Here is a 72089-nt window from a genome sequence, read left to right as displayed (position 1 = left end):
AATACGAGCCCCGATCGGCTCTTAAATTGTTCTGTGGATCGGCTCAAAGGGCCGATTGCCCCATGGTTCATGTTAGATTTATAAGGACATGGGGATCATGCTTTATCAATATCAAGCTAAGCTAATCTACGATAGTCTAGGGTTTTCACCGTATAATCGGAACATCCTATGCGTAATTGAGCCTAGCAGATACGTAAGATGATGGAAAACCAACCCTAAAGAGGCCTAAAAACCAACGTGAAGTTGATCCCCGGAACAATCCCTCCAGAGCTTAGTAAACCACACCTTACGCACTACCGGATCCTTCAACTCGTTTATAAGGCCTAATCATACGGATATCAAACCAATCCTTGAAGAACAAGGAGCAACTATAACGGATTAGATCTACTAGATTATGAACAAGCAAGATGCTGCCCTTACACCTAAAATAGGTGTAAGGGCAGCTAGATATCGAGGGGAAGTGTAGCTAAACAAGTGCATCATGAAAGCATTGTGATCAACCCCAAAACACCTAAGATAAGGGTGTTGCTCGCCATCAAAAAGGCTTCAGCGCGAGCAACACCAAAAACGAATAAACTGATACTGCCTAGATCACAAGATGCGATCTAGGCAGCAAGTTCCTTACCCGGGAGAAACCCTCGAAACAAGGGGTGGCGATGCGCCTAGATTGATTTGTTGTGAACGTCATTGTCCTCCTTTCTCAATAACCCTAGATACATATTTATAGTCCGTAGACTCTCTAACTTGGGAATAAACCCAACCGTGTACGAGTGATGCGTGTAGTTGACACGTCCGTTGGGAACCCCAAGAGGAAGGTGTGATGCGCACAGCGGCAAGTTTCCCTCAGTAAGAAACCAAGGTTTAATCGAACCAGTAGGAGTCAAGAAGCACGTTGAAGGTTGATGGCGGCGGGATGTAGTGCGGTGCAACACCGGAGATTCCGGCGCCAACGTGGAACCCGCACAACACAACCAAAGTACTTTGCCCCAACGAAACAGAGTGAGGTTGTCAATCTCACCGGCTTGCTGTAACAAAGGATTAACCGTATTGTGTGGATGATGATTGTTTGCGGAAAACAGTAAAACAAGTATTGCGAGTAGATTGTATGCGATGTAAAGAATAGGACCGGGGTCCACAGTTCACTAGAGGTGTCTCTCCCATAAGATAAAAGCATGTTGGGTGAACAAATTACAGTCGGGCAATTGACAAATAGAGAGGGCATAACAATGCACATACATGACATGATAAATATAGTGAGATTTAATTGGGCATTACGACAAAGTACATAGACCGCTATCCAGCATGCATCTATGCCTAAAAAGTCCACCTTCGGGTTATCATCCGAACCCCTTCCAAGTATTAAGTTGCAAAACAACAGACAATTGCATTAAGTATGGTGCGTAATGTAATCAACAACTACATCCTTAGACATAGCATCAATGTTTTATCCCTAGTGGCAACAAGCACATCCACAACCTTAGAACTTTCTCGTCACTCGTCCCGCATTCAATGGAGGCATGAACCCACTATCGAGCATAAATACTCCCTCTTGGAGTTAAGAGCAAAAACTTGGCCGCAGCCTCTACTAATAACGGAGAGCATGCAAGATCATAAACAACACATAGGTAATAACTTGATAATTAACATAACATAGTATTCTCTATCCATCGGATCCCGACAAACACAACATATAGTATTACGGATAGATGATCTTGATCATGTTAGGCAGCTCACAAGATCCGACAATGAAGCACAATGAGGAGAAGACAACCATCTAGCTACTGCTATGGACCCATAGTCCAGGGGTGAACTACTCACTCATCACTCCGGAGGCGACCATGGCGGTGAAGAGTCCTCCGGGAGATGATTCCCCTCTCCGGCAGGGTGCCGGAGGAGATCTCCAGAATCCCCCGAGATGGGATTGGCGGCGGCGGCGTCTCTGGAAGGTTTTCCGTATCGTGGCTCTCGGTACTGGGGGTTTCGCGATGGAGGCTATTTGTAGGCGGAAGGGCAGGTAAAGAGGCGGCACGAGGGGCCCAGACGACAGGCCGGCGCGGCCAGGGCCTGGGCCGCGCCGCCCTGATGTCTGGCCACCTCGTGGCCCCAGTTCGACTCTCCTTCGGTCTTCTGGAAGCTTCGTGGCAAAATAGGACCCCGGGCGTTGATTTCGTCCAATTCCGAGAATATTTCCTTACTAGGATTTCGGAACCAAGAACAGCAGAAAACAGACAACGGCTCTTCGGCATCTTGTCAATAGGTTAGTTCCGGAAAATGCATAAATAACGACATATAAGTGTGCATAAAACATGTAGATATCATCAATAATGTGGCATGGAACATAAGAAATTATCGATACGTCGGAGACGTATCAGGCCCCCAGCCCCGTTTCGCATCTCCTCCGCCGGATCTCGCACTACCGGCAGCTGGGGTGGTTGCTGGCCGCGGATCGTACAGTGGAAGTCCCTCTCCGTCCATTCCTCAGATCTGGCATCAGCAAGATCCGGGGTGGCTGTGGGCTGCCCAGATCTTTGGAGTTGCTCACTCACATGGTGAACTGCGTGGGGCAGATGCCGGTGAGGTCGGTCGTCGTCTATTCGGGAGAGGATGTTCTGTGTTGGTGGTGGTTCTCGGTGCTCTGTTACGGTCCGGCGGCACGAGGAGTTTGGTTTCAAGGCGGGGGCCTTGGTCGGTGGGAACCTTGCTGGTTGACGGGCGGGCCAGAGGTTCTGGTGCTGGTCGGTGGCCATGGTCGTGCGAGCGACGTGGTCGCGGCGAGCAGCATGCTGTGACGGTTGTTCGGTCGTCGTTCGACGGCCTAACCCTGTGTAGAAGGAGGAGAGGCCACGCCGAGGGGACACCCTTGCCCATTTGGGCCATGATGGCGACGTCCGCGGATGCTGTCCCCTTTTTGAAGGCGCCTTGGGGCTTCTCTCCATCTTTCTACTTTCTTCGGGTGAAAACCTAAGATCCTCGGATCGAGCGGTGGCGGCACTCCGGTGTCGCGATCTTCTTGAAGACATTGTCTTGGAGCCCACAACAAGCAGCTCTCCAAAGGTTGTGTGACGAAGGTGTCTTCGTTCGGCGATCTTCGGCAAGGCTTGCTTCGTACCCTTTCCTTGTCTAAGTGTAGCTTTTGAACACAGTACAACTTCAACGGAGGCTTCTGCTTGGTTATTCCCTTGTCGTGGGACACGGTCATCTAGTTTTGTTACAGCAGAAATCAAATCGAAAAGGGATTTGGCGTAAGGAAGATGGCGTGGAAGGGGTGTATACAAGGTGACTTGGATCTAGTACTTGATCATGTGTCAAAAGGGGCTCTGCTTCGATTCACGTAACTTAATTTGTGGTTCAATTCCAAGCTTCACTCTTCCCTAGAGTAGAATAGCAGCTAGAGGCCCTGTAGATTGAGTGTCCTAGGTACTCCTGGTAGTGCCACACTCACTGACCCTCTTTGTTAGTTCAGAAAATACAGAATTCTTGAGTGCTCAATGAACCAGTGAGGAGCAAGACTAAACATAGTGTCCTAAGTCACTGTCCATCTTTATTAGTTTTGAACCGAAGTTCCACGTTTACACAAACATTCACATCAGGCTACAGACCCATACTTAAGATTTATTCAGCGTACTAATACTAAATGAAATGGAAGTAGACGAGAAGATATTATTGTACTATCGGTTTAATAAGATTGTGGATTTAATTGTACAAGCAGTGGGCATGCATGCATCAAGACGTCCAACGATCGGTTCAATTGTTGGGGGAAGGCGGTGCAGGTGCGCCACTCGGCGGTAGGACTGGGCATCCCTTTCGGCGACATATTGGATGGGGGGAAACATCGGTCGATGAGTCCACAGCAGCACTGGGTTTTAGTCCAGGTGATGGACCTCCTGGTCCTGTTCAAAAGAAAACACGGAGCCAGAAGTCAGAACTAACCAAGTTCAGGAATTCAGAATTCTATTCGAGAATCTTGTCTCTAGGAGCAAACTATTAAGAGATGGCGAGTTGGCGACGAAGAGACGGGGATGAGATGAACAGTTATGAAGCACGAACCAACTCGGCCTCCATGGCAGACAGGGCTGCTCATGATCATCGCGGAGACGATGAACAGAAGAAGCACCATGAAACGGGCAGCTCTAGCGAAGGACGCCATGGTGTGCGTGCAAATTACTTTGTCTGGGTGCACTATGTTCTGACGAGTGTTCGAGCTGTGTATATCCTGTTGCTCGCTGAATGAGAAATCATGGTGGTCGCGCAGGCCAGTATTTGTAGACGTCGGTCACAATGGAGAAGAAAATGTTGATGCCCGTTGGACCGGCCGTATATGGTGTTTTCGGGCAACCGAGCAAACATTTTCGTGTGGCGCAGATGCTGTCAGTTTTGACGGCTACAAGTGCGATACAGGTATGCCGCTACTGCAGATAAGACCTGTGCTATATGGCGCGACCTGACGAATACGTACGTGATGACGATTACGTGCTCACTTGTCTACAGTTTTAGTCAAAGGTTCGCGATAACATGCTGGCTGTGCAGATCCGTCAAAGATGAAGGGACGGGCCTATTGACGAATAAGAGTGAAACGTAGCGGCGCATAGTCTGAATTCTGAAATGTCCGCTATTTTCCGTATTAGTGTACAGTTACAGGACGTCTATATACAAGTCAACTTTCACGTCCGAACAATAAAGAAATTTGATGATAGTGTGACAAATATCCAAACAAATACAAATATAATGTAGCTTAGCTTTTTTAAGCAAATATTGATGTTACAACGGATATACTGTATCTTTTTTCAAGGATATGCAAAGATTGCATATCATGTCATTAAGATAGAAGGGAGAGTGAGATACAAAATTTGATTACAGCAGCTCCCGCCTAGCCGAACACACACACCCTCTACCTACTCCTCACACACTCCTGCCGGCCCGCATAGCCAAAACCCACAGCTCGCTGAAATTCTTTTCTTATCCTGCTTATTATTTCTTCTTCCGTTGCGTTATGTCTTTCAAAATGCCGGTTGTTCCTCTCCAGCCTTAGGGTGGCCAGATCTTTCCTCTTTCTCTTGGGTCTGCATGATGACAGGGTTGCCAACGAATTTCTGAAGCTATCTCCAAATCGTCCAATTGTGGGGTGAAGATTCTGAACCCAATTTTGTCCAGCACCCTGAAACCAAACTGATCTAGCAGTTGGACATTGGACAATAAGGTGCTCGATGGTCTCGGTGAAAATGTATTTTTGATTTAAATGTTTTCATACATAGTAGACATCTATATGTAGTTATGTACCCGCATAATTTTTCGAAACATTTTTAGATTTTAAAATATATATATATATTATCTTTTAAAATTTGAGCTACATGGCATTGGGAGCTAGAGATATTCCGCAACTAGTTGCGCCCGCACCCCATTTTTGTTGTGACACTTCCAAGTTTCCAAAAAATGCAAACTAAAATTCTAGACATACATTGTGTTGTGTCTTGTGCATCTGTGAAATTTCATCCAAAAATATGTCAAAATGTGGCCTACACAAAAAGAACAAATGATCTGTAAATAATACGTGACACTATTTACGTACGTCTTCTCTTTTTTACACAGGTCATATTTTGACCTATTTTTGGATGAAACTTCACAGATGCACAAGACACAACACAATGTATGTCTAGAATTTTAGTTTGCATTTTTTGAAAACTTAGAAGTGTCACAACAAAAAATAGGGTGCGGGTGCAACTAATTGCAAATGAGAGTTTCCCTTGTATGAGGCTATTACCTTGTATCACATGGTTATTTATTTTCTAACAAGGTTCTAAATTTTTGTTTTCACAGCTTCATGGCATGGTCAAAAACATATAGGAGTAGTAGTTACCACAGGGTTAAGGATGGCAATGGGCAGGGTATGAGCAGGGTAGAGCAATACCATACTCATACCCGTATAGTCGATAGATACAAACTTATGCCCATACCCGTGTCCATCGGTATAAAACTTTACCCATACCCATACCCGACGGGTACCCGTACCCATTGGGTATCTGGTGGGTAGGTTAAATTGTACATAAATTTTCTTGCAATTTTACATTTATCGATAATAAATTCGATTAAAAAATGAATTATGTCAACTCAATAATAGGTAGTTGAGTACATAACAATTAAAAAATATAAAAATCTCATTCTCATATAGTAACTCATAAGTCAACAAAAGTATACGTGTAACATAAGAAATTGACAACAAATGGGCAGGGTATGGGTATACCCGCAGGTACAAAGCAATACTCATGCCCTACCCATGACTTAACGGGTAGGGTATGGGTACTACCCATGGGCATAAAAATGTACCCATACCCTGCCCATGCGGGTACGGTACCCATGGGTACCCGTACTCGTGGGTAAAATTGTCATCCTTACACAGGGTACCTCGGCTAATATTATGTTCCAGTTCCACAGATCAATATTTACAATAAGAATAATAAAATAAATATGTGTAAACAAATGACCTGTTGGATCAAAAAAACATATCAATTTGAAGCCCCTAGTTAGTATATGTTCTATTTTACGGCCATTACAATCAGCATCAACCAAACATCCATCAGGTCCCGATCAACATCAACTAAAGACCCCATTAGTCGCGGTTCGTATATTTTGGCGACTAATGGAGCTGGACGGAAGGCTATTTTTCTACCAGTGTCCGGTCGTTTTGGGAACTCACCATCAAATAGCATTGGTGCCACCTGAGCTTTGTGGGCTAGACCCACTTATGGTTGTTCCTTTCTTTTCTGTTTCATGATTCAGTTCAATTCGTTTCAACTTTTTTATCACTAGTTTTAGTGTCCCGAGTTCCCATGAGATGAAATCATCAGTTATTCTAGTTATTTATTGGAATTAGGCATAATCAATAATTTGGAAAACTTCTCGCATCATAAAAAACTGGGAATTAGACACCATGAGGAGTATATTTTCCTTTTTTATAAATTCAAAACTTCTTAATAATCTCAAAAATAATGTTTCCTGCAGCTCAAACTAAAATTATTATGTATTCAAAAATAATTAATCATGAAATTCAAATAATATTTATGGTTCCAAAAATTCAAGCGATTTTTTTTATATATTTATATAAAAGTATATACTGATAGAAATTGGCGCGGCTACATAGAGTGTGGAACGAAAATACCACAACTACAGACCGTTTATTTGAACCCCCTGCGATAATTATTTTATAACATGGTAACATCTTGTCACATGTTTTGAAGAATTGTTCTGAACCTCCTGAACAATTATTTTGTACTGCATAAAAAATTATTATGTCCAGCTCGAACAAGTTTCCCCCATTTTGAATAATTATTTTTAACTTCGAATAATAATTTTGCACCGCTTAAAAAATTATTGGGGGAAGGCTGTGCACGTGCACAAAAGAAAATAAGAAATGGGGAAAGAAAATAGAAAACTTAATGACGTAAAAGAAAAATAAAAAAGCAAAAAGCCTCATTGGGTTGGGCCGCTCACGTGTGGTGCTAGGGTTCCCGTATATAAGAGCATCTCCACTCGTCTCCTCGATGAGACCCCCGAGCGACGTTTTTTTCCATCCGGACGGCGAAATTCGGCCCAGTCGCGCCCCCGGTTCCTCGTTTTCGTCCGGATTTGGCCCTTCATCCATCCGGCGAGCCCACGCCATCCCCGGTCCCCCGGGGCGCGCTCGGGGACTCCGGACGAGTGAAAAGCGGGGAAGGGCCCGATCTGTCGGCGACTCGACACACGAACCCCACCGCCACCTCGATCAAAATCTTCCCCACCCCTCGTATTTCTCTCGCCGCCGGCACCACCCAGTCGGCTTGTTGCCCAGATTCCGCCGTCCCTCCTTCTCCACCTGCCTATATTCCGCCGTCTTTCGACGAAGGCCTATCTGGCTGCTCCTCCGCCGGCCTGTTTTGCGGCTTTGGCCTACTCCTCGTCGCTCGCGGCTCGGGTTGCCTCGACCACGCCCGTCAGGTGTTCGTCCATTTGCCTCGCCGGCCATGGACTCGGACGAAGAGGAGGAGCAGATGTTCGTCGAGCTTATGCGAGAAGAGATGGCAGCCGCCGCCCAAGACGAGGAGCACATGATGATCCTCGGTTGCTGATGGCGTGTATTTCACACGTTCGTTGGGCAACCCCAAGAGGAAGGTATGATGCGCACAGCAGCAAGTTTTCCCTCAGAAAGAAACCAAGGTTTATCGAACCAGGAGGAGCCAAGAAGCACGTTGAAGGTTGATGGCGGCGAGATGTAGTGCGGCGCAACACCGGGGATTCCGGCGCCAACGTGGAACCTGCACAACACAACCAAAGTACTTTGCCCCAACGAAACAGTGAGGTTGTCAATCTCACCGGCTTGCTGTAACAAAGGATTAACCGTATTGTGTGGAAGATGATTGTTTGCAGAGAAAACAGTAGAAACAAGTATTGCGATAGATTGTATTTCAGTAAAGAGAATTGGACCGGGGTCCACAGTTCACTAGAGGTGTCTCTCCCATAAGACAAGCAGCATGTTGGGTGAACAAATTACGGTTGGGCAATTGACAAATAAAGAGAGCATGACAATGCACATACATATTATGATGAGTATAGTGAGATTTAATTGGGCATTACGACAAAGTACATAGACCGCCATCCAACTGCATCTATGCCTAAAAAGTCCACCTTCAGGTTATCATCCGAACCCCCTCCGGTATTAAGTTGCTAACAACAGACAATTGCATTAAGTATTGCGCGTAATGTAACTAGTGACTACATCCTTGAACATAGCACTAATGTTTTATCCCTAGTGGCAACGAGCACATCCATAACCTTAGTGGTTCTTGTCACTCCTCCAGATTCACGGAGGCATGAACCCACTATCGAGCATAAATACTCCCTCTTGGAGTTACTAGCATCAACTTGGCCAAAGCATCTACTAATAACGGAAAGCATGCAAGATCATAAACAACACATAGACAAAGTCTTGATAATCAACATAACAAGTATTCTCTATTCATCGGATCCCAACAAACGCAACATATAGAATTACGGATAGATGATCTTGATCATGTTAGGCAGCTCACAAGATCCGACAATGATAGCACAATGGGGAGAAGACAACCATCTAGCTACTGCTATGGACCCATAGTCCAGGGGTAGACTACTCACACATCACACCGGAGGCGACCATGGCGGCGTAGAGTCCTCCGGGAGATGATTCCCCTCTCCGGCAGGGTGCCGGAGGCGATCTCCTGGATCCCCCGAGATGGGATCGGCGGCGACGGCGTCTCTGGAAGGTTTTCCGTATCGTGGTTCTCGGTACTGGGGGTTTCGTCACGGAGACTTTTTATAGGCGGAAGGGCAGGTCAAGAGGCGGCACGGGGGCCCCACACCATAGGGCCGCGCGGCCAAGGGGGGCCGCGCCGCCCTAGGGTTTGGCTCCCCCGTGGCCCCTCTTCGTCTCTCCTTCGGACTTCCGGAAGCTTCGTGGAAAAATAGGCCCCCGGGCTTTGATTTCGTCCAATTCCGAGAATATTTCCTTACTAGGATTTCTGAAACCAAAAACAGCAGAAAACAGCAATCGGCACTTCGGCATCTTGTTAATAGGTTAGTTCCGGAAAATGCACGAATATGACATAAAGTGTGCATAAAACATGTAGATAACATCAATAATGTGGCATGGAACATAAGAAATTATCGATACGTCGGAGGCGTATCAGCATCCCCAAGCTTAGTTCTGCTCGTCCCGAGCAGGTAAAACGATAACACGAGATAATTTCTGGAGTGACATGCCATCATAATCTTGATCATACTATTTGTAAAGCATATGTAGTGGATGCAGCGATCAAAACAATATGTATGACATGAGTAAACAAGTGAATCATATAGCAAAGACTTTTCATGAATAGCACTTCAAGACAAGCATCAATAAGTCTTGCATAAGAGTTAACTCATAAAGCAATAATTCAAAGTAAAGGTATTGAAGCAACACAAAAGAAGATTAAGTTTCAGCGGTTGCTTTCAACTTGTAACATGTATATCTCATGGATATTGTCAACATAGAGTAATATAATAAGTGCAATAAGCAAGTATGTAGGAATCAATGCACAGTTCACACAAGTGTTTGCTTCTTGAGGTGGATAGAAATAGGTGAACTGACTCAACATTGAAAGTAAAAGAATGGTCCTCATAGAGGAAAAGCATCGATTGCTATATTTGTGCTAGAGCTTTGATTTTGAAAACATGAAACAATTTTGTCAACGGTAGTAATAAAGCATATGCATCATGTAAATTATATCTTATAAGTTGCAAGCCTCATGCATAGTGTACCAATAGTGCCCGCACCTTGTCCTAATTAGCTTGGGTTAACACTGGATCATCATTGCATAACATATGTTTCAACCAAGTGTCACAAAGGGGTACCTCTATGCCGCCTGTACAAGGGTCTAAGGAGAAAGTTCGCATTGGATTTCTCGCTTTTGATCATTCTTCAACTTAGACACCCATACCGGGACAACATAGACAACAGATAATGGACTCCTCTTTTAATGCTTAAGCATTCAACAACAATTAATATTCTCATATGAGATTTGAGGTTTTATGTCCAAAGCTGAAACTTCCACCATGATTCATGGCTTTAGTTAGCGGCCCAATGTTCTTCTCTAACAATATGCATGCTCAAACCATTCGATCGTGAAAACCGCCCTTACTTCGGACAAGACAAACATGCATAGCAACTCACATGATATTCAACAATGAGTTGATGGCGTTCCCCGATAAACATGGTTATCGCACAACAAGCAACTTAATAAGAGATAAAGTGCATAATTACATATTCAATACCACAATAGTTTTTAAGCTATTTGTCCCATGAGCTATATATTGCAAAGGTGAATGATGGAATTTTAAAGGTAGCACTCAAGCAATTTACTTTGGAATGGCGGGAAAATACCATGTAGTATAGGTAGGTATGGTGGACACAAATGGCATAGTGGTTGGCTCAAGTATTTTGGATGCATGAGAAGTATTCCCTCTCGATACAAGGTTTAGGCTAGCAAGGCTTATTTGAAACAAACACAAGGATGAACCGGTGCAGCAAAACTCACATAAAAGACATATTGAAAACATTATAAGACTCTACACCGTCTTCCTTGTTGTTCAAACTCAATACTAGAAATTATCTAGACCTTAGAGAAACCAAATATGCAAACCAAATTTTAGCATGCTCTATGTATTTCTTCATTAATGGGTGCAAAGCATATGATGCAAGAGCTTAAACATGAGCACAACAATTGCCAAGTATCACATTACCCAAGACATTTATAGCAAATTACTACATGTATCATTTTCCAATTCCAACCATATAACAATTTAACGAAGAAGAAACTTCGCCATGAATACTATGAGTAGAAACCAAGGACATATTTGTCCATATGCTACAGCGGAGCGTGTATCTCTCCCATAAAGTGAATGCTAGGATCCATTTTATTCAAACAAAACAAAAAACAAAAACAAACCGACGCTCCAAGAAAAAGCACATAAGATGTGGCCGAATAAAAATATAGTTTCAGGGGAGGAACTCTGATAATTTGTTGATGAAGAAGGGGATGCCTTGGGCATCCCCAAGCTTAGACGCTTGAGTCTTCTTGATATATGCAGGGGTGAACCACCGGGTGCATCCCCAAGCTTAGAGCTTTCACTCTCCTTAATCATGTTGCATCATACTCCTCTCTTGATCCTTGAAAACTTCCTCCACACCAAACTCGAAACAACTCATTAGAGGGTTAGTGCACAATATAAATTGACATATTCAGAGGTGACACAATCATTCTTAACACTTCTGGACATTGCATAATGCTACTGGACATTAGTGGATCAAAGAAATTCATCCAACATAGCGAAAGAGGCAATGCGAAATAAAAGGCAGAATCTGTCAAAACAGAACAGTTCGTATTGACGAATTTTAAAATGGCACCAGACTTGCTCAAACGAAAATGCTCAAATTGAATGAAAGTTGCGTACATATCTGAGGATCATGCTCGTAAATTGGCGTAATTTTCTGAGCTACCTACAGGGAGGTGGACCCAGATTCGTGACAGCAAAGAAATCTGAAACTGTGCAGTAATCCAAATCTAGTACTTACTTTTCTATCAACGGCTTAACTTGGCACAACAAAACTCAAAACTAAGATAAGGAGAGGTTGCTACAGTAGTAAACAACTTCCAAGACACAAAATAAAAACAAAGTACTGTAGGTAAAAACATGGGTTGTCTCCCATAAGCGCTTTTCTTTAACGCCTTTCAGCTAGGCGCAGAAAGTGTGTATCAAGTGACATCAAGAGATGATGCATTGTTATCAGGAGCTCCCCCATCCATAGTGGTACTAAGGGCTTTGTCAATTTTAGGCCTATAATAATACTTCTTTGGTCTAGGCACTTTAGAGACATACATAAACTTTTGCTCCTTACCCACATAAGCTTTCTCCTTATATTTAAGAGAAGAAAATGTTGAACCCAAGGTTCCCATAGCTTTTTCAAGTTCGTCAATCCTATTGATTTGATCATCATGGACAGCACTAGTTCCTAGGACACTAATTCTTTCATCAATTCTTCCTAAGGATTTATCAAGTTCATCAGTTTTATCGAGTAATATTTCCAATTTAGCTTCAATACTTGGAGAATTTTTCTCTATGGTTTCCAATTTTTTCATAACATCTTCAAGAGAGATTTCAGTTTTAACTTTATCAACAGGGGGTATTCCAAATAAACTCTCAATAATGCAACTAGCTTCTAATGCAGGAGCACTTAGGAAGTTACCTTGTGCGAGACTATCAAGAACATACCTATTCCAGCTAGAGATACCAACATAAAAATTCCTGAGTAAAATAGTAGTGGAGTGTTTCTTAGTGCACCTATTATGGGCATTACTAATTCTATACCAAGCATCTTTTAAACATTCTCCCCCTTGTTGCTTAAATGAACGAACTTCAACTTCAGGATTACTCATTTCAGCAGTAGTAAATAAAGCAAACTAGATAAAGTAAATGCAAGTAAACTAATTTTTTTGTGTTTTCGATATAGCAAACAAGATAACAAGTAAAGTAAAACTAGCAACTAATTTTTTTGTATTTTGATTTAGTGCAGCAAACAAAGTAGTAAATAAAACTAAGCAAGACAAAAACAAAGTAAAGAGATTGAGAAGTGGAGACTCCCCTTGCAGCGTGTCTTGATCTCCCCGGCAACGGCGCCGGAAAAAGAGCTTGATGGCGTGTATTTCACACGTTCGTTGGGCAACCCCAAGAGGAAGGTATGATGCGCACAGCAGCAAGTTTTCCCTCGGAAAGAAACCAAGGTTTATCGAACCAGGAGGAGCCAAGAAGCACGTTGAAGGTTGATGGCGGCGAGATGTAGTGCGGCGCAACACCAGGGATTCCGGCGCCAACGTGGAACCTGCACAACACAACCAAAGTACTTTGCCCCAACGAAACGAGTGAGGTTGTCAATCTCACCGGCTTGCTGTAACAAAGGATTAACCGTATTGTGTGGAAGATGATTGTTTGCAGAGAAAACAGTAAAAACAAGTATTGCAGTAGATTGTATTTCAGTAAAGAGAATTGGACCGGGGTCCACAGTTCACTAGAGGTGTCTCTCCCATAAGACAAGCAGCATGTTGGGTGAACAAATTACAGTTGGGCAATTGACAAATAAAGAGAGCATGACAATGCACATACATATTATGATGAGTATAGTGAGATTTAATTGGGCATTACGACAAAGTACATAGACCGCCATCCAACTGCATCTATGCCTAAAAAGTCCACCTTCAGGTTATCATCCGAACCCCTCCAGTATTAAGTTGCTAACAACAGACAATTGCATTAAGTATTGCGCGTAATGTAACTAGTGACTACATCCTTGAACATAGCACTAATGTTTTATCCCTAGTGGCAACAGCACATCCATAACCTTAGTGGTTCTTGTCACTCCTCCAGCTTCACGGAGGCATGAACCCACTATCGAGCATAAATACTCCCTCTTGGAGTTACTAGCATCAACTTGGCCAAAGCATCTACTAATAACGGAAAGCATGCAAGATCATAAACAACACATAGACAAAGTCTTGATAATCAACATAACAAGTATTCTCTATTCATCGGATCCCAACAAACGCAACATATAGAATTACGGATAGATGATCTTGATCATGTTAGGCAGCTCACAAGATCCGACAATGATAGCACAATGGGGAGAAGACAACCATCTAGCTACTGCTATGGACCCATAGTCCAGGGGTAGACTACTCACACATCACACCGGAGGCGACCATGGCGGCGTAGAGTCCTCCGGGAGATGATTCCCCTCTCCGGCAGGGTGCCGGAGGCGATCTCCTGGATCCCCCGAGATGGGATCGGCGGCGACGGCGTCTCCGGAAGGTTTTCCGTATCGTGGTTCTCGGTGCGGGGGTTTCGTCACGGAGACTTTTTATAGGCGGAAGGGCAGGTCAAGAGGCGGCACGGGGGCCCCACACCATAGGGCCGCGCGGCCAAGGGGGGCCGCGCCGCCCTAGGGTTTGGCTCCCCGTGGCCCCTCTTCGTCTCTCCTTCGGACTTCGGAAGCTTCGTGGAAAAATAGGCCCCCGGGCTTTGATTTCGTCCAATTCCGAGAATATTTCCTTACTAGGATTTCTGAAACCAAAAACAGCGAGAAAACAGCAATCGGCACTTCGGCATCTTGTTAATAGGTTAGTTCCAGAAAATGCACGAATATGACATAAAGTGTGCATAAAACATGTAGATAACATCAATAATGTGGCATGGAACACAAGAAATTATCGATACGTCGGAGGCGTATCAGTTGCTTGTCAAGCATGTACGCCGGATTGGCAACTGGTCGACGTGGTGGGTCGGCACCAGGTCGCCGAAAGTGCAAGCCGAGACAACGAATGGAGGGCTACTGCATGTTGTACGTCGACTACTTCGCCGACAATCCATTGCACGGTGAGAGTGTTTTCCGGCGTCGTTTCAGGATGAGCAGAAAACTATTTCTGCAAATTGTGTATGCCATCCGAGACTTTGACCCCTACTTCAGATGCAAGGCGGATTGCACTGGTTTGGTTGGATTTTCGTCACTGCAGATGTGCACAGTGGCTATGAGGATGCTGGCGTATGGAGCTCCCGGTGATGGTGCAGATGACTATCTTCGGATGGCGGAGTCCACCGCCCTTGATTGTTTTTACCGGCCTGCAGGGCCGTCATAGCAGGTGTTCGGGGACTTTTACTTGAGATCACCCACTGTCGAAGACACTCGGACGATCCTTGCAACAAATGAAGCTAGGGGTTTTCCAGGGATGCTTGGAAGCATTGATCGCATGCATTGGAAATGGAAGAACTGTCCGTTTGCGTGGCAGGGAATGTACAAGGGTCACAAAAACGGCTGCACTGTGATACTTGAAGCAGTGGCTACCCATGATCTCTGGATTTGACACTCTTTCTTTGGTATGCCTGGATCCAACAATGACATCAACGTCCTAAACTGGTCCCCGATCTTTTCCAAGCTTGTTGAGGGTCATGCTCCCCCGGTGAACTATGTGATCAATGGTCGGCACTACCACAAAAGATACTACCTTGCAGACGGTATCTATCCAAAGTGGGCAACATTTGTGAAGACTATCTCGAAACCTAGCACCCCCAAACTTTGCGAGTTTGTGAAGAAACAAGAAGCTTGCCGAAAAGACGTCGAGCGTGCATTTGGTGTCCTCCAGCAGAGATTTGCTGTCGTCCGGTTCCCCGCTATGACTTGGTCCAAAGATCAGATGTGGGAGGTGATGAACTGCTGTGTGTGCCTACACAATATGATTATTCAAAATGAGAGAAAACATCTGGTTCCTCTGGCTGAGCAACAAGCACCATATGAGAGAGAGGGACCTCTTGCACAGCCTAATCACCAGGTGCCTCCATCATGGGCCGCCTTCATTGCTATGCGCCAGGAGATCCGAGACTCTACAATGCATCGACAGCTGCAAGATGATTTGGTGGAGCACATATGGACGCTCCGAGGCAACGCCAACGCCAACGCCGACGTCAACTAGTGTGTCTTTATTTATTTGTTTCAAAACTATGTGAAATTGTGTGCTTTATTTGTTTCAACACTTGTTAAACATTGTACTGATTTTCGCCCAATTTGTTTCAGCATTTTTCTGAATCTTGTTCGCCGAACTTGTTAAATTTTATGTCGAATTTGATTGAAATATGTCAAATGCCCCAAGTTGGGGGTGTCCTGCCGGGGGGACGGCTGGAACTTCGGCGCTCCCCAGGCCTAATTTTCCTCCAATCCGGACGGAACTTTCGCCGGATTTGGGCGTGGGGAGCGCCAACGAGTGGAGATGCTCTAAGGAACACTGTGTGAGCTATCGACTCCCAAGCGCATCTCTTCTTCTTTTTTTTTTCTAACGGAAAATGCCCCGAAGGGAAAAGAAGCTGCATTAATAACTGGCAGGTACAAGATTACAACGAGACTCATGTAGTCATCCACTGCACTGCTATTTCTATAAATTAAGGATAAAGGCTTGTAAAATGCAAAAAAAGGCCCTAGGGCTAAAAGAAGAAAAGCAATCGGGCCCTTCGCATCCTCCACTACCATTCGCCGGCGACCTCAAGGCAGAAGACACGCCTAGGTTCAAGAATACGCAGCTCGCTTGGCTCTCTACTCTGACGGGTAACTCTTGCCTCCTGCTGCCTTCAAATCCTCGGGGATGAACCACTTGGGAACGAAAAGACGTCGAGCACCGGCGCAAAGGCCTAGGAAAGCCTCCGATCTGGAGGTCAACATCATCGGCCGCCATTCGGCCAGAAAGGGCAGAGGCAGGACAACCGTCGTCGTCGACAGGCCTCTGCTGGTGAACATCAACGTGTGCAGCTTGAGGAGCAGCGAAATCGGCCTAGCAGGAAAGACTCACCGCCAGCTTGATTCCGTCACCATGACAGCGTCGTTGTAGACGAGAAAGGAACTGCCACACGAATCCCTGCTCAAAGGAAGAGACCCCAGCGAAGGGGGCCCAGTGCTCCACCAGATCGAGGAAGAAGATACCCCGTCGCTCCTCCCTCCTTCGCCACCATGGCCGATCAAGGGGAAGATGGTAGGTAGATGTAGATCGACGCGATGAAGCTCCTCCTCGCCACCACGGCTGGCCAGGAACCTCATCGCCGCATCATCTTCACGGATCGAACGAAAACACGAGCTTAGCCTTCGAGACGCTGGAGCATCCGCCCTCCACCGCCCGTGGCTCCATGCCACCACGGCGAGGAGAAGAAGCTCTACTTGGCCACCGCTGCCGCTCGCCGACATCAGCAGCACGCTCAGACACGAGACATGGCCAGAAACCACTAGGGCAAATCCTACAACAAATCCTACCTCTACTATATACAAGAGAAGCCTACCTCATATTCCATCTCCTCGCCGGCCAGCAGTGCCTCCAGTGAGAGAGAAGGAGAGGTGCAACGGATGGGATCTGGGCAAGACTCTCAAACCAGGCAGAGAGAACGAGGAGAGAGAGAAGGCACCGACCGTCCAAGCGCATCTCTTGATGAAGTGACCCAGCAAACGGCTTTGAAAAAGTCTAGAATTTATAAAATTGCATATTCAGAGAAATATATGATTTTAAAGAATTGTTTAGATTTTAAAAAGTAAAATTATTGAAAAATGCTTAGATTTAAAATTTCATTTTTGAAAAAAAATCAGAGTTAAAAATTGTTCAGATTTAAACATGTAAATATTTTAAAAATGTTAAAATTTTAATATGCTAAAAATTTAAAATGTGTAGCTTTTAAAAATATTCAAATATGAAAATGCTAATATTTGGAAAAAACAAAGAAAAATTATAAGAAAAAATACAAATAAAAAGAAACCGAAAATTTTATACAAAGGAAAACCATGCGGAAGGAGAATTGCTCTCACGCGCACGAGCGTACGGAAGGAAAAGAGCTCCCGCGTTGCAGCCTATGTACAGCCACGACGGAAGACTTCCGCGTACGTACAACAACGGCCACGCACCCCGCGTTTGCCCGCGTTCCACTCGTTCAAGACCTGCTTCCAGCGTGACACGTGTCTTATAGAGAATCTCCTTCGGCTGCTCATATAGTATAGTCCTACCCGAAGACGGAACGAGATCCTCTCTGACGTTGTGGCAACTACCTACAGAGGGCCCATCAAAAAAAAAAACTACCTACAGAGGGACGTTGACCAATATGATTCGTTCGATGCGCATCCAACCGTAGCAGCTCGTGGCTCTGGAAACGCAGCGACGCGAGTCAGCCCAGGGCCCAGTTCTGCTCCACGGTCGTGACTGAATGTGTTAAGGTTAGAAGAGAGAAAGAAAGACAATGATTTGAATGAAATCACTTGTATTGATTGATGAAGATTTTACATATATATAGGGAGGGAACAGACGTGATTAGGTCGGTTCTCTGGGAGGCGTCGCTTCGGGGAATAACTGCCTAATGACGGTTCCCTAAATGAGTGGCTATAAACATTACAGTTACAAGCAGGGATTAACCCATTTAATTAAAGATTAATTAAATTCTAACACTCCCTCTAATCTATGCTTGTCCTTGTGAAACTTCATCATCTTGAAATAGTCTCCACCAAAAATCCAGTGGGAAAAATGTGAGAAGTTCTCCAAAACCCTATGGAAAAAATGAGGAATAGTATAGGATATGTTGTTAAAACTCCTTCAAACCCAGTGGAAAAATAAGGAGAAAATGGTACAACATATTATGGTTATTGCCTCTGTTAAATCAATATGAAGTATATCCATAGAATATAGAGGTCAATAAATATGCCGTGAATACTTTTCTAAAAACCCCGGTGTGGAAAAGGGATAGTATGGCATAAAGATCTTATGTTGATATTATCTCATTAAAAATCTTGATGAGAACCTGTAAAGTAAACTCACTAAGGGAAAAAAGAGTATAATATGATGCTTTGAACAGGAGTAGTTCAAGAAGATACACCCCCTGATTCTTGCAAATCTCGAAGCCGTCGCATACCAATTCCATGAATATAGTTCTGGAATGTTGAAGTTTGTAGAGACTTTGTGAATGGATCAGCGAGGTTATCGCATGATTTGACCTGCAAGATGTTTATTTCCCCACTCTTTTGGAGTTCATGGGGATAAAACAACTTAGGGGCAATATGCTTAGTGATATTTCTCTTGACGTATCATGTTTGCATATGTGCAACACAAGCTGCATTATCTTCGTAGATAATGGTAGGTGATTCGATAGAACCAATTCCACATGATTTTTGTATGTGGTTTATCATTCTGCGAAGCCACACACATTCGCGTGATACCTCATATAACGCGATTATTTCAGAATGATTGGTGGATGTTGCAACTAGAGTCTGTTTCGAAGACTTCCATGATATTGCAGTTCCACCATGTAGGAACACAAAGCCGGTTTGTGATCTGACATTATGGGGATCAGATAAATAGCCAGCATCTATGTATCCAATCATATTGGTGTCCAGATTTCTCCGAAACTGAAAGAATAGGCCAAGATCCTTTGTGCCTTGGAGATATCTAAAGACATTCTTTACTCCCTATCAATGGCGTTTGGTATGAGTTGCGCTGTGTCTAGCAAGTAGATTTACTGCAAATGCAAGGTCAGGTCTCGGCCTGAACGGATCTTTCTCTACTTCTAGAGATCGAACCACCATGGGAGTTTTAGACGGATAGGATTTGTCCATATTGAATTTCTCCAATATTTTCTGGATATAGGCAGTTTGGTGTACCATTATTCTTGAGGGAAGGTACTCGAGTTGGAGACCCAAGCAAAATTTGGTTTGACCCAAATCCTTCATCTCAAATTCTATCTTCAGATGATTGCGTCCTTATCCCCGATTCTGCTCCCGTCTCCATGGCAGAGCATGCGAGATGCGACTCCACGAAATTTCGCCCAAGCGCCCCTGCGAGCCGGCATCTGCTGCCTTCACCTGCGGCCGGCGGCTCTTGATGACCCACAAGTATAGGGGATCGCAACAGTCTTCGAGGGAAGTAAAACCCAATTTATTGATTCGACACAAGGGGAGACAAAGAATACTTGAAAGCCTTAACAGCGGAGTTGTCAATTCAGCTGCACCTGGAAACAGACTTGCTCGCAAGAGTTTATCAGTGGTAACAGTTTTATAGCAGTAGCAGTAGTGAAATAACAGCAGCAGAGTAATAAAGACAGCAGTAGTGATTTTAGTAAACAGCAGGATTAAAATACTGTAGGCACGGGGACGGATGACGGGCGTTGCATGGATGAGAGAAACTCATGTAACAATCATAGCAGGGCATTTGCAGATAATAATAAAACGGTATCCAAGTACAAAGCAATCAATAGGCATGTGTTCCAATTATAGTCGTACGTGCTCGCAATGAGAAACTTGCACAACATCTTTTGTCCTACCAGCCGGTGGCAGCCGGGCCTCAAGGGAAACTACTGGATATTAAGGTACTCCTTTTAATAGAGTACCGGAGCAAAGCATTAACACTCCGTGAACACATGTGATCCTCATGTCACTACCATCCCCTCCGGTTGTCCCAATTCTTGTCACTTCGGGGCCATTGGTTCCGGACAGCGACATGTGTATACAACTTGCAGGTAAGACCATAAACAATGAATATCATGATGAAATAATAACATGTTCAGATCTGAGATCATGGCACTCGGGCCCTAGTGACAAGCATTAAGCATAACAAGTTGCAACAATATCATCAAAGTACCAATTACGGACACTAGGCACTATGCCCTAACAATCTTATGCTATTACATGACCAATCTCATCCAATCCCTACCACCCCCTTCAGCCTACAGCGGGGGAATTACTCACACATGGATGGGGGAATCATGGCTGGTCGATGGAGAGGCGTTGGCGGTGATGATGGCGATGATCTCCTCCAATTCCCCGTCCCGGCGGAGTGCCAGAACGGAGACTTCTGGCTCCCGAGACGGAGTTTCGCGATGTGGCGGCGTTCTGGAGGGTTTCTGGCGACTTCGACTTCTCGCCGTGCGTTTTTAGGTCGAGGCGAATAAGTAGTCCGAAGGGGGGCGTCGGAGGCCAGCCGAGGGGGCCACACCATAGGGCCGCGCGGGCCCCCCCTAGGCCGCGCCGCCTTATGGTGTGGGGCCCTCGGGCCTCCACTTGATTTGTCCTTCTGGCTCCGTCATTATTCTGGGAAAATAGGGCCTTTCGTCAAAATCCCGAGGTTTTTCCTGAAAGTTGGATTTCTGCACAAAAACGAGACACCAGAACAGTTCTGCTGAAAACAGCATTAGTCCGTGTTAGTTGCATCCAAAATACACAAATTAGAGGCAAAACAATAGCAAAAGTGTTCGGGAAAGTAGATACGTTTTGGACGTATCAACTCCCCCCAAGCTTAGCTTATTGCTTGTCCTCAAGCAATTCAGTTAACAACTGAGCGATAAAAGAACTTTCACGAACACATTTTCTCATATGATGTATATATTCTCATGATATGGCTAATACTTAAGCAGTTCATAATAAGATACATGCAAATAAGATCATCTAACAGCTATGTCAATCATGAAGAGGTACCTGATGTCTACGGGAGGTTCTATTCTTGTAGACAGTGTTGGGCCTCCAAGAGCAGAGGTTTGTAGAACAGCAGCAAGTTTCCCTTAAGTGGATACCCAAGGTTTATCGAACTCAGGGAGGAAGAGGTCAAAGATATCCCTCTCATGCAACCCTGCAACCACAAACCAAGAAGTCTCTTGTGTCCCCAACACACCTAATAGGTGCACTAGTTCGGCGAAGAGATAGTGAAATACAGGTGGTATGAATAAGCAGTAGCAACGGCAACGACACCAGAAAAGTGCTTTGCCTAGAACAGTAAACAAGCAGTAGTAATGCAGCAGTAGTAACACAGTAAAACAGTAAACAAGCAGCGATAGCAGTATTTAGGAACAAGGCCTAGGGATTACACTTTCACTAGTGGACACTCTCAACATTGATCACATAACGTAATAGATAAATGCATACTCTACACTCTTGTTGGATGATGAACACATTGCGTAGGATTACACGAACCCTCAATGCCGGAGTTAACAAGCTCCACAATAATGCTCATATTTTAGTAACCTTTAGTGTAAGATAGATCAACAGACTAAACCAAGTACTAGCATAGCATGCACACTGTCACCTTCATGCATATGTAGGAGGAATAGATCACATCAATATTATCATAGCAATAGTTAACTTCGCAATCTACAAGAGATCATGATCATAGCATAAACCAAGTACTAACACGGTGCACACATCTGTCACCTTTGCACACGTGCAGGAGAATAAAACTACTTTAATAACACATCACTAGAGTAGCACATAGATAAATTGTGATACAAACACATTGCAATCATAAAGAGATATAAATAAGCACCTCACTATGCTCTTCAACAGTGAATAAGTATTCTGTGAAATATGGCCTAAGAGACCCACACGGTGCACATACTGTCACCTTTACACACGTGGGACGAGGAGTCTCCGGAGATCACATAAGTAAAACTCACTTGACTAGCATAATGAAATCTAGATTACAAGCATCATCATATGAATCTCAATCATGTAAGGCAGCTCATGAGATTATTGTATTGAAACACATAGGAGAGAGATGAACCACATAGCTACCGGTACAGCCCCGAGCCTCGATGGAGAACTACTCCCTCCTCATGGGAGCAGCAGCGGTGATGAAGATGGCGGTGGAGATGGCAGCGGTGTCGATGGAGAAGCCTTCCGGGGCACTTCCCCGCTCCGGCAGGTGCCGGAACGAGACTCCTGTCCCCCGGATCTTGGCTTCGCGATGGCGGCGGCTCCGGAAGGTTTCGTGGTTTTCGTCGAACGCCCCGATGTTTTTAGGTCGGGGGCTTTATATAGGCGGAGAGGCGGCGCAGAGGGCTTACGGGGGGCCACACCCTAGGGGCGCCCCCCTTGGCCGCGCCGGGGTGTGGTGTGGTGGCCCTACCCCCTTCTCCGGCGGTTCTCGTGTGTTCTGGATGCTTCCGGGTAAAATAGGAACCCGGGCGTTGATTTCGTCCGATTCCGAGAATATTTCGTTACTAGGATTTCGAAACCAAAAACAGCAGAAAACAGGAACCGGCACTTCGGCATCTTGTTAATAGGTTAGTTCCGTAAAATGCACGAATATGACATAAAGTGTGCATATAACATGTAGATAACATCAATAATGTGGCATGGAACACAAGAAATTATCGATACGTTGGAGACGTATCGCATCCCCAAGCTTAGTTCTCGCTCGTCCCGAGCAGGTAAAACGATAACAAAGATAATTTCTGGAGTGACATGCCATCATAATCTTGATCATACTATTTGTAAAGCATATGTAGTGAATGCAGCGATCAAAACAATGTGTATGACATGAGTAAACAAGTGAATCATAAAGCAAAGACTTTTCATGAATAACACTTCAAGACAAGCATCAATAAGTCTTGCATAAGAGTTAACTCATAAAGTAATAATTCAAAGTAAAGGTATTGAAGCAACACAAAAGAAGATTAAGTTTCAGCGGTTGCTTTCAACTTGTAACATGTATATCTCATGGATAATTGTCAATGCAAAGCAATATAACAAATGCAATATGCAAATATGTAAGAATCAATGCACAGTTCACACAAGTGTTTGCTTCTTGAGATGGAGAGAAATAGGTGAACCGACTCAACAATGAAAGTAAAAGAATGGTCCTCCATAGAGGAAAAGCATCGATTGCTATATTTGTGCTAGAGCTTTGATTTTGAAAACATGAAACGATTTTGTCAACGGTAGTAATAAAGCATATGCATCATGTAAATTATATCTTATAAGTTGCAAGCCTCATGCATAGTGTACCAATAGTGCCCGCACCTTGTCCTAATTAGCTTGGACTACCTGATCATCGCAATGCACATGTTTTAACCAAGTGTCACAATGGGGTACCTCCATGCCGCCTGTACAAAGGTCTAAGGAGAAAGCTCGCATTTTGGATTTCTCGCTTTTGATTATTCTCAACTTAGACATCCATACCGGGACAACATGGACAACAGATAATGGACTCCTCTTTAATGCATAAGCATGTGGCAACAATTATTATTCTCATATGAGATTGAGGATATATGTCCAAAACTGAAACTTCCACCATGATTCATGGCTTTAGTTAGCGGCCCAATGTTCTTCTCTAACAATATGCATGCTCCAACCATTAAGGTGGTAGATCTCTCTTACTTCAGTACAAGACGGACATGCATAGCAACTCACATGATATTCAACAAAGAATAGTTGATGGCGTCCCCAGAAGCATGGTTATCGCACAACAAGCAACTTAATAAGAGATAAAGTGCATAATTACATATTCAATACCACAATAGTTTTTTAAGCTATTTGTCCCATGAGCTATATATTGCAAAGGTGAATGATGGAATTTTAAAGGTAGCACTCAAGCAATTTACTTTGGAATGGCGGGAAAATACCATGTAGTATAGGTAGGTATGGTGGACACAAATGGCATAGTGGTTGGCTCAAGTATTTTGGATGCATGAGAAGTATTCCCTCTCGATACAAGGTTTAGGCTAGCAAGGCTTATTTGAAACAAACACAAGGATGAACGGTGCAGCAAAACTCACATAAAAGACATATTGAAAACATTATAAGGCTCTACACCGTCTTCCTTGTTGTTCAAACTCAATACTAGAAATTATCTAGACCTTAGAGAAACCAAATATGCAAACCAAATTTTAGCATGCTCTATGTATTTCTTCATTAATGGGTGCAAAGCATATGATGCAAGAGCTTAAGCATGAGCACAACAATTGCCAAGTATCACATTACCCAGGACATTATAGCAAATTACTACATGTATCATTTTCCAATTCCAACCATATAACAATTTAATGAAGAGGAAACTTCGCCATGAATACTATGAGCTAAGAACACATGTGCTCATATGAACCAGCGGAGCGTGTCTCTCTCCCACACAAGCATGATGTAATCCAATTTATTCAAACAAAAACAAAAACAAAAGCACACAGACGCTCCAGGTAAAGCACATAAGATGTGACCGAATAAAAATATAGTTTCAAGAGAAGGAACCCGATAATTTATCGATGAAGAAGGGGATGCCTTGGGCATCCCCAAGCTTAGACGCTTGAGTCTTCTTGATATATGCAGGGATGAACCACCGGGGCATCCCCAAGCTTAGACTTTTCACTCTTCTTGATCGTAGTATATCATCCTCCTCTCTTGACCCTTGAAAACTTCCTCCACACCAAACTCGAAACAACTCATTAGAGGGTTAGTGGACAATAAAAATTAACATGTTCAGAGGTGACACAATCATTCTTAACACTTCTGGACATTGCATAATGCTACTGGACATTAGTGGATCAAAGAAATTCATCCAACATAGCAAAAGAGGCAATGCGAAATAAAAGGCAGAATCTGTCAAAACAGAACAGTCCGTAAAGATGGATTTTATTAGGCCACCAGACTTGCTCAAACGAAAATGCTCAAATTGAATGAAAGTTGCGTACATATCTGAGGATCACTCACGTAAATTGGCATAATTTTCTGAGTTACCTACAGAGAATTAGACCCAGATTCGTGACAGCAAAGAAATCTGTTTCTGCGCAGTAATCCAAATCTAGTACTTACTTTACTATCAAAGACTTTACTTGGCACAACAAAACACAAAACTAAGATAAGCAGAGGTTGCTACAGTAGTAAACAACTTCCAAGACACAAATATAAAACAAAGTACTGTAGCAAAATAACACATGGGTTATCTCCCAAGAAGTTCTTTCTTTTTAGCCATTAAGATGGGCTCAAGCAGTTTTAATGATGCACTCGCAAGAAATAGTATTTGAAGCAAAAGAGAGCATCAAGAGGCAAATTCAAAACACATTTAAGTCTAACATGCTTCCTATGCATAGGAATCTTGTAAATAAACAAGTTCATGAAGAGCAAAGTAACAAGCATAGGAAGATAAAACAAGTGTACCTTCAAAAATTTCAGCGCATAGAGAGGCATTTTAGTAACATGAAAATTTCTACAACCATATTTTCCTCTCTCATAATAAATTTCAGTAGCAACATGAGCAAACTCAACAATATAACTATCACATAAAGAATTCTTATCATGAGTCTCATGCATAAAATTATTACTCTCCACATAAGCATAATCAATTTTATTAGTTGTAGTGGGAGCAAATTCAACAAAGTAGCTATCGTTATTATTCTCATCAAGTGTAGGAGGCATAGTATAATCACAACAAAATTTACTCTCCATAGTAGGTGGCATCAAAAGACCACTATTATAATCATCACAAATAGGAGGCAAAGTATCATCAAAGAAAATTTTCTCCTCAATGCTTGGGGGACTAAAAATATCATGAAAACCAGCTTCCCCAAGCTTAGAACTTTCTATATCATTATCAACAATGGTGTTCAAAGCGTTCATACTAATATTACTACCAGACATGCAAATAAGATTTCATAGGTTTTTTAATTTTCGCATCAAACAATCCATGTTTTAAATCAGGAAATAGAATAAGAAGCTCACTCTTATACATTATGCCAAACTAGTGTAAACAAGAAACAACAAGATGCAATTGCAGGATCTAAAGGAAATAGCTTTGAGCACACACACAACGGCGCCGGAAAAATACTTTACCTGGGACCGTAGTATGGGTGCCTTTTTACCTTTCCTCCCCGGCAACGGCGCCAGAAATGTGCTTGATGTCTACGGGAGCTTCTATTCTTGTAGACAGTGTTGGGCCTCCAAGAGCAGAGGTTTGTAGAACAGCAGCAAGTTTCCCTTAAGTGGATACCCAAGGTTTATTGAACTCAGGGAGGAAGAGGTCAAAGATATCCCTCTCATGCAACCCTGCAACCACAAAGCAAGAAGTCTCTTGTGTCCCCAACACACCTAATAGGTGCACTAGTTCGGCGAAGAGATAGTGAAATACAGGTGGTATGAATAAGCAGTAGCAACGGCAACGACACCAGAAAAGTGCTTTGCCCAGAACAGTAAACAAGCAGTAGTAATGCAGCAGTAGTAACACAGTAAAACAGTAAACAAGCAGCGATAGCAGTATTTAGGAACAAGGCCTAGGGATTACACTTTCACTAGTGGACACTCTCAACATTGATCACATAACAGAATAGATAAATGCATACTCTACACTCTTGTTGGATGATGAACACATTGCGTAGGATTACACGAACCCTCAATGCCGGAGTTAACAAGCTCCACAATAATGCTCATATTTTAGTAACCTTTAGTGTAAGATAGATCAACAGACTAAACCAAGTAGTAGCATAGCATGCACACTGTCACCTTAATGCATATGTAGGAGGAATAGATCACATCAATATTATCATAGCAATAGTTAACTTCGCAATCTACAAGAGATCATGATCATAGCATAAACCAAGTACTAACACGGTGCACACACTGTCACCTTTGCACACGTGCAGGAGGAATAAAACTACTTTAATAACACATCACTAGAGTAGCACATAGATAAATTGTGATACAAACACATTGCAATCATAAAGAGATATAAATAAGCACCTCACTATGCTCTTCAACAGTGAATAAGTATTCTGTGAAATATGGCCTAAGAGACCCACACGGTGCACACACTGTCACCTTTACACACGTGGGACGAGGAGTCTCCGGAGATCACATAAGTAAAACTCACTTGACTAGCATAATGACATCTAGATTACAAGCATCATCATATGAATCTCAATCATGTAAGGCAGCTCATGAGATTATTGTATTGAAGCACATAGGAGAGAGATGAACCACATAGCTACCGGTACAGCCCCGAGCCTCGATGGAGAACTACTCCTCCTCATGGGAGCAGCAGCGGTGATGAAGATGGCGGTGGAGATGGCAGCGGTGTCGATGGAGAAGCCTTCCGGGGGCACTTCCCCGCTCCGGCAGGGTGCCGGAACAGAGACTCCTGTCCCCCAGATCTTGGCTTCGCGATGGCGGCGGCTCTGGAAGGTTTCTGTGGTTTTCGTCGAACGCCCCGAGGTTTTTAGGTCAGGGGCTTTATATAGGCGGAGAGGCGGCGCAGGAGGGCTTCTGGGGGGCCCACACCCTAGGGGGCGCCCCCTTGACCGCGCCGGGGTGTGGTGTGGTGGCCCTGCCCCCTTCTCCGGCGGTTCTCGTGTGTTCCGGATGCTTCCGGGTAAAATAGGAACCTGGGCATTGATTTCGTCCGATGCCGAGAATATTTCGTTACTAGGATTTCTGAAACCAAAAACAGCAGAAAACAGGAACTGGCACTTCGGCATCTTGTTAATAGGTTAGTTGCAGAAAATGCACGAATATGACATAAAGTGTGCATATAACATGTAGATAACATCAATAATGTGGCATGGAACACAAGAAATTATCGATACGTTGGAGACGTATCAGTACCAACAATTAATAATAAGCATCATGAATCATGTATATAAGCAGGATTGCAATGTTCATAAGAGAGTATGATAAAGTGGTATCTCGCTTGCCTGTATTTGATCGGCAAAACATAAATGCCCGGGCACCTCTGGAGTTCATACAAAGACTAGAAGTAGTGATTGTCAAAGACAAAAGCATCAAAGTTATACCACAATCAATCATATTTTGAGACAAGCATATTATACTAAGAATGACAGTTGTGCTCTCAAGAAAGTGCTCAAAGAAAGGATGGAGACACAACATAAAATTAAAAGATTGACCCCTTCGCAGAGGGAAGCAGGGATTAACATGCGCTAGAGCTTTTCATTTGTAAAGCAGGAGTAAAATTTTTTTGAGAGGTGTTTGTTGTTGTCAACGAATGGTAATAGGTACACCAACTACCTCGCCAACCGGACTCCCAAGAGCGGCTCCCATGAATTATTTGCATTTTTAGGTGGCACTCCTTCCAACCTTTCTTACACAAACCATGGCTAACCGAATCCTCGGGTGCCTGCCAACAATCACATACCATGAAGGAGTGCCTTTTTAGTTTAGTTTTATTATGATGATGACACTCCCCCAACCTTTGCTTACACAAGCCATGGCTAACCGAATCCTTCGGGTGCCGTCCAACAATCACAAACCATGGAGGAGTGTCTATTTAAGTTAATTAATTCGGGATCGGGAATCCCATTGCCAGCTCTTTTTACAAAATTATTGGATAAGCGGATGTGCCACTAGTCCATATGAGAGTCCGTCAAAAGTAAATGACAAGGTTGAAAGCTAAACACCACATACTTCCTCATGAGCTATGAAACATAAACACAATTAAGAAGCATTTTGAAGGTTTTAAAGGTAGCGCATGAGAATTTACTTGGAATGATTTGAAATGCCATGCATAGGTATTTATGGTGGACACTCTGGAATAACTTGGTTTTCATGTGTTTGGAGGCACGAGCAACGTTCCCGCTCAGTACAAGTGAAAGCTAGCAAACGACTAGGGAGTGACAAATCAAGAGAGCAGTAACTGTCATAATCATGCTTGCGGCAAAATAAATTAACTGAGGCATAAAAGTGATACAAGAACTCTGAAGTAATGTAAATCATTGAGGCTTAATTGACTCTTGTTCAGTCATATGCATGCGTGAGCATGTGCCAAGTCGATATAAATGAATTATTCAGAGGAGGATACCACAATATCATATCTATCTATGAATAAAACAATGCAAGCAAACATCCATGACATGCTACTCATATTAATAAATTGGAGCTAAACATGAGAGATCATGAACTACAAGACTTTCTTAAATAACATATACCTCACATGAACCAACTAAGCATGCTCACATGGATGATTATATGTACAAAAATGAAAACAAATAGAGTTCATACCAGCCTCTCACCACAATCAGATTGTCGTAGATCGTCATTATTGCCTTTTCACTTGTGTAGCTTAGATAATATGAAATGAAAACCATGCTCCAGCCACCGAAGACCATTGAACTCATGATGAACTTTACAAACCAAAGAAGAACAGCAAATATTTTTGGTGTTTTCGAATTTGAGAACGAGAACAAAAGGAAACAAACAAACAAAGCAAAATCTTTTTGGGTTTTCTCATAGCAGACTAGCAATAGCAAATAAAGCAAAACAAATGCAAGAAACCAAGATAAACAAATGATGAAGAGAAACAACAGAAATATTTTTGGTATTTTTGTGTTTTGGGAAAGAAACAAAGTAGAAACAAGAAATAGCAAACTAAAAGAAACACAGAAAAGCGAAATGGCAGAAATCTGCCAAAACCTGACAGCAGTACAGAAATCGATTTTTACAAAAATCTTACGTTGCTCAGTTCGAAAAGTGTTCAACTAATGAAAGTTAGATAACAACCTGTGGAACCTGCAAAAAAATTGGCAACTCAAAATAACGTTCTGGCTGTGCGCACGAAGTTTTACGGTAACAGCCCAGAATCTGTTTTCAGGCAGCACTTCCCCAAATATCATCTTCCTCTCATTAGAAAATCACTCAAAGAGACTAAACAAGTATGTGCAAGTATCCAGCAATCATGATATGCAAAGAATGAGTGATGCCGGTATACCTCCCCCCAAGCTTAGGCTTTTGGCCTAAGTGGAGTTCAATCCCATCGAGGCCATGAAGTAGTATCCCCGTAGTACGACGAAGATGGATCATATTCCGGGTATGTGCTAGAAGAAGCACCCGGATACGTGACGGTGCAGTCGTAGGAGGGCTCGGCGTCCTCGAAGTCATGCTGTTGGTGGAAATCTTGTATCTTCATATGTTCATCCACCTCCTCCTTAGTGCGCGACCATGGTTCCCTGTCAATACTGAACAAACCCGGCTGGGGAAGAGGGATTTCCTTCTCATCCCCGTCAGCAAACAACATTCTATAGACCATGTTATCTACAGTGGAATCAGTGGTAACAAAATGATGGCTTTTCATAGCAGTAATATCAAGCCTCCTAGGGGTTAATGGCACATCATTAGAATCAATAGGAAGCTCTAAATATGTTAAAATGCGCAGTGCAATAGTTCCTCCAAAAATAGGCCCCCTGTTAGACATGCGGCGAGCAATAAGAGAGCCAAGATGATAAGATGTCCGTCCAGTAAGTGCAATATTCAAGAAAGCAAGATGGTAACTAGAAATATTGCTAGTGTTCTCCCTACCAAGTATGCTAGTAGCAATGTAATATGCAAAATATTTAATGGCGGGGAGTTGAATGTTCCTTATCTTACCCCGCTGAATGGTGCGACAGATCATCATTGGTGATCCCTCGATAGAGCTCCAACAAGTCTCGGGGTTGTCATCAATCCTCCTTGATGTACCTACAGGGGCAATATCCAATGCACGACAAAATTCTTCCAATTCCATAGTAACGGGATTACCATAGATCTTGAATGCAACCGTCGGATTATATTGCGAGTTTTGGAACTTGAAGCTCTCGACGAGAATTTTGGTGAGCATGTAGTATTGCTCCCTTTCATCTCCAACGTAGGTGGCTAAACCCGCCCTGTTGACAAGGGTGAAGAAATCATCCAATATCCCCGCATTTGTCAGAAAATCATAACATGGGAAGGATGAAGCATTAGGAGGCCCATTGTCCTCTTCGGGCGCGAAGCTAGGCGCGATGATGTCCTCATTGTACGACCGCCTAATTTGGGTGGCGGTCCTAGAAGGCCTCCCGGTGCTGGTTGTTCCTTTCTTGAACAATTCTCCAAATTTGAACTTCTTCATCTCTTTTCTGAAATTTTCAACAAACAATATAAAACTTGATTTGGTGACATATAATTGAGGGAAACTACCATAGGAACTTGCTAGAGTACTAATTATGCATCAAAACTAGTTTTTACCACATAGAACAAGCATGCAAGATCACTAAACATGTTACCTACAGCAGCAAAATATTCAAGATATACTCAACCAAACAAAATTCTACTTGGATAGGCGGAGGAGTCACATACCGGAGAGCAAATATGCCAAATTTCGGACAGAAATCTGGGCTGAGCAAAGAGATCGAAAAATCCTGAGCTCTTGAGCAAAAACGCGAGTGAGAGAAAGTTGGTTCGAGTTTTTTCGGGAGAGAGAAGATGCTGGGAGGAAGAGATGAAGAAGTGGGGCAAGGAGGGGCCCACACCACAGGGTGGCGCGCCCCCCTCCTTGGCCGCGCCGGCCTGTGGTGTGGCACCCTGTGGTGCCCCACAGGTCATCCTCTGGTGCTCCCAGGTGCCTCATCGAAAAATAGGACCAACGGTGTAATTTTCGCGAATTTTTGAAAACTTTGAAAAATGCACATTTCTGGGTATTAAGTTTAGAGTTTTCTATTTTCGTGCCCTCGGGTCCTTAGTTGTGCTCAGTTTTCCCCAGCTCCTTAGTTTTTCCTCAGTTTTACCCAAGCGTTTGTCTGAAACCATCACACGTGATGTAACGGCCGGTTGCCCGACGGTTGACCGTTATCTTCTAACTAGTGGGGCCACGTAGAGCCTGCAAAGACACGTCAGACCATCCATCTTTGTTTGACCGTAAGCATCGCCGTATCCCCGACCAAAACGCGAACGAGTGGGGCTTCGGTATATCAAATGACAAGTGGGGCCATGACGCCGATACAAGGGGCAATACACGGGTAGGATTAGATTTTTAAACGGAGCTCTACGAGCGATGGCACGGAGGAGGTGGCATGCGGGGTGCCGAGATGAGATCGACGTCCACAAAGAACTGCATGAGGCGAGACCGGACGCATTAGATAGATATGAACTAGACGCGTTTAACCATGCAAAGAAGAGAAGAAATGGTCGACGACATCGACGACCACCTCAAAACTTTGACCGACCGTGTCGGACACGAACGCGAGCAATGTAGAGAAAACTAGTGTCTCTCCTTTCCGGCGTGTATAGGTGGGTGCTAGGAGAGTGTGGTGGCGAAGGGAAAGACCTCGCGGCGGTCTGTGGCGTCCAGCATAGCGGGTCGGCGTGGCCGTGCCCACAGCGGCGTGCATGCATGATCGGCATTGGCATCGGCATGTACGTTCGGCATTGGCCTCGGCGGTATCTCCGGTGTGTCGGTGATCGAATGAGGGGACGGGATTGAGGGTGCATCCCGACGTTGACCTAGCAGATGGCGGCGAGCATAGCCGTTCGACCATGCCGATATCGGCATCGGCATCGTTTGGAGGCTGTGGTGCTCGAATCAAGTTGGGATTTGTTTCTTGTAGGCCAAAATGAATTTGAAACAAGTTTCATGTTGAAGGTTAGGTAACGAAAGTTTGTAACTATCCCAAAATTATACTAGCGCCATGGTGAGGTTCTTTTCGATAGAGCTATACGGTTGGGCAAACTTTTTTGACACTTTTTAGATAGGGCTCCTTGTTGTTACACGTATGGCATCATGTATGGAAAATTTGGGGTCATTTGGATATGTTCGAAAAAATCACTTTGCTTAAGCGCATGCCGTTTCGTCTCGCTGAAACCAGCTTTTCTAACAAGGTGATTTTTTCTACCTTCTCTAAATAACCTCAAATTTCATACATCTGATCTTCTATACATAGATAGATAGATTGTTTCGTTTTTAGATTTTTCGAACTTTTTATTTCCCTTTACAATACCCAATTGATTTTCAGGTCAAAACCTCGAAAAACAGCATCATGTATGGCATCATTTTCACCCTAAATTTTCTGAAACTTTCCCTTTTAGATATTCCTTGTTGTTATAGGTATGCCATCATGTATGCCAAACTTGGTTAGGTCTCACTCGAAACCAGCTTTTGTAACAAATTAGGTTTTTTCTAGCGTGAAAAGTAATGGCTACAACAAATTGTTGATGGTTTATCATTTTTTTGCGTGAAAAGTAATGGCAACAACAAATCGGTAATGGTTTATCATATTTTTTGCGTGAAAAGTAATGGCAACAACAAATTGTTGATGGTTTATCATTTTTTGCGTGAAAAGTAATGGCTACAACAAATTGATGATGGTTTATCATTTTTTGCGTGAAAAGTAATGGCTACAACAAATTGTTGATGGTTTATCATTTTTTGCGTGAAAAGTAATGGCAACAACAAATCGGTGATGGTTTATCATTTTTTTTGCGTGAAAAGTAATGGCTACAACAAATTGTTGATGGTTTATCATTTTTTTGCGTGAAAAGTAATGGCTACAACAAATTGTTGATGGTTTATCATTTTTTTGCGTGAAAAGTAATGGCAACAACAAATCGGTGATGGTTTATCATTTTTTTGCGTGAAAAGTAATGGTAACAACAAATCGGTGATGGTTTATCATTTTTTGCGTGAAAAATAACGCCTAAAACAGTTTATAATTTTTAGCGCGTGAAAAATAATACGTAAAACCGCCCTTCAGCATAATTAGAGGGTGGAAGCTAATTAACCGCCAACAGAGAGAGAGGGGTTATCCTGCCCGTTCCCTATATCATACGATCAACGGTCGGTGGGCACGATCCGCGTGACATGGGCTAGACTAATCAGAGCGATGATGCACGTCTGCGAGAATTTGTGAAGAGAGAGGGCAAAACTGAGTACTATCAAGAAACCAAGGGCACCTGAGTAGTAAATAGACTAAGGGATTCAAATATGAGATTTAAAAAATGGAAAATGCGTGTTTTGTACAATGAAACCCATCTTGGCCTACCTCAAACTATTTGCAATACCAATATACATCAGTGTGAGAATTGTGGCCTCATTTAGACAAAGTATGATTTGGGGGAAGCTGTTTTGGGAAGGGCTTATTGTGGAAAACCATGCACCTTCATAGCTACTAGGTGATTTGAGAAGTGGCAATTTGTGGTAAAACTTGATTTATCTATGATTTGAGAAGTGGCAATTTGTGGTAAAGACTCCATGAGTAAGTGCCACTCTTTTTAGGATTTTTTTGCACATTAAATGACTCATTTAACTAGTTAATCCCATTTGTTGACTCTCTGTTGACCAGCCACTTAAGGGTAAAACTGAGTATATTGCACTAGCCAGTATTAGCACTCGAGGGGAAAATTGAGCACACAAAAAATGCTAGTATAAGACTCGAGGGTATACCTGAGTATATCTAAATTTCCAGGGTTAGACTCGAGGACACGTGCAATTGTTGACGCGTAGACGCGGGTCGCGGTGGAGAAGTCGAGACGTGCAATCGTGGACGCGTGTCGCGTTGCGGAAGTCCAAGACGTGCGGACGTGCACCCGTGCACGCGTAGGGACGCGGGTCGCATTAACCACCCCTCGCCTTTATAGACGCCTCCTCGCACTGTCTGTGTCACTCTCACTCGCTCACGCATCGCCAACTCTCTCACGTCCCATCATCTTCTACAAAGCAAAAACCCCCTCTCCCTCTCCCTCTTCCTCTTCCTCCGCCGGAGAGATGGACAAGGAGAATGCCAATCCCATCGTCGAGGTTGGCTCGAAGCGCGACGCCTCCATGTTCGGCCCCGTCCCCTCGACGGACGATGCCGCCGCCGCCGCCATCGTCGGTGCATCGGAGGCTGCTGCCGCCGGTGGCAGTCAGATCCCGGCGGGATGGGACCCCTACGACCCCGTGCCGTACGTCCCGCCCCCGAACCCCTACGACACCTCCCTGGAGGACCCATGGAACGAGGTAACTACGGTTTGCTTCCTTTTTTGTTCCCCATTCCTTTTTGAACCCTATTTTTGCTGGTGTAGATGGATCTGTAGATGGATGAGTATTGGGCTAATATTTGCGCCGATTTTATTCCATTTTGTTTTGATCACTTCTTGATTTCGTTTAAGATTTGGGGTTCGGCTGTTCGGTTAATTTATGCAAGTAATATTGGATCTCAATCGGTTAATTTATGCAAGTAATCATGGGATCTCAATCGGTTATTTTATGCACTAATCAAAAGATATCAACCGTTTAATTTTGCAAATAATCTCGAATATGTTCAAGTTCGGATCTAGTTCAGATCTAGAATCTGTTTCTTTGCCTATGATGAATGGTTGGGCACAAATTTTTACGAGGGAGGGTTCAGCGAACCATTGCTGTGTACAAATCTGTTGTGCATGAGCTTTAGTTCGCTTACACCTTCCCCGTAGATATATAATCATGTCCACTCTAACCGAGGCTGACTCTGTTTTTCTTAACTTTGTTATCATGTACGTTAGTCATCGTTGCAACTCATTCACTAGTTTCTGTTTGATATGGATCAGATGTCTGGCAGCGACGTCGGCAGCGACGAAGAGGAGGAGGACGTCAAGACTCGCCAAGTGCTGCGGAGGCTGCAGGTCGGCCAGTACATCTCCTACTTTGCCAAGGAGGTGTACAGGTGCCCCTTCTGCACCGGGAGACTCGGCGCCACGGACTTCAACCGCCTCGTCACGCATGCCGAGAACATCAGCAACACCTTCCCCAAGGTCGGCACGACGGTGAACGTCCACTCCTTCCGCGCCAAGCACGGGGCTCTCGGCATGCACCTCCGCAGCTTGCGGCCGGGTGGAGATCTCCGCCGGGCGCATGCCTCCGCTCAAGCCCAAGGCTCCCAAGGGGAGCAAGAGCAACAAGTGGAGGGAGAGCCGGATGGGGTAGGCGGAGTCCTGGACGTGTGCTGCTGCTGCTGCCTCCTAGTTTGTTGTTGGGATCCCTTTGTTGTTAGCTAGGGATCCCTTGTTGTTATGTTAGTATGATGGTGCTGTGAAGAACCTGTTACTATGTTGGCTGCTGTGTATGCAGCATATTATCTATCCATATTATCTAGGGATTATCTATCCCTAGTCTACTATATTTTGTTGGCCGTACTTAGTTTTCTTGATTTACTATGATCGTGAATTTATCGTACATTATCCTGGAGATTTGCTTCTAGATTTAACTACATGCATATGGACCGGAGGGAGGACTAGATTTGCTGCCATATTGGGCAAACAACGAGGGCCAAAAGGGACAAATAATTGAAGAAAGTCAGAAATGCAAGCTTCTCTAGATTTTATACTAATTTGGTGAAAAGGACGAGAGAGAAAGAGGGGAAAAAGGTGCACTTAATAATGCCAATTTGGGGCCGAGAGAGACAGAACCCAGCTCCTGCTCACGTGCAACCAAACGCTTCTCGTCCCGTCCCACGCGGTCCCTTTCTACCAGCCCCACGCGACGCGGGCCCACACGACTCGGCCCCACAAGACGCGGCCCCACACGTGACGAACGTCAACTAAACGGGAATCCCGCCGTCCGAGCCGCTCTCGCGGGTTTCAAACAAGGGCTTGGGGAAAACTGAGGAAAAACTAAGGAGCTGGGGAAAACTGAGTACAACTAAGGACCTGAGGGCACGAAAATAGAAATCCCTTAAGTTTATTATTACTGGCCAGGAAAAATTTGAAATCCCTAATTAACTAAGAAACTTTGAAAAATAAAAGTGCTACAGCAACTAAAACAAATGGAGGAAGAAAGAGATGTTGTTTACCTCCTCTATGCATATAAAAGGTATTTGTTAACAAGGTTGATCAAGTCTTGCCACCAAATAAATTTTACATAGCATAAGAAGAAATAAACCTCAAATCAATCATGTTACCTTGAATTGTATTGATATGGATCCAAACACAAGAGTTTGATATTCTTCTTTAGGCTCATATATAGGGCAATCGATAGTTCCAACTTTGATACTTCTCACATTAGAAATAGTATTAACTCCGCACGCTTTTTCAATCCTCTTGGGGAAATAGACGGTGTGCTCCTTATCATCAACATTGAAAGTAACCTTTCCTTTATTGCAATCAATAACAGCCCCTGCGGTGTTAAGAAAAGGTCTCCCAAGAATAATAGACATATTATCATCTTCAGGCATTTCCAACACAACAAAATCAGTTAATATCAAGCAGTTATTAGTAACTTGAACAGAACATCCTCACATATACCAACAGGAATAGCGAGTAGATTTATCAGCCATTTGCAAAGATATATCAGTAGGTATCAACTTATCTAAGTAAAGTCTCTTATAAAGAGAAAAATGCATAACACTAACACCGGCTCCCAAGTCACATAGAGCAGTTTTAACATAATTATTCTTAATAGAACAAGGAATAGTAGGTATACCTGGGTCACCCAACTTCTTTGGAACCTTACCGTTGAAAGAGTAATTAGCAAGCATAGTGGAAATTTCCTCATTCGGGATTTTCCTTTTGTTAGTAACAATATCTTTCATATACTTTGAATAAGGAGGCAATTTAATAGCATCAGTCAAAGGGATTTGCAAGAATAAAGGTTTCATCCAATCACAAAATTTATTATAGTGTTCTTCTTCCTTTGATTTTAGTTTCTTAGCAGGAAAAGGCATTTGCTTTTGTACCCAAGGTTCTCTTTCATTACCATGTTTCTCAGCAATAAAATCTTCTTTAGTATACTTTTTATTTTTAGCATGCTTTTCGGGTTCTTCTTCAACCTCTTCTTTATCGTGAGTATCATTCTTATCATTATCTTTATCATGTTCATTACCACTTTCGGCTTCAGCATCGAAATAGAAATACTATTAGGATCATTAACAGGTTCGGAGGATTCTACAACATTTTTATGTTTCTTCTTCTTTTTCTTAGAAGGAGCTCTAGGTTCAATGCGTTGAGAATCTTGTTCAATTCTTTTGGGATGTCCTTCGGGATATAGAGGATCCCGGGTAGAGACACCACCTCTAGTTGTTACTTCATAAGCATGTTTTTCTTTAGCATTATTTCCTAACAAGTCATTTTGCACTTTAGTGAGTTGATCAATTTGAGTTTGAACCATATGAAAATGTTTAACAAGCATCTTAACATCATTGGAGGTTCTCTCGACAATATCATGCAATTCACTAATAGCTCTAGAATTTTCCATTAAATGATTCTCTACTCTCATATTAAAATTTTCTTGCTTAACAATATAATTATCAAACTCATCTAAGCATTGCGCAGGAGGTTTTGAATACGGAATATCTTCCCTAGTAAAGCGCTGTAGGGAATTTACCTCAATCATGGATGAAGGGGGAATTGTCTCACATATATCTTCTATGGGAGGTAGATTCTTCACATCTTCAGATTTAATACCTTTCTCCTTAAGAGACTTCTTAGCTTCCCTCATATCTTCATCATTCAATTTAATCATACCCCTCTTCTTCAATATTGGCGTTGGAGTTGGTTCAGGCGTAGTCCAATCATCATGATTTCGGCCTATTTTAGCCAATAATTCTTCAGCTTCGTCTGGAGTTCTTTTCCTGAAAACACAACCAGCACAATTATCCATGTATGCCCTAGATTCAATGGTTAGTCCACTATAAAATATATCAAGTAAATCATGCTTTTCTAAATCATGGTCAGGCAGAGCTCTAATAAGAGAGCAAAATCTCGCCCAAGCCTCAGGCAATTTCTCTCCATCTTCCTGATCAAAATTATAAACTCTCTGCAAAGCAGCATGTTGAGCACTAGCAGGAAAGTATTTCCGGAAGAAAACATTAAGCAATTCTTTTGGACTTTTAATAGAACTAGGTGGCAAATTATTATACCAAGTTTTAGCGTCATCCTTTAATGAGAATGGAAAAAATTTAGCAACAAAGTAAGTACGCATCTTAACATCATCAGAAAACAAGCTACTCAGAGTAGATAACTCAGTCATGTGTTCAACAACACTTTCTTTTTCAGTACCACAAAAGGGTGTTTTCTCAATAATAGCTATATGAGATAGATCAAGAGAAAAATCATAATCTTTATCCTTAATGTTTATAGGAGATGTGGCAAATTTAGGATAAGGAGACAGCTTTATATCTAACGAGTATGTTCTGCAAGCAACTTTTTAATTTTTCTTGCATCGGTAGTAGCATTGCATTTTTCAATAAAATCATCATCAAGTTCCACATAATCTTCATCAAGATCATCACTAGAGTATTCAAGTTCAGGTGAATTAACAGGTGTAGTAACATCAGGAGTTTCAGTATTTTCTATTTGTCTAGACCTAGCAATTGTAGCATCTAGAAAAGTTCCCAATGAACCACTATCATCAAGCACAACAGAAATATTATCAGTATTATGAGAATTTTCAGATTCAACAGAAGTACCAGCATTTGAAGCATGTGTCGGTGAAACAAGTTTATCAATCACAGATGGTGAATCAAGAGCAGCAGAGGTACTCAGAGTTGTACCTTTTCTTGTAGTGGATGGTAATATGGCGACCTTAGTATCGCGAGGTTTACCCATGATGGAGAATTTGCAGCGAACAATATCAACCAAGTGAACTTCCAAATAAAGCTATGCTCCCCGGCAACGGCGCCAGAAAATAGTCTTGATGACCCACAAGTATAGGGGATCGCAACAGTCTTCGAGGGAAGTAAAACCCAATTTATTGATTCGACACAAGGGGAGACAAAGAATACTTGAAAGCCTTAACAACGGAGTTGTCAATTCAGCTGCACCTGGAAACAGACTTGCTTGCAAGAGTTTATCAGTAGTAACAGTTTTATAGCGAAGAGCGTAGTGAAATAACAAAGAGCGAGTAATAAAGATAGCAGTAGTGATTTTAGTAAACAGCAGGATTAAAATACTGTAGGCACGGGGACGGATGACGGGCGTTGCATGGATGAGAGAAACTCATGTAATAATCATAGCAGGGCATTTACAGATAATAATAAAACGGTATCCAAGTACAAAGCAATCAATAGGCATGTGTTCCAATTATAGTCGTACGTGCTCGCAATGAGAAACTTGCACAACATCTTTTGTCCTACCAGCCGGTGGCAGCCGGACCTCAAGGGAAACTACTGGATATTAAGGTACTCCTTTTAATAGTGTACCGGAGCAAAGAATTAACACTCCGTGAACACATGTGATCCTCACGTCACTACCATCCCCTCCGGTTGTCCCGATTCTTGTCACTTCGGAGCCATTGGTTCCGGACAGCGACATGTGTATAGAACTTGCAGGTAAGACCATAAACAATGAATATCATGATGAAATAATAACATGTTCAGATCTGAGATCATGGCACTCGGGCCCTAGTGACAAGCATTAAGCATAACAAGTTGCAACAATATCATCAAAGTACCAATTACGGACACTAGGCACTATGCCCTAACAATCTTATGCTATTACATGACCAATCTCATCCAATCCCTACCATCCCCTTCAGCCTACAAGCGGGGAATTACTCACACATGGATGGGGGAATCCTGGCTGGTCGATGGAGAGGCGTTGGCGGTGATGATGGCGATGATCTCCTCCAATTCCCCGTCCCGGCGGAGTGCCAGAACGGAGAGTTCTGGCTCCCGAGATGGAGTTTCGCGATGTGGCGGCGTTCTGGAGGGTTTCTGGCGACTTCGACTTCTCGCCGTGCGTTTTTAGGTCGAGGCGAATAAGTAGTCCGAAGGGGGCGTCGGAGGCCAGCCGAGGGGGCCACACCATAGGGCCGCGCGGGCCCCCCTAGGCCGCGCCGCCTTATGGTGTGGGGCCCTCGTGCCTCCACTTGATTTGTCCTTCTGGCTCCGTCATTATTCTGGGAAAATAGGGCCTTTCGTCAAATTCCCGAGGTTTTTCCTGAAAGTTGGATTTCTGCACAAAAACGAGACACCAGAACATTTCTGCTGAAAACAGCGTTAGTCCGTGTTAGTTGCATCCAAAATACACAAATTAGAGGCAAAACAATAGCAAAAGTGTTCGGGAAAGTAGATACGTTTTGGACGTATCAGCTCTCACCGCGGATTCCCTCGTCAGAGGAGTCACCGGGGAGGCGGGTGCCGGCACAGCGCCGTCCGCTCGGCTGTTCGACAGCTCGAGAGCGGCCGGGCTCCATGTCTCTGAGCGACGCCCGCGGCTGCTTGACGGAGAGGCGGACGTCGGGCTGGACAGAGGGAGGACAAGGGCCGTTGGGGATTACAACCATGAGGTTCATAAGATAAGTTCCAAGCTACGCTTTTGTGGGAAGGAACCTACTGATGCGAAGAAGATAGAGAAAACCCTCTCTACAATGCTCTCATCTGAACTCCAACAGCAATACCGTGCTCGCGGCTACCAAGTTTATTCCGACCTTATTCATATCCTACTTCAGGCTGAAAAACATGATGAGCTACTCGCTAAGAATGGCTTTCAGCGCCGGGCTGGTTCCCAACCTTTGCCCGAAGTTCATATGAACGTCGTGAACGGATGCAAGTTTGATGATACTTTCAAAGGAAAGTCATCAAACTTCTATGGTAAGCGAAAGCGCAACCGGAACAGGAAGCTTGAAAACTCAGACTATGGGAAAGGCACTGCAAAGTCAAAGTTTAAAAAAACTAAGCTTTGTGATAAGTGTGGGTGCTACACGCATCCTACTAAGAAGTGCAAGACCCCGAAGCATCTGGCAATTTTCTACCAGCAATCCCCGGAACGCAAAGTACCTCAAGGTAAAAGGTTTGAAGCCAACTTCAACCTTCATCCAGATGATATGATATTAATGGAGCTAGTTTGCAAGATGTTCCTCCTGAACATTGCAACACCATGACTCTCTAACGGTCACAAGACCCTATGGGCACGGAGAACATGATCATTGAGTATGCCTTAACCGACATGTTTGAAGACTTTAACTAGTCCCATTATCTCCTTAGTGAACGATTTATTCATGTCCATTTTGTTATTGTAATAGAACATATATATTGTATTTCACAATATATTTTATCAGCACTCTAGTATGAATAAGATTGAATGTCTTTTATATATTTGATAAAGATTTCCACAATCGAAAGTCTCTAATTCGATATATAGATATATACGGGATTCAGTCCAATGGATGAGGACTAAGTATTTAAAAAGGTACCATCTCTATTGTTGAGATTGTACTACACGTACATCCAACCCGTAGCACATGTTGCCTATAAATCAATTTTATTGGTCATGATTTGCATGAAGCTAAGTTTCCTTAATAATTGGATATTATGTAGCTCATTTTGAGGTTCTCATATAGTCCAAGGCGTTGCCGGACAGCGTCGCCGTGTACCAGTAGTGCCGCAACACCATGAAAGGGGTACCCCCGTGAAAGCAGTCGAAGGTACAGAGATAGGAGTCCAGGAGGCATGGTTCTTTTCTCACCTTTTTGCTGGTGGATCCCGATAAACTCTACTGGTAGAATCTATGTGCTGGTAACGTGTTAAGGTTAGAAGAGAGAAAGAGAAACAATGATTGGAATGAAATCACTTGTATTGATTGATGAAGATTTTATATATATATAGGGAGGGAACCGACGTGATTAAGTCGATTCTCTGGGAGGCGTCGCTCCGGGGAATAACTGCCTACTGATGGTTCCCTAATTAAGTGGCTATAAATATTACAGTTACAAGCAAGAATTGACCCATTTAATTAAAACTAATTAAATTCTAACAGAATGGACGACGCAGTTGTCGCCAGATACTGTGTCGTCCTGGTCGCTGCGCTATAGACACTCGGCGATGCTGTCGCCCTGGCGCCTCGCTCACCGGCACTCCTAGCTCCGCAGTGGTGGCCGGCTGTGCACCAGGCCCTCGAGGTCATCTAAACCAGGCTCGAGGATGGCGAGTGAAGGAGCAGGAGACCGATTCGTGGCTGCCGAGCTCATCCTTTGTGTTGCCGCCTCCATTACGCATGCAGCATGCTGGACATAGTTAGCTGAATTTGGAATAGCTGTGTACTGTAGGAAGCGTTGTCAACTGAATTTGGAACTGTTGTTGTAATTCAATATTATGACTGAATAAGAACTTCAGTTGCTATGTACATATGCAGTATTCTGAATGCCATCTGTCGTTCCTAACTAATAAACTAAATGGCATCCACAGCTGAACTTGAGCTGAACTAAATTGCAATTGTAACACAGTATTCTTCGCACTGATTCCATCTACCTAGAAGAAATCTTCATTTCATTTACCAATCCATGGAGAGAAATGGAGAAAGGCAGACTAGTAAGAACCTGAGATTGACGAGCAAAGCAGCGAGGAGCAGAGCAGTGAATCCGCTTCTCGTCCTGGCGATCTCCTTCTGGCGCCGTTTCTGTTATAAATGAGATGCACAAAAACGAAGAACGAAAAGAAAAACACTGCAGGGGACACGAGATTTTAACGTGGAAAACCCTTGCAACACACAAGGGAAAAACCACGGGCGCCAGTCAGCAAAACTTCACTATTTCGGTGGTGTTTACAAACGCCGTGGGTGTACAATGATGCGATGATAACCCTAGCGGCGGCTTACGGGGAATATAAATAGGCGGTGGCAACGATCCATGCACGGGGGCTGCCGCCCCCGCACCCCCCGCAGGCGTCCCTGTAGGGCACGACATATGGGCTAACTTCTGACTACGCTACGCTTCGGCCCAAGCCTCCGGCGACGGGCCTCGCTCCGCTCGTCAGAAGTTAGCCTCCCTTTAGAATATGAATTTGGATCACAAAAATAACAGTTTCTTCCTGCTCGTCTTGCCGCGCCCTTTTTCTAAGCTAGAACGCTCTTTCTCAAGCCTAGCGCGCCGAGCTAGAGCTATAGCGCGGCGACCAGGACGACACGGGAGCTGGCCACAACGGCGTCGTGCATCCGGCCACGACCGTGGAGCAGGGTATGCCGGCGAGTGAATCGCGACGAGGGGAGGCAATAGCGATGGCGAGTGAAGGGGAAATTTGGTAGCTGGAGCGCTGTTTCTGTCTACTCTTTTTTGAACTGGGCATCGGCTGACTCGCGTCGCTGCGTTTCTAGAGCCACGAGCTGCCACGGTCAGATGCGCATCGAACGAACCATATTGATCAACGTCCCTCTGCAGTAGTTGCCACAATGTCAGAGGATCTCGTTCCAACCCGAAGACAAGGGATGTTGAAGAGGATGTGGTGTGAGGTGGTCTGGCCAAGATACGATTTCCTTCAGACGTTGACTCGTTTAGCCACGCTTGATGGGTCAAATAGAGGCAACGAGAGTAAGTACAATAAAATCTAGTCAGCAGGTTGTAAAATACAAAATATTATATTCTTATTGAGCAAGATTAGGTGAGAGAAATGAAGTGGCCTCTAATGCAAAAGTCAGTTCTAGCACGTGCTACTAGACACTTTGTGAGACTAAAAAGTGAATCTTATATTATAAAAGTACTACACTTTTTATAGTTTACTATTGTGTCTGCTAGCTATAAATTAACTATAAATAATGTGTCAAAACTACTATTGTTCTTGCCTCGAGAACTAAGGCATAGCCTAGTGGTCGGACATGCAGTGGCACTCCCGGCCGGTCAGGGTTCGCTTCTTGTCTAAAGACGAATTTTGATTGCCTCACCACTCTTCTTAAAAATATTACCATGGGCTCTCCCCATGAGGGTTCGCTTCTTGTCTAAAGACGAATTTTGATTGCCTCACCACTCTTCTTAAAAATATTACCATGGGCTCTCCCCATGAGATATCATATTGTTCTTGCCTCTGAGGTGTATACCTAGTGTCAGTCGGACCAGGGCCAGGGTTCCTGGGCCACAGCTATCACAAGTCCATCAATCCCACCGTATAGTCTCTGAGTCACGGAAAACGACTCGTTGCAGAAGGCGGCCCAGAAATTCCAAGCCACAGAAGAGTGGAAGCAGATAGGCTGTGGAGATCGGGGATCGATAGATCGATCCAGGCCCAGACGGATCAGGGCAGTGTCTCTGTTTCTGCCACAAAAAACTGAAAGAGAAGGAGAGGGTCTGTATTGTCGATCTGTCTGGTTTGTTTGCTTTGTGTCTACCTCGGTGCACTCCACCAGACAGATTTTGTCATATATCATACATAACTGCAATAGATAAATCAATACAAGTGCCTTTGTTTTTCTTGCGTTTAACAAGTATATATTGATCAATAGGACCAACTATTTGTGATGTTTTACCTCACCAGTACACCATGCTGCCCTAGTCAGCGCGCATACATAGACATAGTACAGCGTTTATCGTGCATACCCAATGCCTTGGATGACCAATCATGTCTGAAGAAGGCAAAGGGTCTATTGCACTATTAGTTTCAGAAAATGAATACTTTCGAACGCGAATCACCAAAAGTCCAAAACCCACAGCCTTCTGGAAGGATCACAACTTTTTTTTTTTACCAAAAGGAGGATTTCACATCATCGAACTGATCCAACAACACCTAGGCCACACGCACTTCACATCTAACGTAAGCCGCAGCACTATTTTTCATACCTTAACTGAATATTACTCCCTCTGTGTAATAATTTGCGTTTTTTTTTTTGCGAATGATCTGAGATCGATGTTATTATAACCAATCTACTCATATAATAATACAGTAACAACTTATCACTTTGCACCTTTGGGAGTGATGGACATGTATACGTACCGTCAAAACACGCAGGAGGACTGTCATCCAGTAGCTAGCAGCCAAACTGCCAAAGGTATAGTGTATGTTAACAACCTACGGGCGTAAGCACGGGAACCACGGGTTTTGTTATCGTAAAATCCACAGCGGCAACTGGTATGCTTTTGTTCAGAAACGGAGGCAGTTCTTTTTTATCGCAAAATCCACAGCCGCCGCTGGTATTCTTCTTCCATTCGTAACGAGACGCCTTGCTGTCTTGCTTAAACAAACACCAGGGACGCCTTAAGCTGAGCTGGTCTCTCCGCTGGAATTGGCGCGTGTAACGTGTACACTACTTAATTTGCTGGCCTTGTCAGGTCCTCTTCCATAAACTCTGACGTACGGGCATGGGGCATCCGTCAGCTTCCTTTGTCCAATAATATTTTTAAATACTAACCTTTTTTTGAAACGGGGCAAAAGCTTTGCCCCAATCTATTAATTAAGTAGAAGTTTTACAAGCAAGAGTAGCATACATAGGTCCATATAAAAAAGTAGAAACATCAGTCTCGCGGCATCATTTCGCCCAATTTTTTGGCACCTGCTATAACCCACAGACACCCTTCTTTCTTAATTTTGTCAAAAACAACTTGGGACGGCGCATTCTTGGCTCAAAAAACCCTCGCGTTCCTCTCATTCCACACCTCCCATGATACCAACAAGGTGAGACAAGCCATCGCCTTGCGTCCACCCGCCATCATGCTCCACCAAGCCGCCATGTCCAGGTTTGCCCATTGCGCCGGTTGCAAATCATTCAGCCCCATCCACACCTTGATCAAGCCCCAAAGACGGGTAGTGTAGCGACAATGCACGAAAAGGTGGTCGATGGTTTCTGTGCACTGCTTGCAAAGAGGGCAAAGCCCACAGTTGGGCCAGCCGCGTTTAGTCAAACGGCCCGCCGTCCAAATCCTATTTTGGTTGGCCAACCAAGCGAAAAACATCACCTTCGGGGGAGCCCAATCCTTCCAAACCGTCTTATCCATAGATGATAGAGTTGCGCCCATGAACTGCAGCTCGTAAGCTGACTTCGCCGAGTATTGCCCATCCGGAGTTAGCTTCCAAACTATATCATCCTCCTGCTCCAGGACAAGGCTGATGTTTGATATAAGGGTCCATAGGTCGATGAACTGGGAGAGGTGTTCCATGGTGAAAGAGCTCTCAAGGGCGATTTTTGTGACCCATGCGTCCTCAAATAGCGCCTGCGAGACCTTCCAATTTTTTTCTCTTTGCGATTGCAAAGATGAGCGGCGCAATGTCAATCGGTTTCCTCCCCTCGAGCCATGGAGCAAACCAAAAGGGTGTCTTCTTCCCATTCCCGAGGGTAATCGTTGTTGCCGCGTAGAAGATTTCCATATCATGGTCAGAGCAGGGGTTTCCGGAGCCCACCCATATCTTGGAGGGATCCTTCAATTCGAGCCAAGGCCAACGTAACCGTAGCGCCGTCGCGAACTTCTCCAAGTGGATTACCCCAAGACCCCCCAGATTTTTGGGGCGGCAAACCTTTTCCCAATTAACCTTACATTTCGTCCCAGTAGTCGTTTCCTTTGCGGACCAAAGAAAAGCCCTCTTGATCTTGTTGATGAACTTCATGGTGCCCAATGGGATCGCGAGAGGCGTTAGGTAATAGATGGCCTGTGAGGTGATTACAGACTTCACCAAGGCACTTATGGATTGCACAACTATGGGGTACTTATCATGTGATTGCTTTCTCATACTTACTGTAGTAAAGTAATGTGATCTATCCAAATAATGTCAGCACTTACAACGGGGTACATCGGTCATAAACTCACTTAGCTCGTGCCAATTGAAGAATCAGCGCTTTTTATCACTGAATTATACTGTTTGCTTTTTGAAAAAAATCGTGAAGTGGTGGTGAAAGTGCATGGAGCCCCCATGTGTGGTTTTGGTAATTAATGACAATCCCTATGGACTAATATTTGCATTGAGTTATATTTGTAGGTGTTGTCCATAGGCAATGCTTGAACCATATGTTGGCTTCAATGTTGCAAGAAGAAGAAATTGATGAAGGATATCAAGTGTCAAGTACGTCTTGAAGATGAAGATGTAGTGAGCCTTCAAGTTACTTCAAGACATCAACATGATGAAGAATGAAGAAATGAAGTGCAAGTTATATTTGAGCCAACTCGAAGAGATCATATGTTTGAAGCTTGCCATCCATATGGTGATCATGGATATGTGAAGATGCACCGAAGAAGTAGCTCTCCCATAGTGGAGTATGGGAGAGCATTTCGCATGACTTCATGAAGCAAGCACAATCAAGAAAGGCATTCCATCTTGTTGCGGTCAAGACCGTCATCATCAAGCTCAAGTGGAATGCGCAAGGTTAAGGTTTGCTCTTGATAGGGTTTTGATGTCTACGTTCCCCCTCCTTTCCTGTAGACAGTGTTGGGCCTCCAAGAGCAGAGGTTTGTAGAACAGCAACAAGTTTTCCCTTAAGTGGATCACCCAAGGTTTATCGAACTCAGGGAGGAAGAGGTCAAAGATATCCCTCTCATGCAACCCCGCAACCACAAAGCAAGAAGTCTCTTGTGTCCCCAACACACCTAATAGGTGCACTAGTTCGGCGAAGAGATAGTGAAATACAGGTGGTATGAATAAGCAGTAGCAACGGCAACGACACCAGAAAAGTGCTTTGCCCAGAACAGTAAACAAGCAGCGATAGCAGTATTTAGGAACAAGGCCTAGGGAATAGACTTTCACTAGTGGACACTCTCAACATTGATCACATAACAGAATAGATAAATGCATACTCTACACTTTTGTTGGATGATGAACACATTGCGTAGGATTACACGAACCCTCAATGCCGGAGTTAACAAGCTCCACAATAATGCTCATGTTTTAGTAACCTTTAGTGTAAGATAGATCAACACACTAAACCAAGTACTAGCATAGCATGCACACTGTCACCTTCATGCATATGTAGGAGGAATAGATCACATCAATATTATCATAGCAATAGTTAACTTCGCAATCTACAAGAGATCATGATCATAGCATAAACCAAGTACTAACACGGTGCACACATCGTCACCTTTGCACACGTGCAGGAGGAATAAAACTACTTTAATAACACATCACTAGAGTAGCACATAGATAAATTGTGATACAAACACATTGCAATCATAAAGAGATATAAATAAGCACCTCACTATGCTCTTCAACAAGTGAATAAGTATTCTGTGAAATATGGCCTAAGAGACCCACACGGTGCACACACTGTCACCTTTACACACGTGGGACGAGGAGTCTCCGGAGATCACATAAGTAAAACTCACTTGACTAGCATAATGACATCTAGATTACAAGCATCATCATATGAATCTCAATCATGTAAGGCAGCTCATGAGATTATTGTATTGAAGCACATAGGAGAGAGATGAACCACATAGCTACCGGTACAGCCCCGAGCCTCGATGGAGAACTACTCCCTCCTCATGGGAGCAGCAGTGGTGATGAAGATGGCGGTGGAGATGGCAGCGGTGTCGATGGAGAAGCCTTCCGGGGCACTTCCCCGCTCCGGCAGGGTGCCGGAACAGAGACTCCTGTCCCCCAGATCTTGGCTTCGCGATGGCGGCGGCTCTGGAAGGTTTCTGTGGTTTTCGTCCAACGCCCCGAGGTTTTCAGGTCAGGGGCTTTATATAGGCGAAGAGGCGGCGCAGGAGGGCTGACAGGGGGCCCAAACCCTAGGACGGCGCGGCCCCCCCTCTGGCCGCGCCAGCCTATGGTTTGGTGGGCCTGTGCCCCCCCCCCTGACCTCTCTGGTGTGTTCTGGATGCTTCCGGGGATTCTAAGATCTTTGGCGTTGATTTCGTCCGATTCCGAGAATATTTCGTTACTAGGATTTCTGAAGCCAAAAACAGCAGAAAACAGGAACTGGCACTTCGGCATCTTGTTAATAGGTTAGTTCCAGAAAATGCACGAATATGACATAAAGTGTGCATATAACATGTAGATAACATCAATAATGTGGCATGGAACACAAGAAATTATCGATACGTGGGAGACGTATCAGCATCCCCAAGCTTAGTTCTGCTCGTCCCGAGCAGGTAAAACGATAACAAAGATAATTTCTGGAGTGACATGCCATCATAATCTTGATCATACTATTTGTAAAGCATATGTAGTGAATGCAGCGATCAAAACAATGTGTATGACATGAGTAAACAAGTGAATCATAAAGCAAAGACTTTTAATGAATAGCACTTCAAGACAAGCATCAATAAGTCTTGCATAAGAGTTAACTCATAAAGCAATAATTCAAAGTAAAGGTATTGAAGCAACACAAAAGAAGATTAAGTTTCAGCGGTTGCTTTCAACTTGTAACATGTATATCTCATGGATATTGTCAACATAGAGTAATATAATAAGTGCAATAAGCAAGTATGTAGGAATCAATGCACAGTTCACACAAGTGTTTGCTTCTTGAGGTGGAGAGAAATAGGTGAACTGACTCAACATTGAAAGTAAAAGAATGGTCCTCATAGAGGAAAAGCATCGATTGCTATATTTGTGCTAGAGCTTTGATTTTGAAAACATGAAACAATTTTGTCAACGGTAGTAATAAAGCATATGCATCATGTAAATTATATCTTATAAGTTGCAAGCCTCATGCATAGTATACTAATAGTGCCCGCACCTTGTCCTAATTAGCTTGGACTACCGGATCTTTGCAATGCACATGTTTTAACCAAGTGTCACAATGGGGTACCTCCATGCCGCCTCGTACAAAGGTCTAAGGAGAAAGCTCGCATTTTGGATTTCTCGCTTTTGATTATTCTCAACTTAGACATCCATACCGGGACAACATGGACAACAGATAATGGACTCCTCTTTAATGCATAAGCATGTGGCAACAATTATTATTCTCATATGAGATTGAGGATATGTGTCCAAAACCGAAACTTCCACCATGAATCATGGCTTTAGTTAGCGGCCCAAAGTTCTTCTCTAACAATATGCAGAGCTCGAACCATAAAGGTGGTAGATCTCTCTTACTTCGGACAAGACGGACATGCATAGCAACTCACATGATATTCAACAAAGAATAGTTGATGGCGTCCCCGAAGCATGGTTATCGCACAACAAGCAACTTAATAAGAGATAAAGTGCATAAGTACATATTCAATACCACAATAGTTTTTAAGCTATTTGTCCCATGAGCTATATATTGCAAAGGTGAATGATGGAATTTTAAAGGTAGCACTCAAGCAATTTACTTTGGAATTGTGGGAAAATACCATGTAGTATAGGTAGGTATGGTGGACACAAATGGCATAGTGGTTGGCTCAAGTATTTTGGATGCATGAGAAGTATTCCCTCTCGATACAAGGTTTAGGTTAGCAAGGCTTATTTGAAACAAACACAAGGATGAACCGGTGCAGCAAAACTCACATAAAAGACATATTGAAAACATTATAAGACTCTACACCGTCTTCCTTGTTGTTCAAACTCAATACTAGAAATTATCTAGACCTTAGAGAGACCAATTATGCAAACCAAATTTTAGCATGCTCTATGTATTTCTTCATTAATGGGTGCAAAGTATATGATGCAAGAGCTTAAACATGAGCACAACAATTGCCAAGTATCACATTACCCAAGACATTATAGCAAATTACTACACGTATCATTTTCCAATTCCAACCATATAACAATTTAACGAAGAGGAAACTTCGCCATGAATATTATGAGCTAAGAACACATGTGTTCATATGAACCAGCGGAGCGTGTCTCTCTCCAACACAAGCATGATGTAATCCAATTTATTCAAACACAAACAAAAATAGAAACAAACAAACAGACGCTCCAAGTAAAGCACATAAGATGTGATCGAATAAAAATATAGTTTCAAGAGAAGGAACCTGATAATTTATCGATGAAGAAGGGGATGCCTTGGGCATCCCCAAGCTTAGACGCTTGAGTCTTCTTGATATATGCAGGGATGAACCACCGGGGCATCCCCAAGCTTAGACTTTTCACTCTTCTTGATCGTAGTATATCATCCTCCTCTCTTGACCCTTGAAAACTTCCTCCACACCAAACTCGAAACAACTCATTAGAGGGTTAGTGGACAATAAAAATTAACATGTTCAGAGGTGACACAATCATTCTTAACACTTCTGGACATTGCATAAAGCTACTGGACATTAATGGATCAAAGAAATTCATCCAACATAGCAAAAGAGGCAATGCGAAATAAAAGGCAGAATCTGTCAAAACAGAACAGTCCGTAAAGATGGATTTTATTAGGCCACCAGACTTGCTCAAATGAAAATGCTCAAATTGAATGAAAGTTGCGTACATATCTGAGGATCACTCACGTAAATTGGCATAATTTTCTGAGTTACCTACAGAGAATTAGACCCAGATTCGTGACAAGCAAAGAAATCTGTTTCTGCGCAGTAATCCAAATCTAGTACTTACTTTACTATCAAAGACTTTACTTGGCACAACAAAACTCAAAACTAAGATAAGGAGAGGTTGCTACAGTAGTAAACAACTTCCAAGACACAAATATAAAACAAAGTACTGTAGAAAAATAACACATGGGTTATCTCCCAAGAAGTTCTTTCTTTTTAGCCGTTAAGATGGGCTCAGCAGTTTTAATGATGCACTCGCAAGAAATAGTAGTTGAAGCAAAAGAGAGCATCAAGAGGCAAATTAAAAAAAAATTAAGTCTAACATGCTTCCTATGCATAGGAACCTTGTAAATAAACAAGTTCATGAAGAGCAAAGTAACAAGCATAGGAAGATAAAACAAGTGTAGCTTCAAAAATTTCAGCACATAGAGAGGCATTTTAGTAACATGAAAATTTCTACAACCATATTTTCCTCTCTCATAATAATATCCAGTGGTATCATGAGCAAACTCAACAATATAACTATCACATAAAGCATTCTTATCATGAGTCTCATGCATAAAATAATTACTCTCCACATAGGCATAGTCAATTTTATTAGTTGTAGTGGGAGCAAATTCAACAAAGTAGCTATCATTATTATTCTCATCAAGTGTAGGAGGCATAGTATAATCACAACAAAATTTACTCTCCATAGTAGGTGGCATCAAAAGACCACTATTATAATCATCACAAATAGGAGGCAAAGTATCATCAAAGAAAATTTTCTCCTCAATGCTTGGGGGACTAAAAATATCATGAAAACCAGCTTCCCCAAGCTTAGAACTTTCTATATCATTATCAACAATGGTGTTCAAAGCGTTCATACTAATATTACTACCAAAGATGCAAATAAGATTTCATAGGTTTTTTAATTTTCGCATCAAACAATCCATGTTTTAAATCAGAAAATAGAATAAGAAGCTCACTCTTGTACATTATGCCAAACTAGTGTAAACAAGAAACAACAAGATGCAATTGCAGGATCTAAAGGAAATAGCTTTGAGCACACACACAATGGCGCCAGAAAAGTACTGTTACCTGGAACCGGAGTATGAGTGCCTTTTTACCTTTCCTCCCGGCAACGGCGCCGTGAAAATAGCTTGATGTCTACGTTCCCCTCCTTTCCCGTAGACAGTGTTGGGCCTCCAAGAGCAGAGGTTTGTAGAACAGCAACAAGTTTTCCCTTAAGTGGATCACCCAAGGTTTATCGAACTCGGGGAGGAAGAGGTCAAAGATATCCCTCTCATGCAACCCCGCAACCACAAAGCAAGAAGTCTCTTGTGTCCCCAACACACCTAATAGGTGCACTAGTTCGGCGAAGAGATAGTGAAATACAGGTGGTATGAATAAGCAGTAGCAACGGCAACGACACCGGAAAAGTGCTTTGCCCGCAACGTAGAACAAGCAGCGATAGCAGTATTTAGGAACAAGGCCTAGGGAATAGACTTTCACTAGTGGACACTCTCAACATTGATCACATAACAGAATAGATAAATGCATACTCTACACTTTTGTTGGATGATGAACACATTGCGTAGGATTACACGAACCCTCAATGCCTGGAGTTAACAAGCTCCACAATAATGCTCATGTTTTAGTAACCTTTAGTGTAAGATAGATCAACACACTAAACCAAGTACTAGCATAGCATGCACACTGTCACCTTCATGCATATGTAGGAGGAATAGATCACATCAATATTATCATAGCAATAGTTAACTTCGCAATCTACAAGAGATCATGATCATAGCATAAACCAAGTACTAACACGGTGCACACACTGTCACCTTTGCACACGTGCAGGAGGAATAAAACTACTTTAAGAACACATCACTAGAGTAGCACATAGATAAATTGTGATACAAACACATTGCAATCATAAAGAGATATAAATAAGCACCTCACTATGCTCTTCAACAGTGAATAAGTATTCTCGTGAAATATGGCCTAAGAGACCCACACGGTGCACACACTCGTCACCTTTACACACGTGGGACGAGGAGTCTCCGGAGATCACATAAGTAAAACTCACTTGACTAGCATAATGACATCTAGATTACAAGCATCATCATATGAATCTCAATCATGTAAGGCAGCTCATGAGATTATTGTATTGAAGCACATAGGAGAGAGATGAACCACATAGCTACCGGTACAGCCCCGAGCCTCGATGGAGAACTACTCCCTCCTCATGGGAGCAAGCAGCGGTGATGAAGATGGCGGTGGAGATGGCAGCGGTGTCGATGGAGAAGCCTTCCGGGGCACTTCCCCGCTCCGGCAGGTGCCGGAACAGAGACTCCTGTCCCCGGATCTTGGCTTCGCGATGGCGGCGGCTCCGGAAGGTTTCGTGGTTTTCGTCCAACGCCCCGAGGTTTTCGGGTCGGGGGCTTTATATAGGCGAAGAGGCGGCGCAGAGGGCCGACAGGGGCCCAAACCCTAGGGCGGCGCGGCCCCCTCTCGGCCGCGCCGGCCTATGGTTTGGCGGGCCCGTGGCCCCCTCTGACCTCTCTGGTGTGTTCTGGATGCTTCCGGGGATTCTAAGATCTTTGGCGTTGGTTTCGTCCGATTCCGAGAATATTTCGTTACTAGGATTTCTGAAACCAAAAACAGCAGAAAACAGGAACTGGCACTTCGGCATCTTGTTAATAGGTTAGTTCCAGAAAATGCACGAATATGACATAAAGTGTGCATATAACATGTAGATAACATCAATAATGTGGCATGGAACACAAGAAATTATCGATACGTTGGAGATTTTTGGGGTCTCCTTTTAATCCCCCCTTCTCTCTCACCTTGGTACTTCTTCTTCCTCCTCTCTCTCAAGCCTCTCTCCTCCATTGTTGTTGACCTTTTGAAGCTTGAGATCTTTCTCCCCTTCCCATAATTCTTGCATCTATTTGAGAGAAAGATTGAGGAGATCTAGATCCACTCTTTGACCAAACAAAATCATCTCTTTGTGAGTGAATCTTTGGGATCTAGATCTTGGGGAACTATGTGTTCTTCTCTTGTTCTTCCTCTCCTATTCCCCCAATAGCTTTAGTAGCTTTGTTGGAATTTGAGAGTGAAGGATTGGAGCATCTTTGTGGTGTTCTTGCCATTGCATTTGGTGCATCGGTTTGAGTTCTCCACGGTGATTCGTGGAAGTGAAAGCAAGAAGGTTGTTACTCTTGGGTCTTTGGACCCTAGACGGCTTCTAGGCCTTTGTGGCGATTTGTTGGGAGCCTCCAATTAAGTTGTGGATATGTGCCCCAATATTTGTGTAAGGCCCGGTTTCCGCCTCGAAGGAAATCCCTTAGTGGAACCGTGACCTAGGCCTTTGTGGCGAGGGTCACCGGAGATTTAGGTGAGGCGCCTTCGTGGCGTTCGGTGTGTGGTGTGAGTACCGCATCTTGAGGTGAGGCCTTTGTGGCGTTGGTGTGCATCGAGCAACCACACCTCAAGGTGAGCCTCTTGTGGCGTTCGGGAGCACTAAGCAACCGCACCTCTCCACCGGAGATTAGCACTCGCAAGAGTGTGAACTCCGGGATAAATCATCGTCTCCCCGCGTGCCTCGGTTATCTCTATACCCGAGCTCTTTTCTTATGCACTTTACCTTGTGATAGCCATCGAGCTTGAAGTTATATATATCTTGCTATCACATACTTGCTTGTATTGCTTAGCATAAGTTGTTGGTGCACATAGGTGAACAATAGTATATAGGCTTTGGGCTTGACAAAGTAAACGCTAGTTTTATTCCGCATTTGTTAAGCCCATCTCGTAAAAGTTTTAAATCCCCTATTCATCCCCCCCCCCCTCTAGGCGACATCCGTGTCCTTTCAGGTGGTCTTTTGAAACCCTAGCCCAACTATGGTGACTTTTTTTCAATTTTATTATTTGGAATGATATTTTCAGATCCATGGTTGCTATGATACTACAAATCATTGATAGTGTATGTTACCTAAACCCACTCATTTTTTGGTTTTTTTTTTGAAGTTGCAGTTTCAAATGATGATCACTATGTATGGCAACATATTGCAAGAGTATCGGCACATTGTTATTAAATTTTAGATGTAGTATGGTATTATACGATTTTTTTATGTATTCAGTTTTTTTTCTTATTTAGTCAACCTTTATGGTAGTGGATCACAAAAACACCTTACACTCTATTGTTGGGCAGTTCAATTGGGAATTCTATCCCTGCAGCACAACTTCCATTCATAGAATATTTGGTTGCGTAACTGTAAACACTTGTTTCAATTGAGAGTAGGAACAGACTAGCACGAGGTTATTGAAGTCGTGTGCTCACTAGGATATATGTCTAGAAGAAGAAAATTTATTGTTTCTCCCGAGTTTCTCTTTCTCTCATATAAGGTAATCTGACACATTTTGTGATAATCTATGGTTAATGATAGTATCGAACCAATAGAAGAGCGTGGGATCACGGAGAGCGATAGAATAACTACTTTCATTTTTTTTAAAGATTGGTATATGGAAAGATAGTTGTTCAATTTTCTAGCTTTAGCTATCAATACATAAGAGAAATATCGAAATATTGCAAATCAATTTTATATCATTAGATTCATGTAGTTATTTTTCTAAGAAAAATAAGCAACACACTTTTAAAGATTTAAGAAAAAAATTGGTCAGATTTGCAACTTGGGGGATGTGTCACATTTAGAATGTAACATAGTTTACTAAAATGCCTAGTATGCTAAAAAAGTAATGATAGAATGAACAAGTGAAATAAAATTGTATACAAGGTAGTGCGGAAATTCTCGTTGTTTAATTTATTTACATGTGAACTAGGGATAATTATTTTTTTATTCACTTTATCACGAAAAAAGTTATATCCTCTTAATAAAATACAGATACAACTTGATATGTAATTAACCAAACTAATATTCTTATAGTTTTAATAACATGGTGTATATATTTCTTCATATGATAGGCCCTTGGTATAATGGACCACATTTAGAAGTTCTTCAGCATAGTCCTTACACACATCATCTTGTCCTTAGTCCGGATGATAATGGTAGAACGAGATTTCTACAGATGTTGCGGATGTCGGTCTGAGCAACGGTTGATATGAGGAGGCAACATCGCTGCTCGTTTTAGTCATGTTTAGATGGCTCGCTCATGTTCAAACCTTATCTGACCCATGATTTGTAATAAGATGTAATACTCTTGTTGGGATGCCCCATTTCCTAAAAAATTGTATCATCCTGGCATTGCTATGGTAGGCTCAAATTATTAATCACATCAGAAAATGTGAATTTTCATGACTGTAAATCTACTAACGTCAAGATCTTACAATCAAAACTATGAACTTCATCAACAACTGATCGAACATCACATAATTGTCTAGCTAGCGAGTGATATGAACTTTAAACGTTTTAATTGATCTAATAACACATAAAATGATATAAATTTGGTCATTCATATCAAATTTTTAGCATGGCATAATCAAAATTTTGCCACAAAACAAATGACTAATAATATTTTCATCAGTTTTGCTGTAGTTGAGATTTTTTTAGTTGCAAGTTGGGTTAAAACTAAAAAAATTCAGTTGCGACTAGAAAAAAAATGCCTTGTTTGATTTTCTTCGCGGTTCGTGCTAATTGTGAGTTACAACATGCATTACAATTAACAGTGAGATTCGATGATGTCATAGGACTAAGAACAAACTAATAATTATTCACACCCATTTTTCATACCAGTAATATTTTATAAGACCTAATACTTGTGGTGGCTAGTATTTCTAACACATAACCAAAAAGAACATACTCAAGATGTGTTCTTGCATTTGCGATCAACTTAGACGTAAACGAAAATTTGAGTCAACTAGATATACAGAAAATCTTATAAGACCTGAAATTTTAAAACCGTCCCATCTTTTCAAACTATTATTACATCTACGCGTCCACAATGTTGTTATAAATAGTTGCAATAATAATAATAATAATAATAATAATAATAATAATAATAATAATAATAATAATAATAAACACTGAATTTACACGATGTTTTCTCTCCCCTAAAAACATTGATCAACACTGGGCATAGCATAGAGCAGATTATACTCCAACGTACGACGTCCGCATCCACTGGAGCTGAAGTTAGGCTTTTGTAGAACTATGCGCTCGCGTGAGTATTATCCTGTTGGCCCCATGATCCTGTTTCCCCACGATGACGTCACAGTAGCTTCTCTGCAGTTCTTCCACCAGCTTCATCAGCGCCACGCGCGACGTGCCACCGTCGCTCACCGCTGCCTTCGCCGCCTGCTGAGCCCAGGTGGCCTTCTCCCGCATCTTCCGCCTTTCCTCGCCGGCGTCCATCAGCCTCCTCACCTTCTCCTCCACCTCCGCCCTCTCGACGACCGCGCCTCCGGAGACCTTGACGTCCACAATCCTGACCCCGGCGCCGATGATGTCCGCGACGTGGTGCGCATTCAGGTGCTGCTCGGCCATAAACGGCCACGCCAGCAGGGGCTTCCCCGCGGCGAGGCTCTCCATCACCGAGTTCCAGCCGCAGTGGCTCACGAACCCTCCCACCGCGCGGTGAGCCAGCACGCTCCTCTGGGGGACCCACCCGCGGACGATCCGTCCGTGCGGCCCTACGTCCACCGGCGGCGACCACGCAGCGGACCGCACTGCCCAGAGGAAGTGGTGGCCGGACTGCACCAGCCCGCGCGCCAGCTCGTCGAGCTGCTCGAAGGAGACATAGGCCTGCGTGCCGAACGACACATAGATCACCGGCTCCGACCGCTCCACCCTCTCGTCCAGCCATGGTAGGCAGCCCTCGGGGTCATGCTCCTCCTCGCGCTCCGGCATGTCGCCGGCCGCGAGAAACATCGGGCCGACCAGCCAGGCGCGCGCGTCCGGCTGGTAGAACGACAGCAGGGCCGCCACGTACTCCTCGTCGTCCAACGCCGCGAAGCTGTTTACCAGCACGCCCCAGCTGCGCTCGTCCGACTCGCCGACGTGGTCGATGATGAACCGGCTCACCGGGTCCTCGGCGTCAAAGATCTTGGCGATCGTGTCCGGAACCTCCGCCGCCGTGATCCTCACGTGCTCCGGCATGCGGGCCACGTGGAAGCTGGCGCCGTGCTCCGCGCTGGGCGGCGGGCTCGAGATCAGCGACTTGCACATGGCCAGCGAGAAGCAGGACATGCCGTGGAACACGATGCGGCGGACGCCGGCGTCGGCCGCCACGCCGTGCGTGAACCCGAGGAAGAAGTCGGAGATGAGCACGAGAGGCGGGGACGGGAGCGACGCCATGAACTCGGCGAAGGGCTCCCGCAGCAGCGCCGTCGCGTTTAGGAACGTCGGGTAGAGGGCCGGGCTTGGCAGGGTGTCCGTGGACTCGACGCCGACCGGCAGCGGCGGCAGCGAGGGGAACGGCAGAACGGCTAGGTTCACCGAGGCAGGCAGCCGGATGCGGGCGAAGGCGAGGTTGGCGGGCGTGACGACCACGGTGATGAGGAGGTTCTTGTGGTGCACCGAGAGCGCCGTGGCGAAGTGAAGCAGTGGGAGGGTGTGGCCCTTCGCCATGAACGGGAACAAGATGATGTGGTCGCGGCCGGACTGGTTGCTGCCACCGTTTGCGCCGTGGTTGGGTGTAGCGCAAGCGTTAATGCTGGTGGTGGTGGCCATGGCAGAGCGGTGTTGTACTGCTGCAGTGCTGCGCGGATGGTTGGCACCAGGTTTGGTTCTGCAGAATTGAGCTCTATGTTGGTGGTATATATATACACAAAATTAATGTTCCATCAGCTGGCAGTTTGTATAATACTTTACTGTAGCTGCCATGAAATATCTCTGTATATACTTTGAGATATGTGAAATCAGCTCTGAGATATATAGCTAGAATACTGTACTACTACTGTTGGAATTTAATAATTTTGCCGATATGACGATATTGATAATATAGCTAAGAATTAATGAAGTGTTCAATTATTTCATTAATCGTGTATTTTTTTGCATTCCTTCGTTATTTTCTTTTCACGTAGGTGTAGTTTCACCATTTCAATAGTTTTGAAAAAATATTTATATCTTGTTTTACTTCCAATATGACACATGCTTGACATCCGACAAGGTGTTTTTTCTAAACTAATGAATAATGATGCACGCCCGAGGCTCGCCCACAGATGGTGGCGGCCATGGAACTATATATGACTAGGCAGTGGGCACTGCTGCGGATCATTTTGAAACGTTGGGGTTACAGAGTTGAAGTCTATGATGCGGTCTATATATATCTAAAAAAACGCGATTTTTTTAAATAATATACTTTTTTGTTTATTTTAGAAATAATATTCTTTTTTAGGTTTTTCCACGAATAATACACCGTCGGGTTCGTTGAACCCGATTTTTAAATATCGGGGTAACAGAACCCGAGTACTTAAAATCGGGGCAGGCAACCCCGACTCATTCTTTTGGCGAGAGGCGAAAAAGGAGAAAGAAAAGGAAAAGAAAGAATCGGGTTTTAGAAACCCGATATTAGTGAATCGGGTTAGGCGACCCTGAGATTCCCGCATATTTCGGGTTACTCTACCCCGATTTTGAAATTTCGGGTTCCTCTACCCCAATTCCTTCTTTTTTCTTTTTCCAACGCGCGGAAACAGGATTAGTCGGGTTCCTTGTCAACACCCGGATTTTTAAGTCCAGATGCCTGTTATGCCATACATCGCAATCCCAGGAATATTGTTGTTGCGAGACATAACAGTTGAATATCATAAGTCATCATTCATTACATATCATAGTCGTCTTACAAATAGATCACATGATCCAATATTACAATAATAGTTGAACTATTGTTTCAACACACATCACAAATACATAGCGGAAGCGTAAAGATAAGGGACTCTCTAGTCCACAGGCCAACGTCTGACGTCGAAGATTCCCTAGTTGTCGTGGGCATCCCGGTGGTCGTCATCTTGATAGTTCTCGCTCCTCTTCATAGTCTGGCCATTTGAATAGCCAGTGGACACAGCCGTGAGTACTTTAAAGTACTCGCAAACTAATACTAATGAAAGTGCTAACAATTCTAGTAAGGGGGTGCTAAGCTCTAGTTTATTTTGCATAAAGCCAATTTTATTTCACAAACATTTTTGTAAACAACTCTTTCTGTGCTAACTAACTCAAGTGGGAACATTAGTGTCATTCCCACAACTCCGTTGTGATTCCAAGTCAATGCCACCTTTCAAGTTCAAATCCACAAGTCACCCTTCATCATTTATAGTTTTTGAGAAAAGTTCTGATGACGGAACAGTATGGCCTTTCCAACTGTCCATAACCGAGGATGCGGCTATCCGAATAGGTTTAACTCTGCAGAGGTTGTACACTTGTGCCACAACAATTGCAATAGCTCGTCAGGGGTAACTGGCCCTGATTTATCGTACGCAGTACGCGAACTACCAATCCTAACCTTTCATTTACATACCCTAGTATAGGCACCTCTCCCCATGAGCTTGGCCTCCCAGTGAAGACTGACGGTCAGCCTGGGAACTGCACAGGGCTTGGGCCGGACATTCACCTCGTTTCGCATCATATCATATCGTCTCAGTTGTTTGTGGTAGAGGCAGCTTTCGGCATAACCCCGATAACGCTTGTTTAGAGGGAACCCATACTAAGACACACAAACTTCCGAGCTAAGCCCTACCCAGATTCAGGTATTGTGGGGGTACATGTAAAATTGGAATGGTATCGCATCCGAACCCAACCATCAGTGTTTTTGTAAAATTCACCAAGTCATGCACCAGTCATATTCACCTTCAAAATCTCTCAATAGAATGACTCATCATTCCAAGGTTTTCAAAGTCAGTTCAATTCTCAAGTTCCCAAATGGAGTAGTCACTCTCAAATTTAGCACTAGCATCTATGTATGAAGGGTGCTAAGTATTTTTTTTTGCTTCTAGGCTAACTTTGATACTCTTGTACTAATCCAATACTAACCAAGGGAATCATGAATCAAAGTACTTTGATAAAACAAAAGTAAATAAAGCTTGTAAAGTAAAGCTGGAAGATAGGATCATAAGCATAAAGTAAATAAGGTAATGCCTTGCTCGTAGTGAGCTTTGCAAGTTGCAAGATTATTATCTTGCATTGGTGTCAACTTGCAAAGGTCTAACTTGCATTGGAATAGCTTGCTAACTTGACTACTCTGGTAAACTTCTTTACTTTGACCAAAGTTAACTATAAAAGTAACTCACTTAAAAAAAACCATTAAACTTGTAGAGTAAAAACTTGGGATGGGTTCGTATAAGAAAAGATAAGAATCATGGTGCCTTGCCCCAAAGGGGCTTTGCACTTTGCAAGAATATTAGCTTGCAACATTATAACTTGCATTGGTATTGGCTTGCATAGTATTTTAGCTTGCAATAGTCTAGCTTGCAAGAGTATAGCTTGCATCGGTAATAGCTTGCATTAGTATTGGCTTGCCTTGATTGGTTGAGGTGATCAAAGTGGTCTTCTTCTCCTTGAAAGTAGACTTTCTCCTTCCCTTGATACTCCTCGGTACTAGCGTCTAAAATACGAATACAAGGATACAATCACCAAACAATTCATTGGCTAATCCAAACATCACATATGTTCACACAAACTATTCCAAGCACCTAATTAATATAATTAGGGTGCATTGGTTGTGGGGCTTGAGGAAGGTAATTTCTTCTCATTTTATATGTAAATGATAGTTTCCATATAGTTCTTGAGGAATACTTTCCTCTCATTGAGTCTTCTTTAAGATTTAATTTCTCAAACCATCGCACATGAATTTATGTTGACCTAAGTCAACCATTCATCATCATCATTTGAGAAAATGATTTATATGAGGTAGAGATACCTCATACCATTTACTAATGCCTATTATGATTTAAAATCTCCAAGTATTTCATGTGAGAGTATTTGACCAGGGGTCAATACTTCATAGGAAAATATTTGGGACAAGATTTAAATGAAGTGAAACACTTCATACAATTTACACAACTTAAACTAGCATCACACATTACTATGGAGTGGGTAGATGTGTTTTTTTTTCTTATTTAAGGAAAATAAGTTCCTCTCATACTAACTTAGGTGTTACTTTTAATTACTTAGAGAAATAATTTCCTCTCATTACCTTATTAAGATTTAATTTCTCTCATAAATAATATATGACCTAGATTGACCAAAGTCACCCTCTTCATACTTATCATCTAAGAAAATGATTTAAATGAGGTTCCCTACCTCATACAATTTGATACTAACAGGGTAGTGATTTAATGTCACCAAATACTCAACATGAGATTGTATAGACCAGGGTCACCACCTCATGTTGAAATACTTGAGACCAAGATTTAAATGAGAGGAAAACCTCTCATATGATTTAACACATAGTTATAACTAGGTTAGCAACTACCATTGAGGTGATTTCACATCCTCAGCAATTCATATGAGACATATATGACCAGAGTCTCTACCTCATTTTGAATGGTTCATGACAAGATTTAAGTGAGAGAAAAACTCCACTATGATTTATTAATAGTTTTGGACAATAACTTTGACTAGAAATAGCCATATATTCCACTACCTAAACTAGGGCATGATCATGCAAAGTGACCACACCATTTTCTTGCATAAAAAATTAGTGTAAGTAAAATGTGAGCTATTGGAGTTGGAATCAACTTCATATCTATTTTGGTTGATTTTTAAGATTTATTTGAAGGTGCAAAAGTCCTTGACTTGTTCTTTTTGTCAGATTATTTCTACAAATACTTTTGAGATGGGACCAGTGGCATTTGATAGATAACTTCACTAGCTTTCCAACGGTATAAAATTCATCACTTTTGGTTCAGTAGAGTTGAAACTATTGAATTTCAAAGTGGGGTTCAGTATTGAAATTGTTTGAATTGAATTTAAATCAAAAAGACTAGGCGGGCTGGCGGGAAAGAAACTAGGCCGAAAGGTTTAAACACGGCCCAAGCCAGCCCAGTAACGTTTCGGGCCAGCTGACAGAGGGGCCCGCACGTCAGTGAGCGATGCTTACCGAAACGGTATGGAGGATCGTGGGCGGTTGGATTAGAGGCAGATCGTGCGGTCGAGGCGCGTCGTCTCCGTCGAGGGGAGGGCTTGCTGCCGCGGCGGAGGAAGGGGGTCGGCGGCGAGCTGGGACTCTGGCGAGGATCGGCGACGGCGCAGGACGGCGTTGTCGATGATGAGGAGTGCGCTGGTACCCGCGGCGTCGCTCGGGGAGGCGTCAATCGACGGCGGCTTCTGCGTCGGGTTCCGGCGATCGACGGAGCAATTGGCGAGCTCCGGTGAAGATTGGAGAGGGGAAAGGGGTCGAGGAGATCGAGGAGAAGGAGGCGAGCAGGTTTGGTGTGGAGATGAAGGCGCGGGGATCGCTCTATTTATAGTTGCGGGGGTGTGCTGCGGGGCAGTAGTGGTGGCAACATGCGCGCGGCGTTGCCGGCGATGGAGAGAGGTAGGAGGGAGCAGGGCGAGGTAGGTGGCGTCCAGGCGGTGCTAGGGAGCCAGACGGCGAGGTGGGGGACGGTCTGGTGTGTGCGCGCGACGGCGGCGTCTGGCGGCAAGGACGCGGAAATCCGGCGAGCTGGTCGTCGGCGACAGGGCTCGCGCGAGCAAGGGACCGTGTTAGGCGGACTCAGGGTGTGGCGGAGAGGATCGTGGTGCAGAGAGGGGGGCCAGGGGTGGCGCAGAGGGATGGGGCGACGCGTGCTCTGTGGGTGTCCGTGGCGCGCGCTGGGGCGTGTCCACACCGTGATCGGCATTCCTGGGGAGATTTGGGCGCGCGATTTCCGGTGACTGGCGTGCATCTCTCCGACCAGGGCTGGTATAGGCTGCAGTAGGGAGGTGAGGTGGAGCCAGAGGACAAGGTGGCCAGAGGGATGGTCGAAGGGGAGGAAGAACATGGCCGGCATGGCCATGTACATGCAAGCTATGCTTGCTCCCTTAGGGTTTCTGTGGTGGTGTGATGAATAGAGGGGACAAGGGGACAGGTAGGGTGGAGATGGGGTAGGTTAGGGTTGAGGTAGAGCACTATTCCAAATAGTGTCACATAGTGCCATAGATGCTATTTGCCATTTGATCCAAATTTGGTTTAATTCACATAGTTGGCCAATTGTAAATGTGTGTGTTTAGATAGGTTGTATTTGACCAGAGAAGGTGAGAGGTGGTGGTGGAGTTTTCAAATTTAAGGAAAAGCAAAAAGTGACAAAGTGAGATTGTTGATCATGATATAAAGTCCCAACTTTGGATGGACCTAGCTATTGATCAAAGATGATTTTGTCATGGTGGTATTTACCAAAGTTGTTCACCTTGATGTGCTCTTGGATGACATGCAAAGAGTTGGGAAAGTTTAGTTTGAAAAACTTGAAATAGAGAGGCTCAAAGTAGTGATCAGGCTATAAATTTCAGTTTTGGCCATTATTGTATGTGAGCCCCAATTGAGTTTGAAATAATATTTGAATTGGGTTTCTTTGATTTCCAAAAGTTGTAATAAGTGTTTAGTAACATTATACAACTAATGGGGAAAGCCAAAATGGTCTAGGGTCAAAATTTATAAAAATGGCATAGGCCATATGTGAGGGTTTTGTGAATTTCTATCTTTTATTCTTTTATTTTTCTTTGCTTCATTTTGACAAGAGTGAGGTTTATTTGGTGTTAGATTGAGTTGGATAAAAGTTTCCAACCCTTTTGAGACCAAGTTGGGGCCTAGGGCAAGGTTTGATAATTTGGCTATATGTGTATGTGAGTAAATATGGAATTATCTCACTATTTGATTTCTCTCCATTTGATTTGACTTTTCTTGACTCTAATGTGATTATTATTAGTTTAGTAACATTTTCAAACCATTGAAACTATTTCAAATGGTCTTGTTCAAAGATTTGCAAAAATGGCCATAACACATAAGAGGTGATGTGTCAAATTTCATTAAACTTGTAAATTGTTCCCATTGCTTTACTTGGGCATGGGTTAGGGTCAATTTAGTGTTATATTAGGTTGAGAGATGGTTTCATACCATTTGATAAAAGTAGAAGTGCATAGGACAAGAATTGAGTATTATGGCTATGTGTCACATATGCCTCTATGCATATGTGGCATTTGATTTTTAATTTGACTAGGCTTGACCCAATTGATGTTGTTGAGTGTTGAAATGGTATATAGGAGTGATCCAACCATTCACTACAAGTCTTAGGTTCAAGATCCTCAATTTCACAAATTTGATATTTTGCTCTCATATGCCTCTATGGCATTATTACTTTCTTTTTAAAACCTTTTGTTTCACTTTGGATTGGGTTTGAGAAGTACTAGATAAGGTTTATGAAGGTTTTCCAATCCTCTAAATAAAGTAGAAAGGCCTAGGGTAAAGTTTTACAAAAATAGCCATAGGCACATATGCCTCTTTCTTAAATAAGATTTTTCCTTTTTATTTTATTTCTCAAAGATTGATGACAAGAGGGATGTGGTTTAGGGTTTAATAAGTTTTGCAATGGTTCACCACCATTTAGCCAAATAAGAAAAGGTAGGGTTCAAGATTTACATATTAAGGCTATAGGCCCACATATGGCTTTTCCTTTATTTTAGGTTTCTCAAAATAGCTCCAAATGATTTTTGAAAAGGTTAGGGTTTAGGGTTTTTTCTTATTTGATTTCTTTCTCTTTTAATTTTATTTGGTTTGTGATCTTCACTTGATCACTTTAGGGTTTTAGGGTTTATCACATAAGCGTACTAACACTTATCAGGGCAAAAGCACAAGTAATATGTATGAGCACTAAGCATAGCACTCTATTTAAGAAAAGTTTTTGTTGGTTCTCATTTTTGGAAAAAAGGGAATTCATTTTCTCTTTACTTTGAAATTTGGGGTGTTACATTCCTCTACCCCGATTTTGAAACTTTGGGTTTCCTGAACACGACAGTGTATTATTTCTGGAATATCTCAAAACCGAGTATTATTTCTGAAATAAACAAAAAAATGTGTATTATTTCAAAAAAAAATCGCTACAAAAACCTGATGTTCCTATCACCTCAATCAGAGTGTATATGTGTATTACTTGTGAGAAGTATATCTTCTATCTCACGGGCAGCGAGATATATATAGCCTACCACTAAAATACTGGACATGCAAGCGCCCAAGCTATAGCCTATAGACAGGTTGCAAAATCACAAACCTTAAGAATGAGTTGTGGCTCACATAGTTGACTGTTTCAAATAAAAAAGTGAACTGTGCTTGCCATCACCATCAGCATTCGATCACATGGTTTATCCATTTGCGTTGTAGATTTTTTTTTATTGTATATGCATTTTCTTTTGCATGATTGCATATATATGATGGAAAGAACAGTGCGCTGCGAGGCTACAAACTGGTACCGTTTCGTCCTGGGCTCCCGCGAGTCCCAGGGCGAAACCCTAGATCGCGCCGCCAGCAACCTCCCCCCTCCTCCTCCCCTGCCTCGCCGCCGCCAGAGGACGTCACCGGGCGAAGCCTGGGTGGCGTCGGCGGCGGCGGGGCGTCCTCTCCCCTCCTCGCGGTGATGGCGGCGCGGGCGGCACCGGCGCTTGGAGGCGTGACACTGGGCAGGGGGCGTGGCGGCGCGGCCGTTCTGCGGCGGCGTGGTGGCTCTGCAGGCTCTTCGGACGCCGGGGCGGCGGCCCTGGGTGGAGAGGCGGCGCTGGCTTCGCGGCAAGCAGCGCGCGCAGGTGCTGGCCGTCTCCTTGGCCGTGGGGACGGCGAGGAGGCGACGGGTGCTGGCCGTGGAGTCCGGGCTGCTCGTCAGCTCCGGCTCCAGATCTGAAGTGGACGCCTCCCTGGACGGGCGCTGCCGGCTGGTGCTGCCTCCCGGTGGCTTCTTGCTGCCGGATCTGGCACCCAGCTTGGTGTTGGAGGTGGGACAGGACCGGGAGAAACCCCTGGCTCGTCTCGGCAGCCACGACGGCGGCGACGCCTGTGGGCGCCGCTCCCCTCCATGGAGGCGCTGTTGAGGTACTCTTCCCTCCCTCCCACCCCTCTACTAACCCGGGAGAAATCCCAAATCCTCTGGATTGAGCGGCAGCGGCGTCGTGGGCGTCGTCACCTTCCTGAAGGTGCCGTTTTTGGGTGAGAGGGGTGAGGGTTTGTTCCAGCTTTGGTTGTTCAGCGCCGAAGGGGGGGGGGCCTGGTGATGGCCGGGGGCCCTTCTTCATCGCAGCTTCTTCATCAACGACGGCACCAAGCAGCTTCTCTCATCGTGGGTGATTCCGTGTTCGTGGCAAAGCTTCTGTCGGAGAGCGGTGAAGTGCAGTGGCAAGGTTGGCTTCTGGTTCGTGTGGTAGCCTGGTCCTTGTTCATGTTCTTTGCTCTAGGGTGAGCGGCTCCATGGCCGACGGTTCGGCGCCCTCCGAGCCAGGGCGAGGGGGCAGGGGCCCTTTTCGGCTATGGAAGAAGATGATCAAGCGATGGTTTGCCTCCTGGAGCAGACGTAGGCTCTTCTCACCTCACTGGCCGCTTCTCCCGAAGATTGGCGGCGTCGCTGACCTGGTGCTCCACTCGCGGCTGTGAGCATCGTCGACTTCTAGCTGTTCTTTACTGTTTTTATCTTGCTGTTTGCAGTTTGTTCGCGATGTTGTAAGCTGTTCACAGCATCTTGTACTTGCCGTTATGGCCTTATTAATTTAAGGCAGGGCTACGGCCTAATGTTTAAAAAAAAAAGAACAGTGCGCTGCGACGTATTTGAACATCCCATGCTAAATTTTAGTACTTAATTTTACACGCTGCAACGTTATTTGTGAAATAGCATGCTACATCCTACTAAAATGTCATAAGGTCATCGCGCTTTTTTTCCCCCAGCCTGTTAGTCTAAAGCCTGAGTTTTTCTCATCAGAAAGAAGTTGCTTTTATCTGTAAACCACAGGTTGTTGGTTTCTCTTTTGGATCAGAGAGATCGCTAATAGTGATTCTCAGTACCACCTGGGATGCTTATGTTATAGGCTTCTAGACAATTGGAGGACTATTTTTGTATGTGATTATGCATGTATTGTCCTACTATATTCTGACTATATATTCTTTATATTCTGGCTGAAATCCTTAATTACCCCAAATCTTTTGGCTTTCATCGTTAAGTGGAACAAGGCCAAGGACGAGGAACTGATGGTACGGGTCTGCCCCAAAAAAAGGGGGCCAAACACGAAATGGAGCTGGTCTTCCCGTAACAAAAACAGGTAAACGAACGAATTGGAAATCTTGACTGATCGTAAATATTGTTTGTCAACAAATTAACCGACATGGTCGAGGCTGCACTCGTGACGACGAACACGCCGTCCGTCGGTGGATGGATGAGGATGACGACAATCTGGAAATAGTTTTTAAACTGCAAGATTCCACGCAGAGAGCGATCAAGATGTACGCGTTAGAAAATTTAATCACACACGAGTCAATGGAGTAGTGTGGTTATCGATTGTATCTCGGGTGGTGTATTCCGGATATTGCGTTTGGGAGGCTGCTACTACTCGACAGCATGGAGGCCGACGGCCGCTCGGCCTTCACGTGAAGCTCGCTCCAATCATGTAGGGGCGCATATGTAGGAGAGATGAGAATGAGTTTTTTTTTGGTTTTCTGGGCTTTTCGTGTTGTTGCACGAATCAATTTTTAGAACACATCGAGCCCGTTCTGTGAGGAACGTCCGAATTTATCGTTTCCATGAAGCATGGCCGGTGGAAAACCGCACATCCTGGTGTAACTATTGCACGCGTGAAGAAGCGCGGAAGACGCGTCATTTACTCCTGGCACGTGCTTAACTCGTGTCACCGCCCTTGCACTCTCTCCCTCTGTCTGAAACCGCCTATCACCGGCGGGTAGCGACTGGCAACACCATAGAGCCGGGAATCTCCCAGGGCTGCGGCTGGCTCTGGTCCCTCCGAGCGACGGTCCGCAAAGCCTTCTGGTCACACGTCCGATGCTGTCGCAAGGGCGTGCCACCTGACCTATACCTGGTCAGGAAGGTGTTGGATGATGCCTCGCTTAGTTTCCTGCATGGCATACACGTAAACGTTAAATACGAGCCTCGATCGACTCTCAGGTTATCCTGTGAATCGGCTCGAAGAGCCGATCCACCCATGATTCGTACAAGGTGTCCGAATATATGGTGGTCCTGCTTGATCAAGATAAAGCTAATGCGATCTACGACGATTTAGGGTTTTCACCACATAATCGGATCATCCTACTCACGATTGGGCCTCGCGCTCGCGTACGGTGATCGTAAGCCGATCCTAGATCGGGCCTAAAAACCAACACGAGGTTGATCCCCGGAACATCCTGTCTAGGGCTAGCAAACTACACCCTACACGCCGCTGGATCCTCCAACCCTTTGTTAGGCCTAACTATTGCGGATATTAAACTAATCCTTGAAGAACAAGGAGCAACCGTAACGGATCGGATCTACTAAACAATGATCAAGCGGGTGCCGCCCCTACACCTAAGATAGGTGTAAGGGCGGCTAGATGTATAAAGGTTGCACTACGACAAGATATGATACGAAGAACAATGCTAACCCTAATACATCTAAGATAACTACGTTGCTCGCCATCAAAAAGGCTTCAAGTACGAGCAACGCATGAACAACGTAATAAGCTTGGCTGCCTAGATCGCAAGATGCGATCTAGGCAGCATGGTGCTTACCGGAAGAAACCCTCGAGACGAAGGAGTTGGCGATGCGCCGAGATTGGTTTGTGTTGAACGTTGGTTGTTGTTTATTCCATAAACCCTAGATACATATTTATAGTCCAGGGGACTTTCTAATTTAGGCGTGCACCAAACCGTGCACGGGTAAAACTCTAACTTCTAAACTAAGATGCAATCTAATATGTTACAGATACACGGGCAATTTAGCCCAACTTGGTATAGAAGGCCGATTCATGTACTTCTTTCATGTATATTCTTCAAGTCCATCTTCAATCGCAGCCCACCTCGGACCCGGTCAAATTCTGGTGATAACACATGCCTCCCTGGTTTTGGAAATGACATTTCCAAAATCATTATGCTTTTCCTTCGTCGGGTCATGTCGTGGCAGAGCATAAACCGCCGCAGAATCCTTCGTCATGATGCCTTGCCCCTTCCACTTCTCCGCGTGGCCTGCGAAATTTTTCTGTTAGGCACCACTTCCTCGGAAACTGTTGTGGCATTGAATCTCCACTATATCCCCTTTTATTTAACCGTGTCGATTGGTTAGCCCACTTCATCCCATTCCTCTGTTCTAGCTATCGGCACCAAAAAACCCTCTTCCCCTGTAGCAATGTCTTCCTCTTCCTCCGTCTCCTCCGGCCTCTCCCTCCAATCCTTCTCCTCAAGCGAGCCGGAGTGGAACTCCGATCAAGTGCCAGAGGGCGACCTGCCTCTGACCGATGGGGAGGACGACCTTAAGTTCCTCATCGAAGGGGAACTGATAAGCGAAAGCGAAGACGACCTTCATCCCTG

General features: G+C 43.9%; 1 protein-coding gene across 1 annotated transcript; it reads right to left on the bottom strand.

Annotated features, from left to right (window-relative positions):
* Positions 1-55218: 55218 nt before the first annotated feature.
* LOC124659287 (UDP-glycosyltransferase 90A2-like) lies at positions 55219-60304 on the bottom strand (the record flags this gene model as incomplete). The annotated part of the gene is made up of 3 exons (XM_047197211.1): positions 58817-60304; positions 55838-55854; positions 55219-55237 (listed from the first exon to the last, which is right to left on the bottom strand). Coding segments are annotated over exons 1-3 (1524 nt in total), but the record flags the coding sequence as incomplete, so codon positions are not given.
* Between the last annotated feature and the right edge of the window lie 11785 nt (positions 60305-72089).

This window comes from Lolium rigidum, chromosome 1, assembly GCF_022539505.1.
Source record: "Lolium rigidum isolate FL_2022 chromosome 1, APGP_CSIRO_Lrig_0.1, whole genome shotgun sequence".
Classification (NCBI taxonomy): Eukaryota; Viridiplantae; Streptophyta; class Magnoliopsida; order Poales; family Poaceae; genus Lolium; species Lolium rigidum.
Note: the sequence above shows the minus strand (reverse complement) of the source record. Positions and strands in the feature narration are given on the sequence as shown.